The 63,951-nt window shown below is 52.3% G+C and overlaps 2 protein-coding genes and 1 long non-coding RNA gene across 3 annotated transcripts; all 3 read left to right on the forward strand.

Moving 5' to 3' along the window:
* The first annotated feature begins 12,079 nt into the window (after window positions 1–12,079).
* On the forward strand, window positions 12,080–17,703 carry LOC132525543 (uncharacterized). The gene is made up of 2 exons (XR_009542288.1): window positions 12,080–12,264; window positions 15,345–17,703. It is a non-coding gene; the product is annotated as an uncharacterized LOC132525543 (long non-coding RNA).
* Window positions 17,704–18,205: 502 nt separating this feature from the next.
* On the forward strand, window positions 18,206–20,280 carry MRGPRF (MAS related GPR family member F). Its single transcript, XM_060158304.1, has one exon. The coding sequence runs from the start codon at window positions 18,406–18,408 to the stop codon at window positions 19,456–19,458; it is 1,053 nt and encodes a 350-aa protein (XP_060014287.1). The 5' UTR covers window positions 18,206–18,405; the 3' UTR covers window positions 19,459–20,280.
* A 15,340-nt stretch (window positions 20,281–35,620) lies between these two features.
* MRGPRD (MAS related GPR family member D) lies at window positions 35,621–37,921 on the forward strand. The gene is made up of 4 exons (XM_060159755.1): window positions 35,621–35,694; window positions 36,975–37,206; window positions 37,296–37,754; window positions 37,799–37,921. Exons 1-4 carry the CDS (start codon window positions 35,621–35,623, stop codon window positions 37,919–37,921), a joined length of 888 nt encoding a protein of 295 aa, XP_060015738.1.
* Window positions 37,922–63,951: the final 26,030 nt, after the last annotated feature.

Consider the following 63,951-nt stretch of genomic DNA (forward strand, 5'->3'; position numbering starts at 1 on the left):
GTTTTCTCTGGGTATATGCCCAGTAGTGGGATTGCTGGGTCATATGGTAATTCTATTTTTAGTTTTTTTAAGGAACCTCCATACTGTTCTCCATAGTGGCTGTATCAATTTCCATTCCCACCAACAGTGCAAGAGAGTTCCCTTTTCTCCACACCCTCTCCAGCATTTGTTGTTTGTAGATTTTCTGATGATGCCCATTCTAACTGGTGTGAGGTGATACCTCATTGTAGTTTTGATTTGCATTTCTCTAATGATTAGTGATGTTGAGCAGCTTTTCATGTGCTTCTCGGACATCTGTATGTCTTCTTTGGAGAAATGTCTATTTAGGTCTTCTGCCCATTTTTGGATTGGGTTGTTTGTTTTTTTAATATCGAGCTGCATGAGCTGTTTATATATTTTGGAGATTAATCCTTTGTCCGATGATTCATTTGCAAATATTTTCTCCCATTCTGAGGGTTGTCTTTTCATCTTGTTTATAGTTTCCTTTGCTGTGCAAAAGATTTTAAGATTCATTAGGTCTCATTTGTTTATTTTTATTTCCATTACTCTAGGAGGTGGATCAAAAAATATCTTGCTGTGATTTATGTCAAAGAGTGTTCTTCCTATATTTTCCTCTAAGAGTTTTATAGTGTGCAGTCTTAACATTTAGGTCTCTAATCCATTTTGAGTTTATTTTTGTGTATGGTGTTAGGGAGTGCTCTAATTTCATTCTTTTACATGTAGCTGTCCAGTTCTCCCAGCACCACTTATTGAAGAGACTGTCTTTTCTCCATTGTATATCCTTGCCTCCTTTGTCATAGATTAGTTGACCATATGTGTGTGGGTTTATCTCTGGGCTTTCTATCCTGTTCCATTGATCTATGTTTCTGTTTTTGTGCCAGTACCATACTGTCTTGATTACTGTAGCTTTGTAGTATAGTCTGAAGTCCAGTGGCCTGATTCTTCCAGCTCCATTTTATTCCCTCAAGACTGGTTTGGCTATTCGGGGTCTTTTGTGTCTCCATAAAAATTTTAAGATTTTTTGTTCTAGTTCTGTAAAAAATGCCATTGGTAATTTGATAGGGATTGCATTGAATCTGTAGATTGCTTTGGGTAGTATAGTCCTTTTCACAATGTTGATTCTTCCAATCCAAGAACATGGTATATCTCTCCATCTGTTGGTATCATCTTTACTTTCTTTCATCAGTGTCTTATAGTTTTCTGCATACAGATCTTCTGTCTCACTAGGTAGGTTTATTCCTAGGTATTTTATTCTTTTTGTTGCAGTGGTAAGTGGGAGTATTTCCTTAATTTCTCTTTCAGATTTTTCATCATTAGTGTATGGGAATGCAAGAGATTTCTGTGCATTAATTTTGTATCCTGCAACTTTACCAAATTCATTGATTAGCTCTAGTAGTTTTCTGGTGGCATCTTTAGGATTCTGAATGTATAGTATCATGTCATCTGCAAACAGTGACAGTTTTACTTCTTCTTTTCCAATTTGTATTTCCTTTTATTTCTTTTTCTTCTCTGATTGCTGTGGCTAGGGCTTCCAAAACTATGTTGAATAATAGTGGTGGGAGTGGACATCCTTGTCTTGATCCTGATCTTAGAGGAAATGCTTTCAGTTTTTCACCATTGAGAATGATGTTGGCTGTGGGTTTGTTGTACATGGCTTTATTATGTTGAGGTAGGTTCCCTCTATGCCCACTTTCTAGAGAGTTTTTATCATAAATGGGTGTTGAATTTTGTCAAAAGCTTTTTCTGCATCTATTTAGATGATCATATGGTTTTTATTGTTCAGTTTGTTAATATGGTGTATCACATTGATTGATTTGCGTATATTGAAGAATCCTTGCATCCCTGGAATAAATCCCACTTGATCATGGTGTATGATCCTTTTAATGTGTTGTTGGATTCTGTTTGCTGGTATTTTGTTGAGGATTTTGGCATCTCTATTCATCAGTGATATTGGTCTGTAATTTTCTTTATTTGTAGTATCTTTTTCTGGTTTTGGTATCACGGTGATGGTGGCCTCATAGAATGAGTTTGGGAGTGTTCCTTCCTCTGCAATTTTAAGGAAGAGTTTGAGAAAGATGGGTGTTAACTCTTCTCTAAATATTTGATAGAGTTCACGTGTGAAGCCATCTGGTCCTGGACTTTTGTTTGTTGGAAGATTTTTTATTTTTTGAAACTTTTTCTTTTTTTATTTTATAAATTTATTTATTTTTTGGCTGCATTGTGCCTTTGTTGCTGTGTGCGTGCTTTCTCTAGTTGCTGCGAGCGGGGGCTACTCTTCATTGTGGTGCTCTGGCTTCTCATTGCGGTGGCTTCTCTTGTTGTGGAGCTCAGGCTCTAGGCACGCAGGCTTCAGTAGTTGTGGCACATGGGCTCAGTAGATGTGGCTCGCGGGCTCTAGAGCGCAGGCTCAGCAGTTGTGGCTCATGGGTTTAGTTGCTCTGAGGCATGTGGGATCTTCCCAGACCAGGGCTTGAACTCGTGTTGCCTGCATTGGCAGGCAGATTCCCAACCACTGTGCCACCAGGGAAGCCCTGTTGGAAGATTTTTAATCACAGTTTCAACTTCATTACTTGTGATTGGTCCGTTCATATTTTCTATTTCTTCCTGCTTCAGTCTCAGAAGGTTGTGCTTTTCTAAGAATTTGTCCATTTCTTCCAGGTTGTCCATTTTATTGGTATAGAGTTGCTTGTAGTAGTCTCTTATGATGCTTTGTATTTCTCTGCTGTCTGTTGTAACTTCTCCTTTTTCATTTCTAATTTTATCGATTTGAGTCCTCTCCCTCTTTTTCTTGATGAGTCTGGCTAATGGTTTATCAATTTTGTTTATCTTCTCAAAGAACCAGCTTTTAGTTTTATTGATCTTTGCTATCGTTTTCTTTCTTTTTATTTCATTTATTTCTGCTCTGATCTTTATGACTTTTTTTCCTTCTACTAACTTTGGGTTTTGCTTGTTCTTCTTTATGTAGTTCCTTTAGGTGTCAGGTTAGATTGTTTATTTGAAATTTTTCTTGTTTCTTGAGGTAGGCTTGTATTGCTATAAACTTCCCTCTTAGAACTCCTTTTGCTGCATCCCATAGGTTTTGGATCATCATGTTTTCATTGTCATTTGTTTCTAGGTATTTTTTAATTTCCTCTTTGATTTCTTCAGTGATCTCTTGGTTATTTAGTAATGTATTGTTCAGCCTCCACTAGTTTGTATTTTTTACAGATTTTTTCCTTTAATTGATGTCTAGTCTCATAGCATTGTGGTCAGAAAAGATACTTGATATGATTTCAATTTTCTTAAATTTACCAAGTCTTGATTTGTGACCCAAGATATGATCTATCCTGGAAAATATTCCATGAGCACTTGAGAAGAATGTGTCATCTGCTGTTTCTGGATGGAATGTCCTATAAATATCAATTAAATCTATCTGGTCTATTGTGTCATTTAAAGCTTGTGTTTCTTTATTAATTTTCTGTTTGGATGATCTGTCCATTGGTGTAAGTGAGGTGTTAAAGTCCCCCAGTATTATTGTGTTACTGTCAATTTCCTCTTTTAGAGCTGTTAGCAGTTGCCTTATGTATTGAGGTGCTCCTATGTTGGGTGCATATATATTTATAATTGTTATATATTTTTCTTGGATTGATCCCTTGATCATTATGTAGTGTCCTTCCTTGTCTCTTGTAACATTCTTTATTTTAAAGTCTATTTTATCTGATATGAGTATTACTACTCCAGCTTTCTTTTGATTTCCATTTGTACAGACTATCTTTTTCCATCCCCTTACTTTCAGTCTGTATGTGTCTCTAGGTCTAAAGTGGATCTCTTGTAGACAGCATATATACAGGTCTTGTCTTTGTATCCATTCAGTGAGACTGTGTCTTTTGGTTGGAGCATTTAATCCATTCACATTTAAGGTAATTATCAATATGTATGTTCCTATTACCATTTTTTTATTTGTTATGGGTTTGTTTTTGTAAGTCCTTTTCTTCTCTTGTGTTTCCCACTTAGAGAAGTTCCTTTAGCATTTGTTGTAGAGCTGGTTTGGTGGTGCTGAATTCTCTTAGCTTTTGCTTGTCTGTAAAGCTTTTGATTTCTCCATCGAATTTGAATGAGATCCTTGCTGGGTAGAGTAATCTTCGTTGTAGGGTCTTCCCTTTCATCACTTTAAGTATATCATGCCACTCCCTTCTGGCTTGTAGAATTTCTGCTGAGAAATCAGCTGTTAACCTTATGGGAGTTCCCTTGTATGTTACTTGTCATTTTTCCCTTGCTGCTTTCAATAATTTTTCTTTGTCTTAATTTTTGTCAGTTTGATTACTATGTGTCTCAGTGTGTTTCTCCTTAGGTTTATCCTGCCTATGACTCTCTGCGCTTCCTGGACTTGGGTGGCTATTTCCTTTCCCATGTTAGGGAAGTTTTTGTCTATAATCTCTTCAAATATTTTCTCAGGTCCTTTCTCTCTCTCTCTTCTCCTTCTGGGACCCCTATAATGTGAATGTTGTTGCGTTTAATGTTGCCCCAGAGGTCTCTTAGACTGTCTTCATTTCTTTTCATTCTTTTTTCTTTATTCTGTTCCGCAGCAGTGAATTCCACCATTCTGTCTTCCAGGTCACTTATCCGTTCTTCTGCCTCAGTTATTCTGCTATTGATTCCTTCTAGTGTATTTTTCATTTCAGTTATTGTATTGTTCATCTCTGTTTGTTTGTTCTTTAATTCTTCTAGATCTTTGTTAAACATTTCTTGCATCTCCTCGATCTTTGCCTCCATTCTTTTTCCGAGGTCCTGGATCATCTTCACTATCATTATTCTGAATTCTTTTTCTGGAAGGTTGCCTATCTCCACTTCATTTAGTTGTTTTTCTGGGGTTTTATCTTGTTCCTTCATCTGGTACATAGCCCTCTGCCTTTTCATCTTGTCTATCTTTCTGTGAATGTGGTTTTTGTTCCACAGGCTTCAGGATTGTAGTTTTTCTTGCTTCTGCTGTCTGCCCTCTGGTGGATGAGGCTATCTAAGAGGCTTGTGCAAGTTTCCTGATGGGAGGGACTGGTGGTTGGTAGAGCTGGGTGTTGCTCTGGTGGGCAGAGCTCAGTAAAACCTTAATCTGCTTGTCTGATGATGGGTGGGGCTGGGTTCCCTCCCTGCTGGTTGTTTGTCCTGAGACGACTCAGCACTGGAGCCTGCCCAGCTCTTTGGTGGGGCTAATGGAGGACTCTGAGAGGGCTCATGCCAAGGAGTACTTCCCAGAACTTCTGCGGCCAGTGTCCTTGTCCTCACGGTGAGACACAGCCACCCCACCCCCCTCTGCAGGAGACCCTCCAATACCAGCAGGTAGGTCTGGTTCAGTCTCCTATGGGGTCACTGCTCCTTCCCGAGTCCCGATGCGCACACTACTTTGTGTGTGCCCTCCAAGAGTGGAGTCTCTGTTTCCCCCAGTCCTGTTGAAGTCCTGCAGTCACATCTCGCTAGCCTTCAAAGTCTGATTCTCTAGGAATTCCTCCTCCCGTTGCCGGACCCCCAGGTTGGGAAGCCTGACGTGGGGCTCAGAACCTTCCCTCCAGTGGGTGGACTTCTGTGGTATAAGTGTTCTCCAGTTTGTGAGTCACCCACCCAGCAGTTATGGGATTGATTTTATTGTGATTGCGCCCCTCCTACCGTCTCATTGTGGCTTCTCCTTTGTCTTTGGATGTGGGGTATCTTTTCTGGTGAGTTCCAGTGTCTTCCTGTCAATGATTGTTCAGCAGTCAGTTGTGATTCTGGTGCTCTCGCAAGAGGGAGGGAGCGCACGTCCTTCCTCTCTGCCATCTTGAACCAATCCTCCAAGGCATATTTTTATCTTATGTGTCCACATGCACCAACGGCAGGCCCAGTGGAAACACAGAGCCTAGTGCAACATCATCCCTTGCCTACCTCCCTCCTGTCCCCCCAGATCAGGAGTGGGTTTACACCAGTCTCCCCCCAACTACTGGACTCAGCCTGTCTCCTCCCGCTCAAGCCACCCTCCCTGGGGTACCTGCCTATGTCTTGCAATTGTCACAACAGCACACTGATGGAGGCTGGGGCGCTGGTGAGCTGACGGAGGACCAGACCTCTCAAAGCCAGGCAGGAGTGAACTCTCAGGGTTTTCTTCCTTCTCTGCCTCACTTCTCCATCTTTGTGTAGTGCTTTCTGGGATCATCTCCCACATAAATGACTTGCAGCCCCCCAAGAAGTTAAGAATAGTTAAAGGGGTGGGGAGTGGGCTGGGCTGGAGTGTCTTCCGCTGCACCATGTCCTCTCTGAGTGATACTGGGTCAGCACTTCCCCAGCTTCTGCCCCGGCACCAGTGGGTGAGTGGCCAGTATCCTGAAGGCTAGTGACTGCTTCTCCCATCCTCTGGTTCCAGTCTTCCAGAATTCCATGGCCCAGCCCCACCCACATTCCTGTATGAAACCCCTTATTTCCCTGATAGTGTGGTGTGTCTGTTTCCTGATCCAACTCAGAGAGAGAGAGACAGAGACAGAGACAGAGAGAGATGCTGCAGGGGAACCTATAGTTGAAAAGAGGGGAAAAGAAGCATATCAACAAGTGCATCTAGTTGGATCCTGATTCACACACACAATCCTGTAAATAAACCAATAAATAAATGAATATGGACACTGCATATTTGTTGATTTTAAGGAATTATCGTTCATGACTTTTAGAAATGATCATGTTGGACTTCTAAAATGAAAATGTGGCCTTTGAAAAGTTTCCTTATTTTTCAATCCCATGCTGAAATGGTCACAGGTCAAATTATGTGATAACTGGGATTTGGTCCCAGGATGCAGACGTGGAGGGAAGGGAGCAGGGATGGACCACAGCTGGTGTCAAGGCTGACCGAGGAGTTTAAGGTGGGCAGGGCGGCGGGGCAACGATGCTGGCGGTCCCTACTGGCTGAGTGACCCACATTAAGGAGTCTGATGAGTGAGCAGAATGCACAGAGGGACAGTGCAGTGGTCGTGGTGCAGCCAGGAGTCCAGGTGGGAGGTACAACGGGCCCGCACCAGCATAGTGGCCGTGGGGAGGGAGAGAAGTGGACACGGCTGGAAAATGTCTGAGCAGCAGGAAAGTGAGGAATTGGAAGCTGGACAGAGAGCCTCAAACTAGGAAGATGGGAAACCAGCCAAGGCCCTGCTGCTGGGACATCCCGTCTCGGGCGCCAGGAGATGGCTCTGCCCCTGGGCTTGCAGGGGCTGGAGGCCCCGCCCACCTCCCCAGCCTCATCACACACACCCTCCCATTACTGCCCTCCTACCTCCCTTTCTGTTCTTTTTTTTAAACATTTATTTTTTGGCTGCATTGGGTCTTCATTGCTGTGCGCAGGCTTTCTCTAGTTGCGGCGAGCGGGGGCTACTCTTCATCATGGTGCGCGGGCTTCTCATTGCGGTGGCTTCTCTTGTTGTGGAGCACGGGCTCTAGGCATGCAGGCCTCAGAAGTTGCAGCACGCGGGCTCAGTAGTTGCGGCATGCAGGCCCTAGAGCGCCCGGGCTTCAGTAGTTGTGGCGTGGGCTCAGTAGTTGTGGCTCACGGGCTGCAGAGCACAGGCTCAGTAGCTGTGGCGTACGGGCTTAGTTGCTCCACGGCATGTGAGATCCTCCCAGATCAGGGATTGAACCCGTGTCCCCTGCATTGGCAGGTGGATTCTCAACCACTGCACCACCAGGGAAGTCCCCCTTTCTGTTCTTCTAACACACCAAATCCTTTCCTACCTCAGGGCCTTTACACCTGCTGTTTTTTATCCTGGACTATTCCTGTGGACTCAGTGGGTATCTGGAGCCTCTCCTCTCCTTCCTCAGGCCTCAGCTCAAGCAGAAAGAGCTTTCAGCCTGGCCTTGCTGAAAAGGCTTATCTACCACTCTTAGTTTTTCTGTTGCTGCTGTACCCGATGCCCACAAGCTTGGTGGCTTAAGTCAACACACATTTATTCTCTCTCTTTTCTTTTTTTTTTTTTTTTTTTTGGCTGCGGTGTGGCATGCATGTGGGAACTTAGCTCCCCGACCAGGGATCAAACACATGCCCCGTGCAGTGGGAATGCCAGAGAAGTCCCCACACATTAATTCTCTTGTAGTTCTAGAGATCAGAAGCCTAAACTCAAGGTGTAGGCAGGGCTGGAGCCCCTAGGGTACAATCCATTTCCCTGTCTTTTTCAGCTTCTAGAGGTTACTGCATCCTCGGTCCATGGCCCCTTTTTCACATCCCTCCAACCTCTTTCTTCACTCATCACATCACCTGACTGATCTCCTGATCATCTTCCATCATCACATCTCACACTGACCCTCCTGCCTCCCTCTTGTAAGGACCATTGCGATTATACAGGGCCCACCCAGATAACCCTGGATAATCTCTCCTTCTCAGGATCCTTAACTTCAGCACATCTGCAAAGTCTCTTTTGCCACATAAGTTCCTATAGGCTCAGGATCTGGGGATTGGGATTTCAACATCTTTAGGGAGCCATTATTCCACCTACATCACACCCTCTCTTCTTCAACCACATAATTTTCTATCACCACACCTGTTCATTATCCTCACTGCACTGATTCCGGTTGGAATTCTTGTGTTCATTTGTTTCTATTTATCACCCGTTCTTCTCTTCCTTCATGTCTGATTCCTCCACAATTCTTTCCCCAGCCCCAACGTTGTTGGTGTTCAGTAAATACGTGTTGAATGAAGGTAAGAATGGATGGATAGATGGACGGATGGATGGACGGACGGATGGATGGATGGTGGATGGATGGATGGGTGATGGATGGATGGATAAATGAACAAATGAATAGTCTTCCACATGCAGGACAAAGGAGAATGTAGGCTTCTGCAGAGATTCCTAAGATGCACATTCCATCACAGATGCTCCATCCTGGCTGGAGGAGGTGTCCTCCTCACTCTTCCCCATCAGGAGAACAGGCTAGACCTTGGAGAGACCTTTTTAATCTCAAGGGTTGAAACCAAATGGCCTCAGGAATTAACCTGGGACACCCAGACCATGTACACATTTGCCTTGTCTCCTGGAGGACCTTAGCCAAGCAGAAGAGAAAGGGGTTTTGGACCCTAGAGAACCAGCCTATCACCATGAAAAGGAATGCAGCGCTGATATGCGAATTCACAACATGTAAGAACCTTGAAAACTTTACGCTGAGTGAAAGGATCAAGACACAGAAGACCTGTGTGATTTCATTTCTGTGAAATGTCCGGAACAGGTAAATCCGTAGAGACAGAAATTAGATGAGTAGTGACCAGGGGCTGCGGAGGCTGCCAATAAGTATGGGGTTCTTTTAGGGGGTGAAAGCAACATTCTAAAATTAGATAGTGGTCATGGTTGCACAACTCTCTGAATACACTCAAACCATTGAATCGTACACTTTTTTTTTTTTTTTTTTTGACCACACCGAGCAGCGGGATCTTCGTTCCCCGACCTGGGATCAAACCGATGCCCACTGCATTGGGAGCACGGAGCCTTAACCACTGGACCACCAGGGAAGTCCCGGTAAATGTGTGTTGAATGAAGGTGTAAAATGGGCGATGCTGTAAGGATAAAACGATCCCATTTATGCAGCCCTGGCTCAGAGGACACAGCAACAGGCAGATGTAATTGTCATCATCCTCACTGCACTTGTCCCCTGAGCAGAACGGACAAAGGTCGACAGAGAGGTGAGAACAGGACACAGAGGGCGAGATTCTGGGCCAGGAAGGGCCAATCAGAGCTGCCCACTTGGGGGCCTCATCCAGGCCTCTGCCCTCTCTGCCTCCCCCAGGCCTCATCCAGCCCCCATTCACTGGTGAAGCACACCTCCTGCCTCAGGGCCTTTGCTCATGCAGTTTCCTCTGCTGGGGATGTCTTCCTTACCCTTCTCACCTGAGTTGCTCCTGCCCAACTTTCCCCACAGGCCCCCTCATCACCTCCTCCAGGAAGCCGTCCTGATCTCCCTGGCATGCTGGTGCCTTCTGTTCAGCTGTAGTTTTACATATGTCTGGGTCATCTGATTCTGGTCCGCCTCCCAGCTTGATGGCAGCTCCGGGAGGGCAGAGACCTCATCTGCCTGTTCATCAGCCCAGAGCACAGTGCCCGGTACCCGGCAGGCGCTCTGCAGTGTGTGCGGGTCTGCCTGGGAGGCTCTGCGCCCTCCCTGCTGGCTCGGAGGGTCCGACTCGGAGCAGCTGGGCAACGAGGGGCCACAGGAGGGCCCAGCAGAGGAGGGTCCTGGCCTGCACCCTTGTAGGGGGCCTGGGGGGGGGATGAGACCAGAGTCCACCTGTGAGGCCCACGGCACTGGACCACTAAAAATAAACTTCCCTTCTCCTGGGAGGGGTGGAGGAGGGCCACTGACGGCAGGGTGGTGGCTGTTCAGGGCATGAGGACAGAACATGAGGGTTGGAAGTGCAGGGACAGTGTCTCACGGGGCCAACACGGGGCCGGCCCCCTCCAAGTCACCCTAAGCCTTGTGAGGGGAGAGAGGGAATGAATGACACAGTGTTTCTGGGGTCACAAAGAGCTTTCTTACCCGGGACATGATTCCTTTCTCACTGCTACTCCGAGAGTCATTATTCTTCCCACCTGACAGATGAGGAACCGAGTCCCAGGGTCACCCAAGATCGGAGGCAGCCACGGGAGCCGTGTCCCTGCAGAAGCCTGGCCTCCAGGCCAGAGGACAGTGGGTGGCAATGGGACGCAGCAAACCCAAGCAAAGAATGGCTTTCCCATTTACAAGCACGTCTCATTAGTTTTGAAAGAAACAGATTTCCATACCAAATAAGGCGGTGGACTTCAGAGCCGCTGCCCACTTCACACAATTCCTTTTAAGAGTCCAGATGCAATTACACTTGGAACTTGCCTGGACTGGCCTCCCCCGGCCTCCCCACGTAAACAAGCAGCCCAGCTGGGCCCCAGCTGGCCGGCCTGGGAGAGGAGGGGAGGGTTCCCACCTCTGCCTGCTGCCAGCCCAGCCTCGGGCGTGGCCGTGACCGTCAGCATCCTCGAGCCCTCCCCCAACCCCTCCCTAAAAACAAAGGCCCCGGGAGGCCAGCTGGACCCAGCAGGGAACAATCTGAGCCCCTTCTGAGGTTCGCATGTGGCCAGGGACATGGAGCTCCTCCCGGCACAGGAGGGCTGCAGCTCCTGGGCAGGTGCAGGGGAGGCTCTATTTCTGGTTTCTCTTTAAGATGCCCACAGAGGCACCCTCCAACCCCAGTCTGGGCATCATGTGCTCCCACAGGGAAAACATTGCTCAGAATTCCCTCAGGCTCCCTGGGCCATGAGAAAGTTGGTCCAGGGCAGGGAGCTTTCCCTGGTGGCTCCTGGGAAGCCACTGCTCACCACCCCCGTCCTCACGGCCACCCCTCTGGCCCCTGCACCGCCCCCCAGGCTTTGGCTGGGTGCCCCAGGACCCTGTGGGGACTCGCCGGGGTTGGGGGAGGCTGACTCATCCTCCCGCGCGGCGCACACACCAGGCACCACGGCCGCCAATTTCCCCGCTCGGCCCAGTCCCCGGGCGAGCGCTGTGATTTTCCACTTGCGCCATCTGACTGCTATTAGGGCTGGAGAAAAGGGAATTCCTGGCTCCAGAAGCCCGCAAGGGACCCTGGGCAGATTCCGGGGTGGAAGGGGGTGTGGGGTACCACCTGGGTGGCACTGCTGTCCAGCCACCCGTTCTCCCCTCCAAAGCACCTGCACCGCCCCCTCACCGGAGCCCTCACCCTGCGGCCTCCAGGCTTTTCCATCACAGCCCCTGGGGACAATTAAAACACCAGGTGGGGACCCGCCCCTCCCAGGCCTCCGCGCCCCGAAATGCCCAGAGGGGGCCGAGGGAAAGCATCGGGCAAGTGGACAGCCTGACACTCCTCCCTCCCGGGCAGCGGGCAGCCCCACGGAGCTGCAGATTCACTGCTGGACTCGGGTCGCAGTGCTTGGGCCAACACGACGTCATCAGGCGGAGAGCTGAGGTCCCAGCGGGGCTCCGGGGGGGCTCCTGAGCGGGGCATTCCTTCCCAGAGCCTCATCCGGGCTCAGCCCCTCCTCCCCTCGTCTTCCCCGTCCCCGCCCCCCTCCTGCCGGGCCTGGAGTTGGGTTTGGGGCGGGTTACACTGCCAAAGCGTCTCCTCCAGCAGGCAGGCGAGGGCTCTCCTCCACCCCGAGCTTGCGTTTCCTGAGGCTCCAGGCAGTGCTCTGCGCTGGCCTGCTGCCCTGCTGGTGGGTGACCAGAGGTGGGCATCACGGGAAGAGCCCTCCACGAAGGGGAGGCCCCTGAGGATCAGGCCAGCAGCTGCAGGTAGCGCCGCGGTGCCCGGGGCCCAGGGGAGGGCGTCCCGGGAGCCGGGGCTGCAGGGTGAAAGCCGGGCAGGGAAGGAGAAGAAGTCAGGCACCCTCGAGGCTGGCAGCCCCGGACATCACACGGCCCCAAGCAGGAGCCCGAGACGGCAGAGCAGCGCTCTCACCGCCAGAGGAGCCCCCCAAGGCCCCAGAGTCCCAGGGTCATCGGGCCGCTTTGAGAGTCCCCGTCCTGTGTGGCAGGCCCGGGCACCCTGGTGATTGCTGACCCCCCCCCAGCTGTCCTCTGCTTCCAGCTCCTGCTCTGTCCTCCTGTGGGTGGGGGCTCCCCCTCGATCCCTCCCCACCCTCGCCAGCCATCCAAGCGTGCTTTCTGGAAGGGCAGGAAGGGGAACACCCAGCAGGCAGCACCCCAAGTGCAACAGCTCCCACCGCCGTCACGCACGCTGACAGCAGCCCCCTCCTTCCCCGGGCCGAGCTCCGGCAGCTTGGGGCCAGCCCTGGGATGGACACCGAGGGGTCAGCCTCGGCAGCCACCGGAGGTTGGGTGGCTGCGTCCCACCTTCTCCCCGGTGGGCGGTGCCTGATGGGGTGTTGGCGTTGGGTGAAGGCTGTTCGTGAGACATTTTGAAAGGTGTCCCCTGTGTCTGGGGGGAATGACAGCCACAAGCTCACCCCGTGGCCAGTGCTCTCTGACCCAGCCCAGGCGGCAGCCCCGGGACAAGGAGCGGGGCTGGGAACACCGACAGGAGAATTGGAGTCTGACGGTTGCCACCGAGGCCTCTTGGTGTAAAGTCCTGTCTAGCGGGCACCCAGGTGGGTTTGGAGCTGGGCGTGGTGGGCGGTGGTGACTTCCTGAGGCGGCAGACAGGTGGCTGGGGGCCCGTCCTTGGCCTTGTGCTTTGAGGGGAGGGTCAGCAGTGAGCTGAGCTGGCAGGTTTTTTTGTCTGCTTTAGCCCAAGCTAGTTCTGTCACACGTCAGATCCTGACGTGAGGGGCACACGCACTCACACGCACTCACGTACGTCCCATACACATGTCACACACACGTCTTTCTATGGCGCACGTGGGGTCCAGCTTGGCTTCCAGATCTCTCTGCACGGAAGTGCAGTAGCTTTTCAGATGGCCCGTGGCAGGACAGCAAGGGCTCAGACACACAGGGACACCCACACCTCGAATCAAGCACTACATGCCCAGCCCCAGTCGGACCTCACGGGCAGGCCCTAGCCAGCTGTCCTGGGGGCATGTGTGTCCTTGGGGGTCTAGCCTGGCAGAGGTGAACGGAAGAGGCTCTCAGAGTCAGGACATTCCTGGGGGCCAAGCCTGGGGCCCAGACCTAGGGGTGATGTGTGTCTGGAAGGGCGACCAAGAAGACAGAGAACGGTGGAGGAAGAGGAAGGTGGAAGGGGGAGTATCCCAGGCCAGGAGGGGTGAGGGAGAGACAGGCAGTTTGGGGGTTGCAGGCACGCGGAGAGCTTGGACAAGCCCCAGAGTGTGGAGAAGCATGAGGTCTGTCCGTGGCAATGGGGACAGTGGCCCAACTAGAGTCAAGACTGTCACGGGGGAGGGGTGGGAGGTACACAGTAATACGCACACCTCCTAGCCCCCCGCTGTCTGCAAACCCACACTGCACACGCCTCACGAGCTGGCTCACTTGTTCTCACGCATAAGCGCCGCCCCCCTCCGCGACGCGCAGCCACCTGGGGCCCCGGCGCGAGCCCCACGCCCCGCGGGGCTGCAGTCCGGGGCCGCGCCGTCCGCACCCGCGGCGCCGCCCGCTGCCGCTCCGGGCGGCCGAGGGTTAAAGAGGGGCGGGCAGTGAGCGGGGACCGCCTTCCCGCGCAGCCAATGACCGGCGCCTGCCCGGCCCCGCCCTCCCGGCCCGGGGCTGAGGGGCGCGCGCGAGGCGGCCTAGGATGGAATTCCGGGGGAGTCCGGAGGAGGAGGGGCACGGCAGCCTGTGGCCAGGCTGTGCCCCCGCAAGGCTCCTCCTCCGCTGACAGCCTCAGTTTCCCGCCTGCTCTGGGATGGGAGGGATGGGAGGGATGGGAGGAATGGGTGCTTGCGGGCGGGGGCCGAGGTCAGGTTGGGGGACCGGAGTCCATTCGAGTGCACCCGGGGCAGGCGGACCAGTGAGCTCTGCCGGAGGAGGGCGGACAGGTCTCAGGCAGGGACGCCCCCTCCCCGGCCTGTCACTACTTCTCCCAGGCCTCCCACCTGCAGTCCTGGCCGAGTCCAGCTGCCCCTGCTCCAGCCTGGAGCCGGGGCCACCATAGCGGCCTCGAGGCTGGTGCCGCCTCCAGCCCTCCTGTCTCTGCAGCCGCTCTGGTCCTGCAGGTACACAAATCGGCAAAGCTGCAGTGTGTGCGGCAGTTATAGGGTGCGCCCTGGGCAGGTGACCTCACCTCCCTGCCCTCATCACAGGGGAGTGACTACACCTGCCTCATAGCTGGTACCCAGGACCAAACAGGAGGCTGGGGTGTAAGCGAGCAGGCACTCATTGACACGGGGTTGATGGTGGTGACAGCGATGCTGATGCTAACGATCGGGGTGCCCTGCCTTCCAGGCATGTGTAGGGGAAAGACCAGACACCTTAATATGTTACAAACACAAGGCCCGGGCAAAAGCCTCCTCCTCCAGGAAGCCTCCTTGCCGGAAATGATCTTTCCTCCCCCACTCTCCTGTCTGGGACTGAACCCCTGTCCCACCCCTGGCTGGACACAAAGGTGGTGTCCAAGAAATGTGTGCAGGTAAATAAAAGATATCTCCAGAAGCCGTCTGGCTCCAGAAATCTCAGAACAAGCGGGGAAGGAGAGGGGCTTCTTCCCCAGGACGTGTCCCTAGGGTGTCAGCAGCGGGGAGAATGAGGGCCCCGGAGAAGGAGGGAGTGGTGCACACAGACGCCTCCTGCTCTGGACTCAGCAGGAAGCCTGGTGCCTCCCACAAGGCGCTGCCTCTAAGGCGGCCAGGGGATGGCTCATCAGCCTGCCCTCCAAGGGTAGGGCCCTGAGGGCCTGGGGAGGGGTCTGCGAGGGAGGGGAGAACACTGCCGCCCTCATGTGACTCTTTCTGCCTGGCCAGGTGAGTTGCGCAGGCCGGTGAGCTGTGAGCAGAGCCGTAAGGAATCTGGACTCACCAGGCCTGGGGATGGCTGGAAACTGCTCCTGGGAGACCCATCCCACCAACGGGAACAAGGCAAGTACCGCCATCAGCTCCCCGACCCGGGTCTGCAGGATGGTGTGGTGGGAGGGGGCAGACCCCGCCCAGCACCCCCTTCTCACACACACTCTGCCGCCCAGGCCCCATCCTCTAGCTCGGGACAGACAGGCGGGCAGCAGGGCCCCTCTGGGCTACGTGGCCTGGCACTGGTTACCGGTCACCTCGGATCCCCAGTGTCTTCGTCACCGGACGCCCTCGAGTCCCATCCTGTGCAGACCTTGGGGCATCTGTTACCAACTCCAGAGGCCTTGTCAGCTCTTCCCTGGGGAGATGGGGCGGTCAGCTATTTCCCATGGCCAGGCCCTGCCAGGAGGCCCTGCGAGGCTGGCTCCAAGGGGGCCCTGGTGTCACGAGCCTCCGTGGGGCTCTGGGCCACCCTGCCAGCGTCGCCCAACACCAGGGTCCGTTAGTCCCGGTTTACCCTCTGCCTCCGGGCACTAGCCATGGCTGAGAGTCTGACGACCCATCAGGCTGACCCACCCCTTCTGCCCTCCCCCGCTCCTGCCCCCTACTTCTCTGAGGCCTTTGAAAACTCTGGAATTCCCTCCTGAATCCCGGGAAAAACCCTCTCAAGTTGCAAGGACCCCTGAGTTTACCAAGATCAACCTTTGAGGAAATTTGAGGCTCACGCCAGTGTAGTAGCTTGACTGCGGTGAGTCCGGAGGTCGGGGCAGAGCCAGGACCCCAGCCCCCGGCATTTCCCCACCATGCCTGCAGCCCTGATGGTGACCACTGCAAGATGGCAGCCACAGGAGACAGAGAAGGAACTGGCTTGGGAGTCCCCAGAAATCCCCGGAGAAAAGGCAGAGCCCAGGGAGGGCACCAGGCTCCAGAGCAGGCATTGTACAAGGTGCTATGTGGCCGGGATGGCAGCCACGCGTCCAGTGACTCCCCGGCCCTCCCGCTCTGACTCTGAGGGGAGGATTGCAGACTTCTTCCAGCCTGCGAGAGGCACTGAGGGATCTGACCTGTCAGATGCAGCCCCTGCCACCCAGTTCCCTCCAGCGCTAGCGCTGGTCCTCCGTGGACTTGTTTAGACACCGGATCTTGTAAATTTCTGAGTCTGCTCCCCAGATGAGAAGAGGAAAGCTGAGTAAAGAGCGAGCTCAGGGGTTTGAGAGTTGACAGACAGACAGACAGACAGATGTGGGGTCAATAAATATATTTAGAGGATAGGATGCCGGGTAGTGACCGGGACCCCCATGCCCTGACCTTCTGGGGTTTCCCCAAAGTTTGCCGGCACCCTCCAGTCCCTGCTTGCAGGGTCCCCTTGACCGGAGCCAGGCCAGAGGTCCCTCCCTTTGTTATGGGGTGTCAGGCCCAGAGAGCAGTCTTTCGGGACCCAGCTTTCTGCCGGAGCTGGGGCCCATCTGGAAAGTAACAGAATAGTCCTGCCTCAAGAACCTTCTGGTTTGTTTTTCAGTTTTGTTTTGGGTTTTGGAGGGAGAGTCATGAGCAATGGGTACTGACACCCGGCCTTAGATTAGGGGGAGGCCAGGTTCGGGCTCTGTGGGAAAGAGTGCTGGGATGGATTAGTGATGTCTGCCGGGGTGTGGGCAGGGCAGTGACAGTGCTCTGGGCAGCCTCCGCCACTGGGGATGGGAGGTCAAAATCCACAGGCTGAGCACCGAATCCAGCTTGTAGATGTGTTATGTTTGGCCCACAGCGTGTTTTTTAAATGTCAACATTTAAAGATCAGGATAGTTTACATTACCATCTCGAGTTCTGGCTTCTCCGGGGAGAGGGAAAAGGATGAATAAGAGCCACTCAGCCCGCTGGTCCCACTGGCGCCCACCGGCTGGAGCAGGGCACCGCCGACTCGCTCAGGACGGGTGCCCTCCGGTTTGCCACTGCCCCCCCCACACTTGTCAGCTTCTTGCACGTGACCCACGTGCATGCATTTATATGCCAGCCCAGACCCTGCAGGCAAGACTGTCATTTAGCCAGATGGACTCACACGGCCAGACCAATTGTCAAAATACACAGCTCTATGAATAGCCACTGCCTCAGTGTCTCGCCCTCTAGGGACCCCCTTGGGCCAGAGCCAGATCCCTCATGATCCAGAAACCCAGAGTTTCACCCTGGCCCAGCAGGGAACCAACTCTGATTCCCCAGGTCTCTCTGATTCCACTATAGGTCTGGGTCCACTTTGGTTTTGTTTCAGTAACTTACCAGTGATTTTGTTTTTTAAAATAAATATTTTCATGTTTCAGTGTGAAAACTTGCAAGTTTTGTAACTTTGCATACACCTTCACCGATTCATTAATCGTTAGCCTGTTGCCACATGTGCTTTCCCTCTAGTATCTCTTTTTTTAAAAAATAAATCTTGATTATCTCTTGATAGGTACTTTCTTTCCCAGAGCTATTTGAAAGTAAATTGCAGACACCAAACCCCTTTGCACCCAAACAGTTTGTATCTTCTAAGAACAAGGACATAGCCACAGTACATTTTCCTCTTCAGAAAGTGTAACGTTGGTACAATACATAGTCCACGTTCCCATTTCCCAGTCATCCCCCTAATAGCCTCTATAGTGATGGTTAGATCCACTCTACAATCCACGCTTACAGCCCTGCGTTAATTAGTCAGGTCTCTTTAGTTTCCTTCGATATGGAAAGCTTCCTCAGTTTTTCTTTATCTTGCACAACATGTACATTTTCTGGCCGGTGGACCACCCGGTACCTTCTGGCCGATGGACCACCGGGTACCATCGGTACCCGGGACCGATGCTTTTCACCATTTTTACTATCACTCCTGTAGGCTGTGAGCTCCAGACTCTGGGGCACAGCATGGCAGCACTATGTCAGATCAAGGGTGTCTCTGCTCCAGCTGGAGCCCATTCATTGCTCCAGAGCCACGTCTGTAATCAGGACCAACACACCTGGGCTCAGCTGCAGGTTTGGGGGCGGAGCCCAGCACACCTGGATGCAGGTGCGGGTTTGGGGATGGAGCCCAGCCAGTATCACCGCGTGTCTCCCCTCCACGCCTGCGCAGATGTGTCCGGGAGTGAGCGAGGCCCCGGAGCTCTACGGCCGCGGCTTCCTGACCATCGCGCAGATCGCCATGCTGCCACCGCCAGCCGTCATGAACTACATCTTCCTGCTTCTCTGTCTGTGCGGCCTGGTGGGCAACGGGCTGGTCCTCTGGTTTTTCGGCTTCTCCATCAAAAGGAGCCCCTTCTCCATCTACTTTCTGCACTTGGCCAGCGCGGACGTCGGCTACCTCTTTAGCAAGGCCGTGCTCTCCATCCTGAACACGGGGGGCTTCCTGGGCTCGTTTGCCGACTACGTCCGCGCGGTGTCCCGGATCCTGGGGCTCTGCATGTTCGTCACCAGCGTGAGCCTCCTGCCAGCCGTCAGCTCAGAGCGCTGCCTGTCGGTCATCTTCCCCTCCTGGTACTGGCGCCGTCGGCCCAAGCGCCTGTCGGCTGTGGTGTGCTCGCTGCTCTGGAGTCTGTCACTCCTGGTCACCAGCATCCACAGCTACTTCTGCGTGTTCCTGGGCCGCCAGGCGTCTGGGCCGGGCTGCGGGCACGTGGACACCTTCCTGGGCATCCTGCTGTTCCTGGTCTTCTGTCCGCTCATGGTGCTGCCCTGTCTGGCGCTCGTCCTGCACGTGGAGTGCCGGGCCCGGCGGCGCCAACGCTCGGCCAAGCTCAACCACGTCATCCTGGCCATGGTCTCGGTTTTCCTCGTGTCCTCCATCTACTTAGGGATCGACTGGTTCCTATTCTGGGTCTTCCAGATCCCGGCCCCCTTCCCCGAGTACGTCACCGACCTGTGTATCTGCATCAACAGCAGCGCCAAGCCTGTCGTCTACTTCCTGGCCGGCAGGGACAAGTCACAGCGGCTGTGGGAGCCCCTCAGGGTGGTCTTCCAGCGGGCCCTGCGAGACGGGGCCGAGCCGGGGGAGGCGGGGGGCAGCACGCCCAACACGGTCACCATGGAGATGCAGTGCGCCTCGGGGAATGCCTCGTGAGAGGCCAGCTGCTGGAGGGGAGGCGGCGGCCAGCTGGAGTGGCCTCCAGAGACCCTTTGCAGGAGTCAGGAGTTGGGCAGCAGCCCCGGGGCCCGAGTGCAAGGAGAAAAATCTGCTCCCCGCCCGCGTGCCGCCTTCTCCCGGGGCAGAGGCTCTGGGCGTGGCCGAGAGACAGAAGAGCCACTTCCAAACAGACCCCGTGGCCTCACCAGGCTCCCCCCAGCTATCCTCCTTCCGTGACCCACTGCAGAAGTTGCCCCCGGGCGGTGGGCCGGGTGTGGGGCTCCTCCCCGCCCCAGGATGGCCAGGAAAGGAGAGGAGGGGGTCACGCAGCCCATCCACCTCCTGCCCCATCAGCCAGCCCTCCTGAGAACAGCAGCCCATCGCCCATCGGGCCAGCATCTTTGTCCTGCTGTTGGGACACCTGCTGTCTCCTTTCTGCCCTGTCAAGGCAAGGGTGCTACCTGGGAGACGCTTCTCCTTAACCCGCCTGGGAGCCCAGGCTTTCTGCACATGACGTTCCCTTTGGCGGCCGAAATGGGGGAGCCTCTGGCACGGCAAGTGCCTGGACGCAGGAAAAGCCGTCAGCTGGCTTGAGTGGCTCACTCTCATTCTGACTCCATGCCAGCCGGCATGTCTGAGCTGCCGTCCGCCTGGTCTGAGGGGCTCCGGAAAGCCGTCCAGGCAGTCTCCGGGCTATAGCCCCACCCAAAAGTGGGCACTGGCTCTACGTGGCCACCTCAGCCCACCTACAAGCACGGTGGCCCAGTCTGATGAAAGATAATACGTGTATATCAATAAACGTTTTCTATCTCGCAGCGAGGAAGGCTTCCTGCCCTCTGTCCTGTCTGTGATCTTGTTCTCACAGTGAGGACCCCACTGGCATCCGAAGCCCAGACGGGCAGCCTTTCCACGCCGCCCCCCGTGCAGCCCGCTCTGTACCCCAGTTCCCGTGCCGCCTCTCCCGGCTGGCCGGTCTACACATCGGCGTGCTCCCTCTCCTGCTAGGGTGTCCACTCCTCTGCCGGAGGGAGCTTGGTCCCCACGCGACGCTCTGTTGGCTAACCCCCATGCACTTTTCACCCATCCAGGGCCGCCCCACTCCCCCTGGGAACCTTAGTTTTCATCACACCTACTGGGTTCTAGGCTCTCTGCTGGCTACTAATACAGTCCCTGCCCATGAAGAACACAGTGTGCGGGCTTCCTTGGTGGCGCAGTGGTTGAGAATCCGCCTGCCGATGCAGGAGACACGGGTTCGAGCCCTGGTCCGGGAAGATCCCACACGCTGCGGAGCAACTAAGCCCGTGCACCACAATTACTGAGCCTGCGCTCTAGAGCCCGCAAGCCACAACTGCTGAAGCCCGCATGCCTAGATCCCGTGCTCCGCAACAAGAGAAGCCACCGCAATGAGAAGCCCGTGCACTGCAACGAAGAGTAGCCCCAACTAGAGAAAGCCCACGCACAGCAACAAAGACCCAACGCAGCCAAAAATAAATAAATAAATAAGTTTAAATAATAATAATAATAATAAAAGAACACAGTGTGTCCACACAGAGACCCCCGGGGTAGCTGCTGCATCCTCAGCGATATTGCACCCCCTGCCCCACCCAGAACTCTCTGTCCTAAGCTCTCTGAGGCAGGGCTGGCGTCCCTGTGCCTGTCACTTCCCGAACCCCAGCCATAGGCTGAAGCCCCTCCCAGGAGACAGCCTCCAGTAGAGCCGGGCCAGACGGCTCCCTGGCCAGAGCCTCGCCTCCGGCAGCCCCAGGAACAGGCCCATCTTGGGCTCCTGATGCCCAGCCTGGGACCCCCGCCACTTTGGGGGAAGACCTGGGAAAACTGCTCACTGCATAGGCCCGGGGAGAGACCAGGGCAGGGGCGTCCGGGGTCCAGGGCAGGAGCAGGGCGCCCCTCTTCTGTGGAGAGCCAGGAGATGGCAGGGCGGGCAGGGCGGCTGACGGAGGGAACTGCCCGTCCAGGAGGCAGTACCGCCTGGTGGCTGGCATTCTGCCTGCAGAGCACTGGTGATCGCGGAGAAGGACTGCAGCACCACCGTCGGGCCGGCTGACCCCCAAGTGCATTGCCCTGACGACCAGGGCCCGGCAGCCCGGCTCCCTTTGCTCACAGCCCCAGCTGCTGCCCCAGCAAGGCCACCGCTCTGTGTGGTCCAGTGGCGAAGTTTCCAGGAGCTTCGGGTGATGAAGCCGGGGTGCCCACCCGCCCCTTTCCCAGCCCCTGGGGTGCACCCTCCCCAGCCTCTCCTCCACACACCAGTCAGAGAATCCCGGGAAAGCAGAGTTGGAGGCCACCACAGCTGACACTTCTGGGGACTCGAGAAACCAAGTGGGGTCCTGACGACGCGTGTCAGGGGGTGGGGTCGGGACCACTGGCTGGAAAGCTCCCAGAGGTGCAGGCCTCCCTCCACACGGCGGAACGGCTTTCCAGGCCTGCAGGTGCCCCAGGGGGCCATCCAAGGCCTGGTTCCTTGGGGCGCAGTGCATCCCAGCCCCTGGGGTTCCCCTCTTCCTCAGGAGCCCCAAGCCCCCCGTGGGGAGCTGACCCCCACCCGGCAGCTCGACGGCGCCTTCCTGCCTCTGCCGCGGCTCAGAACCCAGGCCCGGTGGGTGGGTGGGCAGCCCTCACCAACTAACAGGGCCTGGAGGTCAGGACAGGGCTGGGCCTTGTATGAACGTACACGTGCCCCTGGCAGACGCTAAGCCCAGAAGGGCGGGGGCCGAACTCCAGGAATGGGGCCTCTCCCGGCCCCGGGACCTTTCTCCCTGAAGTCTTGCTAGGAAGTCAGGCCTCTGCTCCTTTCTGCCACTCCAGCCCCCGGGCAGCGTCCAGGCACAACCTGCCCACGCCCTGACCACCTCGCTTCTGTGCTAGTGGTTCTGTGCTGCTGGTGGGGAAAAGGCCCACATACCCACAAGCAGAAGCCTCAGGCCCTCGACCACTTTCCTCCTCCCTCCTTTGGTATTTAATTACTGAAGGGGCCACGGAGCCCACTGCAGGGGTGGGGTGATGCGCCTCTGCTATCCCCACGCCCCTATAACGGCATATCCGGGGCCCCCCCCCGTGGTGACCAAAAGCCTCCTTCTTCCTGGGTGTCCCATAAAGGCAGGAAGTCAAGGGTCCCCAAACATCACAGATTTCCACCCTGAAACTGCCTGGGGCAAGGGCTCTAGCCATTCTCCTTTGACACCTGCTGGTCAACAGGGTCATAGAATCGTGATTCGGGGAGTGAAGTCCCGTACCTACCAGGCAGCTTCTAGGCGGCTGGACAAAGAAACAACACTTGTTCCCCCGTCCCCCAACGGGACATGAGGGAGGGGAGAGCCACAGGCAGGACAGAGCTCTCCACGTTTTCATACTTCCTGTCACCGCTGTCTCTACAGACGTGAGCAAGTGGGGAAACACACTCTTAGGTACACACGGGATACACACGGTCAAACCTGGAAAGCCAGAGCCAGCCTCAGGGAGGCCAGGGACCGCCACCCATGAGCCGTGGGACCTCGGTCTGCGGTGGCTCCGCGTCGCACACACTACAGTCAGGGCGCAGGGCGGCCACTGAAAGAGGGACATTCTCGGGAAGAGCCAGTACCAGCACTGCTCATCAGGGCAATGACTGTCATTTCTTGACGACCTACTATGCTCAGTGGGCCCTGGGCTGAGAGCTCCACGTGCGAATCTCATTTAATCTTCAGGACAGGGCTCTGCAGTACAGACTACCAGCGGCCGTGGTGGACACCAGTGCTTACAAATGGCGTTCCTCGTCCAAGGGGGACGGCCCTGGCTAGAGCCCCAGGCATCATCAGGCACAGTGGTTTCTTGTTTCCCTGGAAGCTCAGGCCTCTCACCTCTGTGCTTCCCATCAGCAAAGCACTGGGAGTTGGGGTTCTGGGGTGATGCATGAAGTAGACAGGGCAAGCCCTTCGCCGCCCGAGGACGCCCTGGACCGGCCTTGTTGGATTACACAGTCAATAGAGACCAAAGGAGAGGACAGCCCGGTTTCAGGCTGTAGATGTCTGGAATGGATTGGGGGATGGGAAGGCATGCGTGTTCAACAGACGGCACAGTGAACAGCCTGGAAGCTGATACCTCTTCTGTCTCTTCTTCCATCCTAATAAGAGGAAATGGAATGCCTCTCTGGCATCCGCCCAGCTTTCCTGAATATCCTGCCAGTATGGTTTTGAGATAACTTGGGGTTTATATTGCATGCCAGAATTTTGCAGCCCAAGATCTTTTCTGCACAGCTTGGTTCAGAACCCTCAGACAAGAAGATTCCTCTGTCTAGGGAACCAAAGGCTTCCTCTAGAAGGCGAGACAGAGGGATGGGTCCATTTAGGGTCCAGCCTCTCAGTGCTTGGGAGGAAGCTCCAGCCCAAGGAAGTGTGCCCTTAAGCAGGTTGGCTACAAGGCTGGGGAGCTCTGCAAATGTGCTGCAGAATCTTCTCAGGACAACTGAGAACATGAGTACAAAAATATTACATTCTCAGCCAGTGGGGGCTGGAGAGTAGCCAGTAGGGGTTTGGAGAAAACAACAGGACACAGTTCACAAAATTAAAACTCATGGAAAACTCTGCTTCAGTGAGTCAGAATGCCAGCGCCAAGTTTCCTGGCAACTCAGAAGAAGCCTTCCCTAATCAGGCAGATTTTTTTTTTTAAATCTTTGTAATTGATTTAATGGCGGTCTAATTGATATACAATAAGATACATCCATTTAATATGTAGCTCAATGATCTTTGACACATGTGTATATGCTCATGTCATCACCAAATCAATACACAGAATGCTTCCAACCCCCAGAGAAGAACATTTCCATCACCTCCCCCAAAGTTTCCTGAGGCATCCAGCCTGTCCTCCCGCCTCTGCCCCCACCCTGAGGCAACCACTCATCTTTGCTTTATGCCAGTCTAAATTCTAGATTACAGATTAGTTTCATAAGCAGATATTTTTATCAGCCAGGACTTTTGGTGACAAGTCACAGAAACCCCAGTTGAATCTAGTTTTGGTGGAGGGGTGGGTGGTATAGGTGGAGTGTATGCATGTGTTTGAGGGAATTCACTGACTCACATACCAGGAAAGTTCCAGCGAGCGTGGACTACTCTTCATTGCGGTGTGTGGGCTTCTCATTGCAGTGGCTTCTCTCGCTGTGGAGCACAGGCTCTAGGCACATGGGCTTCAGTAGTTGTGGCACGTGGGCTCAGTAGTTGTGGTTCGAGGGCTCTAGAGCGCAGGCTCAGTAGTTGTGGCGCACGGACTTAGTTGCTCCGTGGCATGTGGGATCTTCCTGGACCAGGGATGGAACCCGTGTCCCTTGCATTGGCAGGCGGATTCTTAACCACTGCGCCACCAGGGAAGCCCCCAGAAGTGATTTTCAATTCAGACATAGCTGGATCTGGGCCCCGAATGATGTTCCCTCAGCTATTTTTCTTTTCTCCGTTTCTCATCTCTGCTTTTATCTGCACTGCCTTTATTCCCAGTGAATCAACTCAACAGCAGGTGACTAGCAGTTCCTGGTTTATATTCGACAAATTCAGCAATCCCAGCAGAAAGAGAGCATCCCTTTCCTGATAATTCTGGCAGAGGCCCCAACCATCACGCTCACTGGCCAGGCCCCAGGCACCAGCCCTCTCCTGGAGCGGGGGGCAGACTGGGGAGGAAGGAGGATGCCCACCTCACCAAAACCCAGCAGGCTTAGAGCGGGGAAGAGGTGAGCTCAAACAAAAAGCACGAAAAGGAGATGCTAGCAGGCAAAGTGGCAGCCGTGGGCCACATTCCACCACCCACACACCCACTTCTTTCCCTGTATTGATATGATTTTATAACATTCCTACCCCAAATCTGTAGCTATATTATTCACAGCAGAAAATGCACTTCCCTCTCTCCCCAAGAAGAGAGACAATCCAAAGTCAGTTCTGGGGGCTGATACCCCAGCACCGAGCCCAGGATCTGTGGGCCATTTGCATCTCTCTCCATCAGATCCAGAGGTACTTCCCAATCCTAGCGATGGGTACCATCCCTCCAACCCAAATGAAGATGGCCACTCTCAAGACACACAATTCACAGTGGACAGGAGAAAGGAAATAACTATGATTTTTTTTTTAAATCCCATTTGGAAAAGGAGAGAACAGAAACAGCACACAACGGCAGCGGTCCATAGCATATTCTACGCCGGACAGGAAGTAGTAAGGACTGGCAACGAGGCAGGTTCTTGATTGGCCAGTAAGCATGGTCGCCAGAATCCAAGATGGCCCCCAACAGTCCACCTCGTGTATCCACAGACTTGTGTAGTCCCAGCTCCTGAGTGTGGGCTGGACCAGGTAACTTGCTTCTAACCAACAGAATGGAGCAAAGATGATTAGGCTCCATGAGATTGTGACTCCCAACTTGTGAACAGACGCTCCCCCCAGCTGGCGTTGAGGAAGGAAGCTGCTGTGTTGCAAGCTGCCATACTGGGGAGAGCCCGACAGCAAGGGGCTGAGTGTAGCTTCTGACCAACAGCCGGCAACACACTGAGGCCTTCAGTCCAACAGTCCGCAAGGAACTTCATCCCGCCAACACCTGTGGAAGTCTGGAAGCAGGTAAGACGCCTCCAGAGACCACTTCCTGTTGGTCCCACAGGACGAGCCGTTGCCGCCAGCTCTGGGCAGTGCTGCCCTCTGGACGCCTTCATGGCGCTTGGTTTCTTTGCTTTCGGTCAGTTCCGTGAGCTGTTAACCAAGCCCAGATGCCTTGCTGAGTCACTCTCCTTGAATCTAAATTCAGGTCCGTGGAATTCTAGCCCTTGGGCACAGTTCTGGGCTCAGGCATCCCTCTGGCCTCAGCTGAATGACCTCTGTGAGACCTCAGAGCCCTGAAAACTAGCGCGCCGGGAGTAGGCAGCAGAGCTGACCTGCCTCCCGGGCAGAACGTGGGGCTTCCTCCTGGTCATCCCACCGGGACACTCAGGTCACCTGAGGAGACTGCCCAGGTCTCCAGCTAACAGGTGGCAGAACTCGGACTTGAAACAAGGTCCTGGAGGCCAGGCCCCGTGCTTCCTCCCCCCCGAGCCTTCCCCAAGCAGAGCGCTGGGAGAGGACATCAGCCAGAGCACCTCCACGTGGATGTACTGGCCTCTCTCAGCCCACAAGGGCCCCCATTCCCTCCAGAGCCCCACGCTACCCCCCACCGATGGGGCCGCTGATGCTCTGAGGTCGCCTCGGCCATCCCAGTCGGCCTTCAGCAGGGGGGGCATTGTCGGGAGGGCGTAGGAGAGGGGTGACCCTCCCATCGCTCCTCATGGGTGCCCAGTCTCATGCTCCATTCCCCTGCAGCCCAGCCGTCCCCCAGGTGGGGAGCTGGGGAGGCCACGCCTGGCCAGGCCCATTAGCCCCTAGCTGGCTCCTCTGCAGGCCTCCCAGGGGGTGAGGCCTGTGCCATTCGTGCATTTATACCTCAAGCTCCCCTTCCCGCTTCTCAGAGGGAGCCGGGGGAAGGTTCTCTGGGGGCCCCAGGGACCGGGCGCCTCTGAGGCCAGGGTGGGGGGCAGCAGAAGACAGTTCAGAGCATCCCTGCTGAGCCGGGACGGGGGCAGGAGAGACTTGGGGCCTTGGGGCAAAGGGGTGCTGCCGAGATCCAAGCACCAGAGCGAGGAGGGGGCTGCCACCTTCCCTGAAGGACTGAGCGTCACGTCGGGGAACCAGGGGAGCAGCCCCTGGTTTCTACTCTCCGGGTGGAAGCAGGAGGCCACGCCAGTGACAGGTGATCCCCTGCTAGCCCCAGGTAAGCGTGCAGCCCTGCCAGGTGCAGCTGGATGACGTGGGCAAGTGTTTCAGCTTCTCCAAGACCTCATCTCCTAAAAAAACGAACTAGTGAAGACTACCTTTAAAGTATTTAAAGGGGTGACGAGTGCTTACCACCCTCTGGGGTGCCTGCCACTTGGAGAGCCGCCAGCGATGGTGATAGCAGAGCCAGGACAAAGGTGAGACAGGCAGGTACCATGGGGAAGACGATTTAAGGAGAAGACATACAATTCGTTTTTGAAGGATCAGCTTATGAAACAACCAGGTGATTTATTCTCATTTATGTAAAAAAAATGTGTATGTAAATGCACAGAAAAAAACCTTCAAGGATATAATCGCACAGTAAATGGTGATACCCAGGGCAAAACCTTCTTTCTTCTTTACCATTTGAATCTTTAAAAATAAGACTGTTGGGGCTTCCCTGGTGGCGCAGTGGTTGAGAGTCCGCCTGCCGATACAGGGGACGCGGGTTCGTGCCCCGGTCCGGGAAGATTCCACATGCCGCGGAGCAGCTGGGCCCGTGAGCCATGGCCACTGAGCCTGCGCGTCCGGAGCCTGTGCTCCGCAACGGGAGAGGCCACAACAGTGAGAGGCCCGCATACCGCAAAAAAAATAAAATAAAAAATAAGACTGTTTGGGTATCTAATCTATGTAAATTTTGTATAGGCGTAAAGTACAAGAAGAAATGGACGGCAGCATGAGAGTAGTGGGAAATAACACATTTCCGTAAGTCTTTCGTGGAATAGATAAAAATTCACACAAGCCTTTCGAGGACAGGAAGATGAACGCTAACTCGTAGATCCTATATTTTAAACTATCAACAAGCCGCGAGTGAGCATTTACTCCTGCAGGGACTGTGCTGGGGACCAGGGGGCCGTGGAGAGGGATCAAGTTGGACTCAGGCCGGCCTGGGGGGCAGACACGTCAGCTGAACTAGTGTGTAAGGGAAGGAGGGCGAGGGTGTCTGGGGAGCACACAGCATAGCACTGAGTCTAGGGGCCACTCCACATTTATTGAGTGCCCACTGTGTGCCGGGACCTGACTCAGGGGTAACCAAGATACAAACTCCCCCTGCTGTACAGGGGACCTCACTTCGGTGAAGCCAGGCATTAACAGCAAGCCGTGTACATATTGTTTACTTTTATTTGGAAGTATTCATCATTCATTATTTCCTTTCATTGGTGCATTTGTCTGCTCAGCTGCCATAACAAAATACCTCAAACAGAGGGCATTAAAAGAGCAGACATTTATTTTCTAACAGTTGTGGAGGCTGGAAGCCTGAGATCAAGATGCCAGACAATTCTGTGCCAAGTGATGGCTCTCTTCTTGGCTTGCAGACCGCCGCCTTCTCACTGTCTTCACATGGCAGAGGGGTGGGGGACAGGGAGGTGGGGAGAGAGAGAGAGAGAGAGAGCGCGCTCTGGCATCTCTTCTTAAAAGGACACCACTCCTACTAGATTAGGGTCCCACCCGTATGACCTCATTTAATCTTAATTATCTCCCTGAAGGCCCTGCTCCAAATACAGTCACATTGGGGATTAGGGTTTCAACAGATGAATTTGGGGGGCGACACCATTCAGCCCTCTTTTTTTCCCTCAGTCCCAATATTTGATCTCCCTTCTATTTTCGCTGAAAGAGAAGATACCTTAAAAAGAGCAGCTGCATCTTCCCACCTCGTGTCCTGCACCCATGGCTGGACTCTCCGCTCCCCTCTGGGCTGACAGCCCAGCTCCCAGCCGGGCCAATCCCTGGGCTGTACCCGGTCCTATGGGCTCTCACCTCCCCCAGGACCCCTTCCTGTAGCTTTCCTGATCATCAGCTTCCCCCGCTCTGCTGAATCACACCCATCTGCATACAAACAGGCAATAACATCCTTCTTTTAAAATAAGTAAAACCAGGGACTTCCCTGGCGGTCCAGTGGTTAAGACTCTGCGCTTCCACTGCAGGGGTACGGGTTCAATCCCTGGTCGGGGAACTAAGATCCCACATGCCGTGCGGCGCAGCCAAAATAATAATAATAAAATAAAGTGAGTAAAACCTCTGCCTCCAAGTCTCATTTCTCTGCCCTCCCCACCCACCTACCCATTATGTCAAATCCCTTCAAAAAGCCACCCGCGCTCCCTGACTCCACCGCTGGCCCCTCAGTGCGTTCGGGGGGTCTCTGCTGCTGATTGCCGCCCCCTTGGAGGGGTCTTCTGGAACCGCCAGCCCCTCCCACCCCTGCCCACTCTACCCCTTCCTCCTGCTCTGTTATCTGTGAGAGTCCGATGAACACTCCTGCATAACCGCGGTCACGGTCTCTGTGACAGTTACCGCGTCAGAAGCTGTGTTCTTGCTGACCTACCACTTCCCCTCAGAACCTCAACCCCAGGAGAGAAGCAAGTGTCTGTCTTCTTGTCACTAGCACCCCCAGGACCTGGAGTAGCTTTGGCTCCGTCTGCCCTCAGTCAGCGTTTGCAGGGTGGATACCTGACGAATGCTAGGAAGAAGCAGGCAGGGGCAGGTGGGGTGGGAGGTGTCGGCCCGTGTGCATCTCCCCCCTCCCCACTCAGCAGGGGCAGGACCCTGTCCTCCCCTCCTGGAAGAGCGGCCCAGCCCAGCTCACTCTGTGTGGCTTGAGTGGATGTGTGTTCACGGAGCCCTGTGGGCAGCAGCCCAGCAGCAGTGGCCTAGGATGGTGGAGGGGTCCCGCTGGCTGGAGAGAGGCCGGGGGAGTGCCCGTCTGAGCCCTGGGAGGAGGCTCCTTCGATCCTTCAGGGCACCCCCTCCACCTGGCCTTTCCCAGCTGCCCTCGGACCTCAGTACCTCCCAGCCCCACCCAGCCTCCGAATCCCCACTTTGTTAGTTACCCCCCATCCCCAGTCCATCTCCGTACCCGGCGGCCGGTGTAACTGTCTAACTGTGTATTCCCTACCTCCTGCCAACCGTGAGTTCTGTGAGGACGGGCTCTGTCCATCAGAGTCATTGTTGTACATGTGTTCTGTGTGTGCACGTGTACACGTATATACATGTCTGGGCATGTTGTGTGTGCGCACATGTACCATGTGTGTCTGTGTATTGCTATGATTATATATGTATTTGTATGTTGTCTGTATGTATATGTGCTATTATATGTGTTTGCCATATGTTTATCTATATGTATATGTGCTATTGTATATGTGTATGTCGTATGTTTATATTGATATATGACCCGTGCTGTGTGTGCTGTATGTAGGTATATGCTGTGTGTGCACGTGTATGTATATATGCTATTATATGTTTGCCATATGTTTATCTATATGTATATGTGCTATTGTATATGTGTATGTCGTATGTTTATATTGATATATGACCCGTGCTGTGTGTGCTGTATGTAGGTATATGCTGTGTGTGCACGTGTATGTATATATGCTATTATATGTTTGCCATATGTTTATCTATATGTATATGTGCTATTGTATATGTGTATGTCGTATGTTTATATTGATATATGACCCGTGCTGTGTGTGCTGTATGTAGGTATATGCTGTGTGTGCACGTGTATGTATATATGCTATTATATGTTTGCCATATGTTTATCTATATGTATATGTGCTATTGTATATGTATATGTCGTATGTTTATATTGATATATATATGACCTGTGCTGTGTGTGCTGTATGTAGGTATATGCTGTGTGTGCACGTGTATGTATATATGCTATTATATGTTTGCCATATGTTTATCTATATGTATATGTGCTATTGTATATGTATATGTCGTATGTTTATATTGATATATATATGACCTGTGCTGTGTGTGCTGTATGTAGGTATATGCTGTGTGTGCACGTGTATGTATATATGCTATTATATGTTTGCCATATGTTTATCTATATGTATATGTGCTATTGTATATGTGTATGCCGTATGTTTATATTGATATGTGACCCGTGCTGTGTGTGCTGTATGTAGGTATATGCTGTGTGTGCACGTGTATGTATATATGCTATTATATGTTTGCCATATGTTTATCTATATGTATATGTGCTATTGTATATGTGTATGTCGTATGTTTATATTGATATATGACCCGTGCTGTGTGTGCTGTATGTAGGTATATGCTGTGTGTGCACGTGTATGTATATATGCTATTATATGTTTGCCATATGTTTATCTATATGTATATGTGCTATTGTATATGTATATGTCGTATGTTTATATTGATATATATATGACCCGTGCTGTGTGTGCTGTATGTAGGTATATGCTGTGTGTGCACGTGTATGTATATATGCTATTATATGTTTGCCATATGTTTATCTATATGTATATGTGCTATTGTATATGTGTATGCCGTATGTTTATATTGATATATATATGACCCGTGCTGTGTGTGCTGTATGTAGGCATATGCTGTGTGTGCACGTGTATGTATATATGCTATTATATGTTTGCCATATGTTTATCTATATGTATATGTGCTATTGTATATGTGTATGCCGTATGTTTATATTGATATATATGTGACCCGTGCTGTGTGTGCTGTATGTAGGCATATGCTGTGTGTGCACGTGTATGTATATGTGCTATTATATGTTTGCCATATGTTTATCTATATGTATATGTGCTATTGTATATGTGTATGCCGTATGTTTATATTGATATATATGTGACCCGTGCTGTGTGTGCTGTATGTAGGCATATGCTGTGTGTGCACGTGTATGTATATGTGCTATTATATGTTTGCCATATGTTTATCTATATGTATATGTGCTATTGTATATGTGTATGCCGTATGTTTATATTGATATATATATGACCCGTGCTGTGTGTGCTGTATGTAGGCATATGCTGTGTGTGCACGTGTATGTATATATGCTATTATATGTTTGCCATATGTTTATCTATATGTATATGTGCTATTGTATATGTGTATGCCGTATGTTTATATTGATATGTGACCCGTGCTGTGTGTGCTGTATGTAGGCATATGCTGTGTGTGCACGTGTATGTATATGTGCTATTATGTATGTATATGTGTTCTCTCTATATAGAACTCTGTAACTGGCACATAGTATACATTTGTTAAATATTATTTAAACTTGTGCTGAACCTAAAGGAAAGACTTCTGACTGTAGCCACAAGGCACCTTTGGAGGTTGGTATCTGTGTGACATAGTACCACACTCTCACTGTGGCTACAAAGAAATGTGGGAGAAAACAATCTCCTCCCACCCACCCACATAGAATACAGAGCTGAAAGATGAAAGACGGGAAGGGAAATCTCCAGGTGCCCCAGGAAACTGGCAACTAGAGCTGACGCCAACGGCCCAAGGTACATCAGACAGGCAGAGGCTCCAGGGGGCAGGAGCTAGGTGGGGCTGGGGCGAGGAAGGGGAGAGGGGCTGAGAGGTAGCCTTGGGGCAAAATAAGGAGGAGAGAGCTTGATCAGGGGGAACTCCATGAGGCCAGAACCTGGGAGGACCCCGCTGCCTAAAGAAAGCAATGTCCACCCCAATGTCTTTAGGACCTTCTCCCTGCCTTAGGGAGAAGGGGAAGGGAAGGGGGCTGGGTGGACACCAATTCGAGTAACCAAAGCCCCAAATTTGTACCATTCACAGGTGTAGAATCTGAATTTACACCAAATCTCCAAGCCAAGAAATTCAGGGGCTTCCCAGGTGGCGCAGTGGTTAAGAATCCGCCTGCCAATGCAGGGAACACAGGTTCGAATCCTGGTCCAGGAAGATCCCACATGCCGCCGAGCAACTAAGCCCGTGCACCACAATTACTGAAGCCCTGAGCTCTAGAGCCCGCGAGCCACAACTACTGAAGCCCGCACGCCTAGAGCCTCTGTTCTGCAACAAGAGAAGCCACCGCAATGAGAAGTCCACGCACCACAACCAAGGATACCCCCACTCGCCACAACTAGAGAAAGGTACTAGGTACCCCCGCTTGCCACAACTAGAGGAAGCCCGCGTGCAGCAATGAAGACCCAATGCAGCCAAAAATTGTTTTAATTAAAAATTTAAAAAAAAAGAAATTCAACAAAATCCAAGTCTTGGACCAGTGAAATCCTTTGAAATCCCAAAAGAAGTCAATGCCAAATGTATGAGTAGCAAAACTTTGGCAACCTAGTGGGTCTCGCGTAAGAAGAAGTAACGTTATTCCTGTAGAAGACAGTCTCGTATTTGCAAAGCACATGGGGAATGAATAGGGAGATTTGGAAACATTAATTAAAAATTGATATCAGATCAAATAAACTTTAAGGCTAAAAAAGTATTAAAGATGAGGAAGGTCACTACATAAAAGGTACAATTCACCAGATCATATAATATTCTTGGACTTGTATACACTTAACAAAGTTTCAAAGTAGGTGAAGGAAAGAGAAAAATGACACACTACAATCATAATTGGTTAATATTTGTAAAAGACAAAAAATTAATCAGGATACAGATCATTTAAACAATGCAATTTTAAAAGCTTAATCAAATAAGTTAATAAAGTAAACAGAGGGACTTCCCTGGAGGTCCAGTGGTTGGGACTTGGCCTTCCAATGCAGGAGATGTGGATTGGATCCCTGGTCAGGGAGCTAAGATCCCACATGCCTCGTGGCCAAAAAAACAAATTCAATAAAGACTTTAAATAAATAAATAAATATGCAGAAATTGGCCATCTCTTATGCTACCAAGTGAGTCTCTCAAATACCAAAAAATTGACCACATTATCTGACCACAACACAATATTAGAAACCAATAATGAGAAGACAGCCAAAGCATGTATTGTCAAATGTATTTCTAAATAATTTATGGAAATTTAAAATTCAAATTTTAAATGGTTTTAATTTGTAAAATTTTAGATATCAAAAACAATGAAGACACTACATATCAAAACTCATGAAACATCTAAGGAAGTACTTAGTAGCATATTGATAGCCCTAAATACCTATTAGAAAAAGAACATTTGAAAATTAATTACCAGAGAATTCAACATAAGACGCTGCAAAAAGAATCACAAGGTAAATCCAAAGAAAGCAGAAGAAATAAAAACATAAACTGAGAAAATGGGAAGCAAAGAAACAACAGAGTTGATTTTTTTAAATAATAGTTCTTGAAAACAAACCTCTGGCAAACTGATAAAGAAAAAAAAAGAGCAAAGTCACAAATTTAAAATGGCAAATAGAATTGAGGTTTTAAAAATTGTAAAAGAATCCCATGTAAAGTATTATACCAATAAATGTGGAACCAGAAAGCATGAGCAATTTTCTAGAAAAATAACTTTACTTACTTTAACTCAAGAAGAGAATGAAAATCTAAATAAACCTAAAATATTAAATAAATTGGAGTTTGGGGTTTTTTTTTCCCAAAGCCATGCGTATCCACTAACACTCACATAAAAATTACCAGACCAGATGGTTTTACCTTCTGCCAAATGTTCAAAGAAAGATAATCCTTACATGACACAAATTGTTCTAGAGGGTAGAGAAAAAGGACTCTCTCTCCAAGTCATTTTATGAAGCAGTATAACCTTACAGCTTTGAAATGAAAAATAGACAAAGATAGCACCAGAAGGGAAAATTATGGGCCAATTTCACTTATGAACACAGATGAAAATTTTCTAAATAAAATCAGAACAACAGGAGGTTAAAAAAAGAAAAAGACACAGCAAAGTAGAAATGGTTTATCTTAGAAATATAAGGATGAATGAACACCAGAAAATGTATCAATATATATTCACCACATAAATAAACTAAGGGAGAAAAAAGAGAAAATTATTAAGTAGACACCACAGGAAAAAATCATGATAAATTTCATCATTCATTTATTTAAAAAAACTCTTAAAAAACTAAGAGGGGAACTTTCTCACCTTGATAAAATATACTACCAAAACCTTAGAGCAAATACCATATCTAATGGAGAAACATTAGACACATTTTTTTTTAAGATTAGCAGGGAGATAAATGTGCCTGATTCCAGGCATTGTTCAGCATAATGCTAGGTGTTCTGGGCTATGCTATAAGACATGAAAAAGAAATTAGAGGTATGAGGACAGTTACATAGAAAACCAAAATAGTCAACATACAAAGTGATAGAAATGATAAACTAAATGAGGTCATTTGCCTGATTAATAAAAACTACAAAAATCATCAGTGTGTCTCTACACCATCAATAATCAACAGGAAGATATCCTGTAGCCATGATGGAGTAACTGGTACTAGACTAGCTCTCCCACTGTGAACAACCAAAAAACTAAAGAAAACATAAGAAACAACTGTTTGCAGATATTGGACAAGAGGCATCCCAGGACTACAATCTCTGAGACAAGAGAAATATGAGGTGAGCTCTAGTATCACCCTAGCTTCCTGCTTGGAGCTACTCTCTGGACAGTGGTACAGGAAGTGGGGAAAGCCAGGCAGAGCATGGTGGTCTCCGAGTTAAAGATAGAGAAGTCAGACTTTGGGGAGATTGAAGTGGCTGGAATTTGTGAGATGGAGTACCAGAGAGAAGGGAGCCAGCTACTCAGAGAAAGAACTGCAAAAATCTGCAGAGGGTCCCCTTGAGTCTTTGGTGGAAAAGTAGGCTGGGCATAGAAGGATGAAACTCCATGAAACTGGCAAAGAAAAACTACCTAGTAGCTGTCAGTTAAAAAACCCTGGGGGGTTCACACAAAGCCACATATACTTTATTTTTTCTTTAATATTTATTTATTTGACTGCACGTAGCCTTAGTTGTGGCACACCGGATCTTTGTTGCAGCATGCGGGATCTTTTTTTTTAGCTGCGGCTTGCAAACTCTTAGCTGCGGCATGTGGTATCTAATTCCCTGACCCGGGATCAAACCCAGGTCCCCTGCATTTGGAGCACAGAGTCTTAGCCACTGGACCACCAGGGAAGTGCCCTGCCACATATACTTTAAAAACAACAACAGTGTGTTGATGTTGTAGGGACAGACAAACCAATGACACAGAATGGAGACTTCAAAAACAGTCCCATGTATAAATGAGAATATCCTAAAAACATACTGTTGAGTAAAAAAAACACAAACAAAAAAAATAGCTCTAAATCTCAACATTTATGTAAATTAAAAATACTTTATGGGCAACCACCTGTTTTGAAAGATAATTAGATGTCTAAGGACGTATGTTAAACAGGTTAGAACAGGTGTGGGAAGGGAGGGAAGAAAGAGGATGGAATGAAGTGGGTAACTGAAACCAATAAATGATTTTATTTGATTTTCAGTGGCCTGATGATCCTGGTGCGCCATAAAGTCAGGGTATAACTAAACTGTTCTTTGCACCTGCGGTCCAGTTTAAAAAAATTAATTCACAGGGCTTCCTTGGTGGCGCAGTGGTTGAGCGTCTGCCTGCCGATGCAGGGGACACGGGTTCGTGCCCCGGTCTGGGAAGATCCCACATGCCGCGGAGTGGCTGGGCCCGTGATCCACGGCCGCTGAGCCTGCACGTCCGGAGCCTGTGCTCCGCAACAGGAGAAGCCACAACAGTGAGAGGCCCTCGTACCAAAAAAAAAAAAAAAATTAATTCTCAGAATTTGAAGATTTTGGGACAAAGGGCATCTGTAACAACTTGGCATCTGCAGTGGTGGACCTGCTGGCAGATCCAGGCAGGGTGGGAGCCATGGGGAACGGGTCATGGTCTGTTGCAAAAAGAACCCAGCGTGAGAGTCCTGAAAGAGAAAAATCGGGTGGGGGGCTCCCAGGAGTCCCCCGGGGTCCAGGCGACACAGAATCTCCCGCTGGTCTCTCTCCCTTCCATAGGATGAACAAGACTCTGAACAGCGGCCAGACCCCGGCAGCAAACTGGAACCGCCCCGGGGTGCACGTGCTGGGCACGGCCCACTGGGTGCTGGGCGCCCTGGTCATGTTCACCTGTGTGGGCAGCATCATGGGCAACGGCCTGGTGGTCTGGCTGCTGGGCTTCCATGGGCAGAGGGGTCCCTACAAAGTCTGCATCCTCCACCTGGCCGTGGCCGACCTCCTCGTCCTCCAGGCTCAGCCTAGAAAGCATCCCACTGGGAGGGGATGGGCCACGCATGGCCCACATGGGCCACGTGGCCGACCCACGAGGTGGTGGCCCAGGTGGCTGGCCTGAGCCTGCTGACGGCCATCAGCACGCAGCGCTGCCTCTCTGTCCTCCTCCCCGTCTGGTACAAGTGTCACCGGCCCCGGCACCTGCCGGGCACGGTGTGCGTCCCGCTCTGGGCGCCGTCCCTCCCGCTGAGCACACTGGCCTCGCTCTGCGGCAGCTTCTGGCACCGGGACAAATGGCAGTGCTTCACGGTGGACCTGATCGTCAGCATCCTCATCACAGGGACCTTCACGCCTGCGATGGCCACGGCCAGCCTCACCCTCTGCACGCAGGTGCAGAGGAGCTCCCAGCGGCGCCGGCCCACGCGGCTGTACGTGGCCATCCTGGCCTCCGTCCTGGTGTTCGTCTGCGTCCTGCCCCTCGGCGTCTCCGGGTTCCTTCTCTACTGGCTGGACCTGCCCCAGCGGATGAAGACTCTGTTCGGTCGCTTCGCCCGCCTCTCCCTGTCCGTGAGCAGTAGCGCCAACCCGGTCATCTACCTCCCGGTGGGCAGTCGGGGCGGCCGAGCCTGCGGGAGCCCCTGGGGGCCGTGCTGCGCAGGGCGCTGTGGAAGGAGCCCGAGCTGGAGGAGGGGCAGACGCTCTCCACTGGCACCAACGACGAGGCGGGGGTCTGAGAGCACCGCGCCCTGGACGCCGCCTGCCTGGCTGGCCGGCTGTTGGGAGCCCCGCAGGCTTTGCGTCTCACCCTCTCGGGGTCCCCTTCCTACCTGCCAAGGCTCCCCCACTGAATGTCATGTCCCAGATCTCACAATGCAACTCAGCTGGGAAGATGAAACGTAATTTTTTCGCTTGGGGAGGATGTTCCGGCTAGAGGGCAGATGTGAGCGTTCAGCCCTGGCCTGTTTGATGCTAATTATCTAAATCGTCTCTACAGGTGGGTATCATGTTTCCCATTTGGGTGGGAAGGGGCGCCCTCCCAGCCTCCTCCCCCTAAGACAGTATCTTAGTACAGGAGGTGGGATGTGGCTTGTGTGACCCTGTGGCCCCAGGCTGGTCCTTGGGCATGTGCTGGTAGCAGCTGGCCGCAGGGTGGTGCCCCTGGTCCACCTTCCACCAGGTGTCCGGCTGACCCCCTCCATCCCTGCAGGCTGCAGCCAGTCTACTGTGTTGCCACTGCTGACCCGGCTCCCGCTGGCCGCGGGTCATAAGATGGCCTTGTCCTCCATGTGGCCCCTGGGCGGCACCTGACCCCTGGCCTTTGCCTTCGGGTCGCCTTGCACCCACGGCAGGTCTGATTGCTTTCCCCCAGGAGGCCACACTGCAGCCGGAGAGCCCCTGGCCGACCCCTCTGGAGAGGGACAGTTGTTGAGGGGACGGTGCCCCAGGAGGCGGGGGCAGCCTGGAGGCAGCTTCATCCCAGAGACCCACGTGACTAGCAGAACGAGAGTCTGTGCTCCAAATGATTGCCCCCCCACCGGGGTCTCCCTCAGCTTGCCCCAAACCCTTCTCCCTTTCCCGTGCCAAAGTGCAAAGAGGGAAAATTGGGGGCGATGCCCTTCTCCCCACCCTCCCTCTTTTCTTCCCACCAGCTCCTGGGTCCAGGACAAGAGTGCATGCGTCACACCCTTTGCTGCCGTCCAGTGTCCAGCCTCGTGCCTGGGGGCTTGGGTGGAAAGGGGGCGTCATGGGAGGTCCATGATGGGAAAGCATAAAGAGGAGGGGGGAGGAAAGACAGGAAGTGGAAAGGGCGGTTCCCAGGACCCCAGCCCCACCCGCACAGCGGCATCTTGTCGTGTGATCCTATTCTGTGTATCAGTAGCGGAAGAATACTTCATTCCTTCTCTTGGCATCCTTCCGAAGCAGTTCCCAAGCTCCTCCTGAAACATGGAGGCTTCGAGCCAGATGGGGCGAAGGTCAGAGCTTCAGAAAGGAAGAGAAAAGCTCGTTGATAATCTATAAAAAGTACAGTATCGCAGCAAATCTCCGAGTCTAGAACTGGGAGTCCTGGGAACTAGTGTGTGTGGAGCTGGGGCCCATCGTCCTTGCCTCTGCTGCCCGCCTCCCCCACCCCCGCCAACCCCTGTCCTGGCCTCCCCGTGGCATTCATTGAACTGAGCTGAGAACTGCGCGGCCCCTGGAAGCAGGTGTGCTCTGAGTGCCCTCTGTCCCCTGGGTCACCTGCTTTCTCAGCTCAGACCCCCAGGTCTGCGTGTCCCAGGGAGGCGTGAGAGGTGGAGGCTCTTTATCAGTCATTCCAGGCATCTTACGGAGCACCCAGCACCAGTTTGGACCTCGCATGCCATAAGCACTAATAAGCGCTCATTTGTTTAATAAGAATAACTGACACCTGTGTAGTGCTGTATAGCAGCGAGGCTCAGAGAGGCCAATGTTTTGTCCAGCGTCACACAGCTAGCGAATAGAAAGGCTACGATTTAACCCTTATCTTTTGACCACAAGCCCCATCCATGCTCCACAGCCTCCTCTAACCTGGACAGGGACAAAGTGGCCCATCTGAAGCAGATGGTCAGTGATGAGGGAAACCTCACCTCTTGGGGGTAAGTGAGGTGAGGCCCGTCACAGGGCCCCTCAGCTGCATGTGGAAGGAGAGGAGCCCTAGAAATTGTTCACACAGTTTTGTTTGTTTGTTTGTTAATTTTTGGCTGCCCCGTGCGGCATGTGGGATCTTAGCTCTCCGACCAGGGGTTGAACCTGCGCGCCCTGCGTTGGAAGGTGGAGTCTTAACCACTGGACCGCCAGGGAAGTCCCCACACAGTTAAGTTTTGGTAAAATTTACTGTATTCTCCATCAGGCCACGTGACGCTGGCGTGGCCGCAGGTGTCCGGGGGATCCGGCTAAGGGAAGGTGGAGTTGGTGGCACGTGCAGTGTGGGCTTCGTGGGGAACATTTATGTGATTCACAGCCCCCATTTCTGTGTGTAGCTGTGATCAAGGCAAACCATCTCGGCAAAGGAATGCCTTTCAGGGGTGTTCCCACCACCCACTGTGCCAACTCGCCCGGCATCGTGGAGAAAAATGCAGGCCGAGTTGTAAGGAAATCGGAACATCTCCAGAATTGAGTGGGGAGTGGGCAGTGGAGAAGAAATAGGTTTGAAATGGACATAACTGGAAGCTAGTCTACGGGGAGATTCCGTTCTCACGGATGCCTAGTCGGAACAGTTCTCATCTGTAAGAAATATGCTTGAAATTGCAGCATGTATAACTGTAAAACATGCTATACCTTTTTTCTACAGGAGACGTGCAAAAATGCAATTTATCAGACATCCTGTCCTTGTAGGCATAATCCTGACTGGCAAAATGTCTGGGTGAAGTTGCATGTGTTATGCATCTCCGCTATTGCTATTGTTAAATAAATCTGATCATTGAGGAGAAACCGAGTTCTCTTTCTACTTTCTCTATAGAAACACTACAAAATGTGCAAAAACAAGAACTTGGGGTCACACGGTTGGGGTGGGAGGTGCAGCTGGCCTCTGTCACACGTGGGCGGTGCAGGCTCGTCAAGTCACTAAGTCTCTCTGATTCTCCCTGTTCGCATCTGTGAAGTGGGGACAATACTAGTCCCCGTCTCCTGGGTTCACAGAGCATTCAGTGAGATGATCGTGCTGCGCTTAGCTGTACGTGGCCCACAGCAAGGACTCAGTAAGTGCTGACAAGGATTCAGTGAGTGCTCACTATTTGTATGCGCCGGATCTTTGGGAGGACTGGGGAGGGATGCACCCAGCCTCTGGCCCCCTTTCCTAGGACCCCGCAATTTACTACTGTCCCTCTTTGCAGGACAACTTGGTTAATCAAGGAGACCTCCACTCCAGAGACCATAGGGGTCCCCTGAGTCTCTCCTATCAGGTCCTCACCATCGCAGAACATCTAAGGGCTGATCTAGGACCTACACTGGCCAGGTCCCTCTCTCCCAGGATGCTGAATCATGAAGTGGGCAGGAGAAGCATCTGGAAGTCATCCATTCCCACAGCGGCAACCTGACACTTAACTCAGATCTCGTCCCGATGCCTGTTCTGTTTTCAAGCTGGTTCTCCAGTCTGGGTGTTGATTGCCCAAGCTCTCCGTTCTCTTTCCAGATGATGTCCTTTATTACTTGACCACAAGAGGTTTTTGTTGCCTGCACCAAGGAACACTAACTTACAAAGGAACTCCTATCAGAAATGCAACGGGTCTTCCAGTTAATAATGCAGGGCTCTGAGAACTGAGACCTGGCTGAGGGCGCAAGGCTGGTAAAGCGTAAGCCCCAAAACTCCCCGCCGCGTGGGCTCCCCGTAAGTCCCTGGAGGCGGCCCCGTGCTGTGTCCATGAGGTCATATGTTCGTGGAATTTGCAAGGTGATGTATTTTAACCAGGTCTGGTTACCCCTGATGCCCTATTCCTCACCAACTTCCCTTGTCACTATCCCCTTCATGGCAGTGACGTTGGAGTGGCCACGGAGGGACATTTGGGGGAGGCTGAGTCGGAGATAGCTTCAGTTTGGGTTTAGTGACAGATATTTACATAGTTCACACTCACTTCTATGTAACGATGGTTCCCAAGTCTGATTAATGGTTTTACCAGTGTCAGGACACAAAGGGTCTGGGTGGTGGAGGAGAAATATACAAGCCAGGAGCCAGGCTATGGGAGAGCCTTCCAATCACCAGATTCATAGCATTTTAAATGGAGGAATCCGTTCTCCGGGATGCTAAGCTGTAACAAACAACTATGATGCAGCCTGGATCCCATCAGAGAAAAAGCTGTGGCCCACACTGCTGTTGACCTCTGCAGTGTTTCCAGTGGTCATAGGTGTTCCTTCCGAGTTCATCTCGTAATTGGAATATTTTAACACACAGCCCAGCCTGGCTTCTCCTCTTAAAGAGCTATCATAACGAGAGAGTAGCCCATCACAAGCCTTATGTTCAAGCCTTATGTCACGGGGACGGTGCCATTTTCAAGACTCCAAAATATATTTTTGAAAAACCGGATGATGTGGAAGAAAAACAGAAACTGTAAATAACAAAAAAAGATTGTTCAAATGTGGAAAGATATTTTGGAACGTTTCCAAAAATAGTGAAAAATTATAAACTCTTGGCTTAAATAGATATGAAAATGACCTTCTCTTGTTATCTTTTTGTTTGTTTGTAAAAGAAGTAAAAGTTCAGATTAAAATGAATGAACTATGGTAAAAAAGGGATAAAGATAACGAAGTCGATAGAAGTTAGTTTGAAACTGAGAGCTGAATGGTAGCCAAAAGTAATTCCCCAAGAGGAAATCATTTTAGAATAGAAGAAATGAATGAGCTCTTGGATCCTGATAATCTGATCGATGAAGAGAAACGTGTCTTAAGAACACATTGGGGGGCTTCCCGGTGGCGCAGTGGTTAAGAATCTGTCTGCCAATGCAGGGGACACGGGTTCGAACCCTGGTCCGGGAAGATCCCACATGCCACGGAGCAACTAAGTCTGTGCACCACAGCTACGGAGCCTGCGCTCTACAGCCCGCAGTCACAGCTACTGAGCCCGCGTGCCACAACTACTGAAGCCCGTGGGCCTAGAGCCCGTACTCCGCAACAAGAGAAGCCACCGCAACGAGGAGCCTGCGCACCACAACGAAGAGCAGCCCCTGCTCGCCGCAACTAGAGAAAGCCCGCGCACAGCAACGAAGACCCAATGCAGCCTAGATAAATAAATAAACGAATTAGTTAAATTAAAATTTTTAAATGTATAGGACATTACCAATAATGAATTGTGGCGCTAAGAAACATTTTTAAACTATTAATATTACAAAATAAATGCTGATCAGCCATGCTAAAAAAAAAAGGATTGAATTACCTTTCAGCTCTATGGAAAATATTCAACACTATTGACGTATTTAAAGGCTATCAAAGAATGTGCAGCCAAAAAAGGTAGGAAAAAACACTGCAGATATTTTTCTCTATTTTGTATTATTTGTGGTATTTGTGAGCTTTTAAAAATCTGTGATTTGGGCTTCCCTGGTGGTGCAGTGGTTGAGAGTCCGCCTGCTGATGCAGGGGACTCGGGTTCGTGCCCCGGTCTGGGAAGATCCCACATGCTGCGGAGCGGCTGGGCCCGTGAGCCATGGCCGCTCAGCCTGCGCGTCCGGAGCCTGTGCTCCGCAACGGGAGAGGCCACGACAGTGAGAGGCCCGCGTACCGCAAAAAAAAAAAAAAAAAAAAAAAAAAAAAAAATCTGTGATTTGCTGTGATTTCTTTTCCCATTCTTAACAAATATTCGTGGTATCTAACTTTGTTTTAATAATTTTGTATTCTTTTTCTTAAAGAGCACCCCCTTCTCTTTTTTAATTAATTATTTATTTTGAATTTTTGAATTTTACTTTATTTTTTTATACAGCAGTTTCTTATTTATCTATTTTATACACATCAGTGTATACATGTCAATCCCAATCTCCCAATTCATCACACCACCACACCTGCCCCTTTCCCCCCTTGGTGTCCATACGTTTGTTCTCTACGTCTGCTTCTCCATTTCTGCCCTGCAAACTGGTTCATCTGTACCATATTTCTAGATTCCACACATATGCGTTAATATACGATGTTTGTTTTTCTCTTTCTGACTGACTTCACTCTGTATGACAGTCTCTAGATCCATCCATGTCTCTACAAATGACCCAATTTCGTTCCTTTTTTATGGCTGAGTAATTTTCCATTGTATATATGTACCACATCTTCTCCATCCATTCGTCTGTCGATGGGCACTGAGGTTGCTTCCATGATCTAGCAAGAGCACCACCTTCTTGTTGATAAGCTTTGGGCCCCACAAAATTTTTCCCTGGATGGAAGGCAGAGGAATTCCCGTTCAGACCCTGGCATGGTTAGCAGAACCCCGGGTCAACAGAGGACAGCCTGAGGGGTGACCACAGAGCTATTTTCATGGAGCCCCGTGAAAAGTGGGAGGAGCCCCCAGGAAGAGTGGGAGGAGCCTCAGGACTCCTACTGGGGCTCAGGGAGCTGGGGAGCTGGAGGGCTGCTTCTGACAGCCCAGGTTACCTTAAGTCAACAGAATGACTCAAATCCCTAATTTCTTGTTTTGAAATCTGGACTAAAACTCGGGGAATTTCTATGCCCATGCTGAAAAAAAACACCTTTTTTTTTTTTTTTTTTTTTAGTAGCCTGGAGGCTGAGACTGATTTGGAAAACAAGCAAACAAACCAAACAAACTCACCATGTGCTTTTGCAATTTGCTGAATTAGAACTTCTGTTGAATTCACCAAGTCATGGGTCTGTTATTCATTCAACAAACATTTACGATCATTTACTGTGAGCCAGGCATTTCTCATAAGAGGCTGCACTTCTGTCCATGGAGATGTTGAGAAGGTTCCAGAAGACACGGGGCAGACCCCAACCCTGAAGAGCCAAACTCCCTGGAACCACCCATAGGCATCTCTTGCTGGAATGTTTCCCCTCCTCCTTGTCTGAGGCCACCCCTCCCTTCCCTGAGGAGCTGCTGCCTTCCCAGGGGAGCTCTGCTAAGGAACTAGTTCGCAATCCCCTCCGCGTCGACCCGTAGTCATCCTTACCTTGGACTGGATCCCACCTGAGCCAGGGTGGGTGGAGAGAAGGGCGGGAATTCCATACCCCAAATGAGTAAACATCTGGGTGATTGTTGTGGGGATGGTTTTGGGAGAGTGCTTCAAAGAAAAGGGTGCAAAGTTACTTAAGACCAAGTGAAACGGGTCGGTATGCGTGTGTTTATAGAAACCACACAAGGCTGGACGTGGTCCTGGGAGTCTGAGGGCCATTAATACGAATCTGAAACTCGCCTGGGCGGGGTGGGGAGGGACCTCGAAGGACAGAGCCCTCGGCTTAAGGTAGATGGAGGGATCCGAAGACCGCAGAAAATGGGGGGAATCTGGCATGGGAGTCCCACCCTGCCCCCGCCACGGCCCCAGAGAGGACCCAGAGGGACGCGAGACACCCACGGAAAAGGCAGTGCCGGAACATTCCAAGATGCTCCGCGTGATGGGAATGTATGAATCAGGAGGGGGCGTGTGCCGATGGCCTTGCTCTCTGGGGTGGTCTCACATCCAATCCCTTTTCTACATGAACCAGGATTCCCTTGTAGGAATGGCCTCCCAGTCTTTTTTTTTTTCAGGTTGTACCATGGAATTTTTTTAAAGGTGTACAATGTGGTCATTTAATACACGCATACACCCTGAAACGATTACTGCTATGAGCTTAACCCATCCCTCACCTCCTCACTGCATGGCGTGTGTGGTGGCAGCACATAAGAGCCACTCCCTTAGCAACTTTCCAGTGTGCAGGACAATATTGTTAACTGCAGTCACCGTGCCTGGCAGTCGATCCCCCGAACTCATCCATCTATAACAGCAAGTTTGCTCCCTTCGTCCAGCGTTGACCCCATTTCCCCACCCCCCGCCCCTGGCAACCACAGTTCTACTCTCTGCTTCTATGAGTTTGGTTTTTCTAGATTCCACACTCAGGTCAGATGGTCCAGGATTTGTCCTTCTGTGTCTGGCTTAATCCCAATTAGCACAATGTCCTCCAGGTTCATCCAGGTTGTGGTAAAAGGCAGGATTTCCCTCTTCTGATGGCTGAATCATATTCCACTTTGTGCCTACACCACGTCTTTATCCATCCATCCATCCAGACACTTAGCTTGTTTCCATATCTCGGCTATCGTAAGGGATGTGGTGATGAATGTGGGGGTGCAGATCTCTTCAAGAGGCTGGTTTCATTTCCTTGGGATAAATGTCCAGAAGTGGTCGTTCTGTTTCTAATTTTTTGAGGCACCTCATCACTGCTTTCCATAACTCCTGTACCAGCCTCCCAGTCTTGGCCGGTACGGGCATCCCACTGTCAGGTGCCGACCCTTCAGTTGCTGGATCATCAGAGAGAGGTCCAGGGGGTCCCAGGCTTGGCAGTTAGGGCAATGAGGGGTCAGGGGGCTCGGGGTAAGAGCAAGTTATCAGCCGTACCAAGATGGTTCTGTATGTCAACGGCCTCGAGGCCTGACTGTCCACGCGGTGGCTGAATGCCAGCATGGGTGACAGGACCAGAGGGGGCAGCCCCTACACGGCTATGTGAGCAGCACAGATGGTGCTGATGGGGCCTGCGGTGGGCCGTGGGCAGTGGGCAGGTGACCAGGTGGATGGAGCAGGGCGGGGTAGGAGTGCAGCTGGGAGCCTGGCCTGGCTCCCCAGGTTCCTAGACCCGGTCAGGGTTGTGGGGGCTGGCTACAAGGGGAGGGGGCACCGCGGGCCACGTGATCCATCAGGGCCCTGGGTCTCTGTGCTGGCCCTGTTCACGCAGAGGCCTGCAGACCGGGAACAGAGACCGGGGGTAGGCTCACCCCCAAGTTCCTGCCGCCCCGCTGGGTCAGTGCCCCGGGAGACACGAGGGGTGCATGGTTTCTGCTCAGCCACACCCTAGGCCGGTTGGCACCCTGCATGGACCACGCATACAGCAGACATTTAATACGTGTTTGGTCAAGTGCGAGTAACTCCACCTCGTGCTGGGCCTGGTGCTCACAGAGGGCCCACAGGTGCACCCTGGCTTCTTTCAGCCTCTCCTTTGAGGCCCTTTCCTGCCTCCTCTGCACAGACTCCTGGGCAGCAATGGTCTCCCTGCCCCAGTCCGCTGACCTCTGCCCTCGCCTTCTACAGCTGCCCCCACTAGCTCCAGGCCGCCTCAGGACCTTTGCACCTGCTGTTCCCTCTGCCTGGAATGCTCCTCTCCCACCTGCGTGCAGAGCTCTCCCTCACCTCCTTCAGGTCACTGCTCAAATGTCACCTCTTCAGAGAGGCCTTTCCTGACCACCTTACATAAAATAATGCAATACATACACACCCCTCAATCTTCCAACCTCAATTCACTTGCCCCGTGTGCTCGCCACTGTGTGATACACGTTCATGATGAGAGCAGGGGCTGTGTCTCTTTCAGTCACTGCTGTGCTCCAGACCTAGGACAATACCTGGTACAGAGAGAGGCCCGGGACATGTCTGTGCACTGTCCCACTTGGCATGCAGGCCTGAGGGCCAAGGGGACAGCAGCCACGATAGTGGGGGTGGGGGGAACCCAGGTGGCTCAAGTCCACACGCATCTCCAAGAGGCCCCCCCTCCAATGACACACCCCATGAGGGTCCTCGCCCAAACCCAGGTGGGACCGTTGGTGTTTGTGTGGACACACGTGTGTGACTGTGTGAACAAAAGTGAGAAATGAGTGTGTCTGCCTGCTGGTGTTCATCTATGTTGTGTGTCCAAAGTCCATGACCCACACCATCCTCACCTGGTGCTGGCCGCTGGTCTCCAGCTGTTTCATGCATCTGTAATATTTTTTTCTCCCCTCGGTAGGGCGAACTCCCTGAGAGAAAAGCCTGACTCTTTTCAACCCTGCCCAAGGCTGATGGCAAAGACTGCAGTCCATCACCAAAATCTGGCTTTCAGAAAGAAAAAGCAAGCCCATGCTTGAGGTGTCACTTTGCTTTATCTATTTTGAGGCTATGTTATTAGGAGCACACAAATTTCGGGGTGTTGTATCCCGGGAAATTGGAGCTTTGGTGGTAAATTATGAACTCACCCTCGTGAATCCTAGTCGTGTTATTTCTTTACGGTCTATTTGTCTGATATTAACGCAGCGTCCCCAGCTTCCTTTGGGTTGGCACTTGCACGGTGCATCTCCTCTCCTTCTTTAACTTTCAACCTTTCCGTATCCTTATCTGTTAGAGGTACCACTTGTAAACCATTCAGAGTTGGATTGAGTTGCAACTTTGAAAATTAAACCCACCATGGCAGTGAGTGGGCCAGTGTGTCCCGATTCCCACACCCCACCCCGGAGTCCATCCTGAGGAGTCGTACAGGTGAGCAGGTGGGAAGGCCCCGCCCTCGCTGAGGGACCACAGCGATCGGGGAAGGGTGGGAGGGGAAGGACTGACTCTGGCTTTGAGCCTCGGCTCCACCACTACCTCCCTGGGTGCTTTTCGTCCTCTCTGAGCTGTGTTCTCATCTGTAAAATGGGAACAACCACCTCCCTCTGCTACCAGGCTGCTGTACAGAAGGGATGTCCTGCATCCATCCATCAGTGGGCACTGAGAAGTGTTATCCCTAAGGTGGAACCCTGGGCCTTCTGGTGAGGTGGCCTGTGCTGCATTAGAGCTGTACGGACACAGCCCAGCCCTGCCTGCCCCATCCCAGGCCCCCTCCGTCCTGTCCCCGGGTCCGCCAAGGGTCAGGTAAAAGACGTCAACCCCCGAGGGGACTCACAGGGTCTCAGAGGATGAGTTATCATCCCAAATAAAGCCAGGACTTACTTGGCTCTTACATCACCTGTGCCTTGTTTTCTGGGGCAGGGCTGTACCCCGTCCCTGACTCAGAAGCTCCACTTCAGACTTGCAGAGCCCAGGGCACACTCACTCCAGAGACAGCCGGGAGCAGTAAACAGGGCAGTGAGGATGACCAAGGGGGCTGGATGACAAAGACAAAGTGATGACCAGGAAACGCCAGGATAACCAGGGGAGGCCAAGATGAACGGGGAAGCCAGGGTGACCAGGGGAGGCCAGGATGACATGGGCCCGTGAGGGTGAGGCTCTCCGTCCTGGGCCGGCAGCCTCCACTCCAGTCTGCTCCAGTCCGCTCTGTGGCCGAGGCCCCCTGGCCCCCAGAGCCTCCTCTCAGTTCCCTTTTGCCAAGGGGAACATTTGCCTTTTCCAGACCTGGCTCACTGCAGTCTGACTCAGGGAGGATGCGGAAGAGGGAAAAGCAGAGGGAAGAAGAGAGACGGCCAGTCACCTCCCCAAGCCTTCCTGCCTCCCCAGACTCCTGCCCTTCAAGCAGCGATTACGGGGTGCAGGGAGGGAAGCCCACTTCAGAGAGCCCCAAAACACCCGCAATGGGGATGTATAAGCCCGATGCGGCATCTCCCGCACCTCCAAAGAGGTGCACGGGCCCCCTCACAGTGACCCCCTCGCAGGGCGTCCGGACCTCCAAGAGTGACCCAAGGCAGCCTCTCCACCTGGCCAGGCTATGCCGCCCGGAAACAAAACCTGGTAACCAGGGAGGGAGCCGAATCAGGACCCTGAGCAAGCCCTGCCCCAGGCCCGCCCACCAGGCCCTGCCCCGCCAAGCCCCGCCCCGCCAGGTCCCCGGGATAAGCTCCTCCCCAAGCCCCGCCTTGCCCCCTACAAGCCCTGCCCTAGGCCCCAGGACCAGGCCCCGTCCAAACAAGCCCCACCCAGATAAGCCCCGCCCCACCAAGGTCCCACCTAAATAAGTTCCTCCCAAGTCCTGCCCTTTCCCCGGACAAACCCCGCCTTCAGGCCCCTCCCAGCCTCAAGCCCCGCCCTCCACCCCCTGTAAAGATCCCCCTAGCAAGGGTCCCACACTGGTGAGGAAGGGCTGGGCCTGCCTGGGGTGGAAGGGGGCACGTAGTAGGGGGCCCTGGAGCTCAGAAGCCTCCCACTAGAGCCCCTGCCCAAACCGAGGAGCCCCCTCACGCAAACCGCTTCCAGCAGTCACAGCCCCACCATGGCTCCCGCGGACCCTGAGCCTCTAGTCCCAGGGGTGCCTGAGACCAGCCTCCTCCTGCCCCAGCCTGGTCAGCGGAGGCCGTGTGCCGCTGAGGCCCCCCTGCGTTAAGACCCACTCAAAATGTGGTTATTAACCTGTCAGCACTTGCACGCAGGCAGCCCTCACTGGGGGCCGTGCACAGTTCCAGGCACCGTGCAGACGAGCCCCTTCAGTCCCCCGCAGCACTGGCAGGGCGTCCTGTTAGCACCTCCTTCCACAGCTGAGGTAGCTGAGGTGGTGAAACACTGCGGGGCTTGTCACCAAGCCAGGAGGCAGCAGACATGGACTCTGAGGCCAGGCGTTCAGCTCCAGAGTCTGTGAGCTCAACCCACGTGCCTTTTGAAGGTCAGCAGTCTTCAGCAAACCGAGAGCCCAGCACGAAGGTGCATTGGTAAACAGACAACTGGATGGACCCTTAGTGCTCTCCGTCCTAAAACAGACCAATCTCAGGGTTGCATCCAGTGACACTAGACAAGATCAAGAGCAGGGACGACGCTCATTCTGACAACTGGAGAAAAAGTGAAGCTACACACTGGTCAGGGAGACCCCCCACAGCTCCCCGGGCAGAAGGTTGGAGGACTCTTTACTGGCTACGTTAGTTTCCTGTTGCAGCTGTAACAAATGGCCACAAATTTAGCATTTTAAAACACCACCAATTTGGACTAATATCTCTGAGTGGGTGGACTTGGAACCAAGGTGTTTTTTTTATATATATAATTAGGAAAACACAGCTCTTTGTAGGGGTACTTTAGTCTGTGGTTGCCTGAAAGGTCGCTAAAGCGTGATGCTACAGAGAGCTTCTGGCCGGCGAAGCATGCATTCTGAATGAAATGAGACTTATTAGCTAAATCACAGCCGACGCTTCACTTCTTAACCTTGTTCAGCAAATAACATTTTCTCAGGGTCCTATTTTCCATGTTTCTCTCTTAGTTGTATCAGAACCAGATCTTCAATATTTTAAACTTGGTGACACGTATACATATGCTAAAAATGAAAGTGGAATGCAATCCCTGCCATGGTATAAACATGAAATCTTTCTTTCGTTAGAGATCATTTGAGTAACCACTTGAAGCTATTGGTTCTAAAAACTGAATAAAAAATGAAATATAGGGACTTCCCTGGCAGTCCAGTGGTTAAGACTCTGTGCTTCCACTGCAGGGGGCACGGGTTCAATCTCTGGTCGGGGAACTAAGATCCCACATGCTGTGCAGCGCGGTCCAAAAGAAAAAGGAAAGAAGAAAAGAAAACAAATTTCCACTTGACATAAATAAATAAATAAATAAAATACAGATTAATCATCCTACGGTTTGGGAGGTCTGAAGTCTAAAATGGGTCAGCAGGGCTGCATTCCTGCTGGAGGCTCTAGAGGAGAATCCGTTTTCCTTGCCTTCCAGTTTCTAGAAGCTGCCTGCTTTCCTTGGCTGGTGGCCACTTCCTCCATCTTCAAAGCCAGAAGCATAACATCTTCAAATCACTCCCTCTCAGCTTCCATCACCGCATCACCTTTTCTGTCTCTCACGTGCCTGCCTCCCAGATCTTCCAAGGACTTACTGGGCTCACCCAGGCAATCCAGAATAATCTCCCTGGGACCCAGCAGAGCCCTGAGTCCTGGGCTCTTCTCCCAGTCTGCTCCATCTCAGGAATTCTAACCCCATCCACCAGCTGCCTAAGCCAGAAACCCAGGAGGTGTCTTAACCTCTCTTTTCAACCCCTCATCTCCCACATCCTTTCAGCAATCCTGTAAGTTTAAACCCAAAATATATCCAGGTCTCTCCATCCCCCCCTCACTTTCTCCTTGCCTCTGCCTCTGCCCCTGCAATCCATCCTTTACCAGTCTTGGGTCTCAGTGGGTCTCAGAGTAAAATGCAAGCTCCCTTCCACAGCCTCTGAGGTCCTGCCCCACCTGGCCACCGCCACCCCCATCACTCTCTGTCCCACTCACACTCACCTTCCACTGGCTCCTCAACAGTGTCCATCTCGTTCCCGTCTCAGGACAGTTGCACCCACTCTTCTCTTGACCCCAAATGTCCTTCCTCGTGGTCTTTGCACGGCTTCTCCTTCTCAACACTGAGATTCCAGTTCTAACATCACCTCCTGGTGTCAGCTCTTCAGATGGGCCTTCCCAGACCCCAGGACCTTCCACTGGCCACTCTCTGAGATGATCGTATTTCACCGTCCCTCTTCCCAACCCACTCGATGTCACTTCCAGAACATACCAGCCCCCAGAGCTCAGGAACCCTTCATGCTCTGTTCATTCCATGCCCCACTGTACCCCAGAGCCCTCGTACAGCACCTGCCACTTAAAAGATTTTGAAGAAATCAAAACCCGCCCCCCAAAGTAAATAACCTTAATCAGGGGTAGGCACACTTTTTTCTGTCAAGAGACTGGTAGGAAATATTTCAGTCCTTGTGGCCACACGGTCCCTGCACAGCCACTGGACTCTGTCCCTGCCCAAATGGGCAGGGCTGTGTTCCGATAAAACTTTACTAATAGACACTGAAATTTGCATTTTATGCCAGTGTCATATGTCACAAAACATTTGTCTCCTTTTGATTTTTTTCAACCATTACAAAATGTAAAACTCATTCTTAGCTTTAGGGCTGTACAAAAAAGGGCAGAGGGCCAGATTTGGCCTGAGGACTACAGTTTGCCAACCCCTGATCCGAATAACATTAGGAAAATGGTTTACTGAATTACAGAGAGCTCTATGATGTAATACATGATGTAATACTCACAAGGCGATTTTAAATAACAATCGCGACAAGTCTTTTTAAAACGTGGGAAAATGTTTAAGACACATAAAGTGCAAAACAGCAGAACCCACAAGGGATCTGAACAGCCTGATTGATGGTAACTCTGTAGAAGTGTGCAGACACGTGGAGGATAATCTGTAAAATATTAAAAGGACCGTGCTGGGTAAGCAGAGTAGGAGTAGTTTTATCATTAGTTCTTCCCATTTTTCTTCAAGAAGATTCAGTATCATTCTTGGCTCCTGTTGTAAAGTGAAATTCCAGAGGCTGGGGGAAGCCAGGGATTGACGTCATACATAAGTTTGGACCACGTTTGGGATTTGAACCCAGCTCTGGTCCTCACTCGTTGCTGAACCCCAGTCCCCTCTTCTAGGAATGTGCAAGCAGGGAGTGAGAGGGTGAGTCCAGATAGAGACGCCGCCCTCCCGTGGCGGCCTCCTCGGCCACCGCCCATCATGGGCACCTCCCTCATGACGGTTCCCTGCGTCTCGGTGGTCAGCCAGCTCTCTGCAGGAGGCTCCCCGGCAGCCCTGGTCATCGGGGGCCCGCCCAGACTGCACCAGCAGTAAGCCAGCTCCTCCTTCAGAGGGAGGACCCGAGGCTCGGAGGCCAGGCCAGCCATGGAGATAACAACCGTCCCTTCCTCGCAGGGGTGAGTGAGGACCAAAGGCAATAACTGTTATAGAGAGCCCGGCTCAAGGGCAGGCTAGAAGGCTTAAGCCACTGTTTGTTTTTCAAGAAATCCAGGCGACGGGGAATGACCAACTGACCCAGCACTTCCACTCTGAGAGAAGTGAAAACAGGTACGTGTAAAAACTCATATGCAGGGCTTCCCCAGTGGCACAGTGGTTGAGAGTCCACCTGCCGATGCAGGGGACATGGGTTCATGCCCCGGTCTGGGAGGATCCCGCATGCCGCGGAGCGGCTGGGCCCGTGAGCCATGGCCACTGAGCCTGCGCGTCCAGAGCCTGTGCTCCGCGACGGGAGAGGCCACGACAGTGAGAGGCCCGCGTACCGCAAAAAAAAACAAAAAACAACCAAAAAAAAACACTCATATGCAAACGTCCCCAGCAGCGCTATGCACAACGGCGAAAAAGTGGAAAAGTCCAAATGTCCATCAGCCGAATGGATAATTATGAACCGGTAACAACATGTGGCCTGAACATACCAGAAAATAGTGTTCAGGCGTAAGAAGGAATTTACACGTGACACACGGAAGAACCCTAGAAACATTCTGCTCAGTGAAAGAAACCAGACACTCAAGGTCATAGACTGTATGGTCCCATTGATATGGGATGTCCAGAGCGAGCGAGTCCATAGAGGCAGAAAGGAGATGTGTGGTTGCCAAGGGCTGGGAAGCGGAGCATGGGGAGGACTGCTGGTGGGTGTGGGGTTTCCGTCTGGGGGATGAAATGTTTTGGAGCTAGATAGAGGTGATAGCTGTACAACGTTAAGAATGCCGCCAGGGGACCTCCCTGGTGGCACAGTGGTTAAGAATCCGCCTGCCAATGCAGGGGACACGGGTTCGATCCCTCATCTGGGAAGATCCCACATGCCGCGGAGCAACTAAGCCCGTGCGCCACAGCTACTGAGCCTGCGCTCTCTAGAGCCCGCGAGCCACAACTACGGAAGCCCGCGCGTCCAAATCCCGTGCTCTGCAGCAAGAGAAGCCACCACAACTACAGAAAGCCCACACGCAGCAACGGAGACCCAAAGGAGCCAAAACGTTTTTTAAAAGAGATGAGACAAATACGATTATTATTAAGAACATTTGGGTGGGACTTCCTGAACCATTAAGTCACCCATCACCCAAGCCAAAAACATGGACATCTTCCCAGCCTCTCACCCCGCTGTGGGTCAGGCAACAAATTCCAATGATTTAACCCATGAATATTCAGCAGCTGCGCCCCTCACCCACCCCCTCCCCCTGGTCACCTCTCCAGACTCTGGCTACACTTTCCCGCATGACTCCTGTCCACCTCCGACACCTCTTCATGGTCATCACCAGAGGGATTGATCTAGAACACAGACTGAGCCGATCTCCCCCTCCTCCCACCCGTGTGAGACCCAGGCTCACTCCACAGCCAACCAGGACCACACGAGGCCCAAGATGGAGAAGCTCGTGGAGGACCCCAGACCCAGCAGGGAGACCAACACTCACCGTTGGGGAAAACTTTTAAGAGATAAAAAGCGGGGCTTCCCTGGTGGCGCAGTGGTTGAGAGTCCGCCTGCCGATGCGGGGGACACGGGTTCGTGCCCCGGTCCGGGAAGATTCCACATGCCGCGGAGAGGCTGGGCCCGTGAGCCATGGCCGCTGAGCCTGCGCGTCAGGAGCCTGTGCTCCGCAATGGGAGAGGCTGCAACAGTGAGAGGCCCGCGTACCGCAAAAAAAAAAAAGAGAGAGAGGTAAAAAGCAGTGCAAGTTAGATAACAAGCACCACACCAAATCCCAGAGGTCAGAGAGGTTTACAATTTGGCCTTATGGCTTTCCATCTTTCTTACACATATCAGTGTGTTTTACATAAATTACAGCGTACTGAATATATAGCTTTGTATCCCATTTTTATCATTAAGCATGAACATTAAATGATTACACAGTGTGATTATAAGATGATTCTAGGGACTTCCCTGGTGGCGCACTGGTTAAGACTCTGCACTTCCCCTGCAGGGGGCACGGGTTCAATCCCTGGCCGGGGAACTAAGATTCCGTATGCTGGATGGTGTGGCCAAAAAAACCAGAAAAACAACAAAAAAAGATTCTACCATTCGATTTTTACAAAGTATCTGCAAAAAGATGAATTCCTAAATATTATAGAGGAACTCTGGGGTAAAGCTGGCAGACTAAACACATACATCAACTGAAGGTCACCCAGGAGTCAAGCAGACTGATTCCACAGAATCACCAAAGGCTCGGGAAGTAGGGACCTTGGGTGATAAAATAACCGGGATGGAGGAAAGCCTTTCGGAGAAGCAATCACTCATAGAGACAGACAGTAGAACAGAGGTTAGCAGGGGCTGGGGGGAGAACTTGGTGTTTAATGGGGACAGGGTTTCCATCTGGGAATACGAGAAAGCTCTGGAAGTGGACCGTGGGGATGGTGGTACAATATCGTGACAGTGCTTAAGGCCACTGAGACGTACCCTTCAGAATGGTGAAGACGGTAAATTTTATGAGTATTTTGCCACCATTTTTTTTTTTAAAGATGCAGTCAGATCCTCAAATCCCATCTGCTGCCTAGCGAGCCCCCTCCCCGACCTGGGAGAAAACTCACCGCCAGCCTAGTCTCTGCTGTGTGTAAAACGGGCACCTCTGCCCTGGGGCCCGAGGCACAGTGGTGGCGGGAATCCCACACAGAGGAAAGAGCATCACTCGGGGAGATGAACAGCAAGGCTGAGCCCCCCCAACGCCATCCCCTGCCACTGGGGATCCAACAAGTCCAAAGGGAAAGACAGGTACCGATCTCCGGCCCCCAGCTCCAGGGCCAGGCAGCTGACTCCAGAGCAGGGTCCTCGGTCAACGAGCCCGTGTGCATCTGAGGGTCCAGGCCTCAGTAGATACAAGTGGACAACCAACAGGTGTCTGAAGAGAGCCATCGTGCAAAGGCAGACAAAAGCAACACGGGGGAAGGAAAAGCGCTTCGGGCAGAGGAACGCAGAGAGCGGTCCACCAACAGCGCCCCAGGAGAGGAAGAAGGAGAGAGAGCGGCAAAAACTGGAGCATTCCTAAAACGTGAAAAATGTGATCGTATGAATTTTCAAAACAAATAGAACGGTTGGGCAAATAAGGCTGAGGAACAGCTCATAAAAAGAAAGCAAAAGGCCGAGAGACAGAAAACGGAAGAGGTAAAAATAACTAGAAAACGGGTCCAGATTTGCCATACACGCGAGAGGAACTCCAGGGAAAGGGCAGAGACACATCACAAAGAAGAAAATGCTCAGCAAAATGACCTCAGAAAATCTCGCTGAGCAGAATCACCAAAGAGCCCTGTCCTGGCTACAGAGGGATGGGCCCGAGTCATGTGCTCGACAGATGACTGGAAGTTCCAGGAGGCGGACCGGGGCTTGAGACAGGCGCGGACCCGCCCCCATGGAGCTTACAAACATTTCAAACCAAGACTCACAGAAAGAAATGCATTTACGTCACAGCTCTGTACGCACAAAGCCCTGAACGAAAGTTTCGTCACACGATGCTTCCTTTGACCGCGTCTGTCACACTCTGATCACTCCCATTCTCGCTTATTATTCTATTTCACTTCAATTTTGTTAAAACCCTCGTCACAACTCACCACATTGATTTCACAGCCCGCCACTGGCATATGACCAGCAGTTAATAAGAAAAACAAAACATTTGGTGCATATATACAATGGAATATTACTCAACCATTGAAAAGAATGAAATAATGCCACTTGCAGCAACATGGATGGGCCTGGGGATTATCATACTAAGTGAAGTGAGTCAGACAGAGAAAGACAAATATATGATATCGCTTATATGCGGAATCTAAAAAAAAATGATACAAATGAATTTATTTACAGAACAGAAACAGACTCACAGATTTAGAGAAGGAATTTATGGTTACCAGGGGGCAAGGGTGGAGGGGAGGAATAGATCAGGAGTTTGGGATCGACATGTACACACCGCTATATTTAAAATAGATAACCGGCTTCCCTGGTGGCGCAGTGGTTGAGAGTCCTCCTGCCGATGCAGGGGACACGGGTTCGTGCCCCGGTCCGGGAGGATCCCACATGCCGCGGAGCAGCTGGGCCCGCGAGCCATGGCTGCTGAGCCTGCGCGTCCGGAGCCTGTGCTCCGCAATGGGAGAGGCCACGGCAGTGAGAGGCCCGTGTACCGCAAAAAAATGAAATAAAATAAAAAATAAAATAAATAAAAAATAAAATAAAATAGATATCCAACAGGACTTCCCTGGTGGTCCAGTGCTTAGGACGCCGCACTCGCGCTGCATGGCGCACGGGTTCCATCCCTGCTGGGAGAACTAAGATCCCATAAGCTGTGCAGCGCAGCAAAAAAAAACAATAACCAACAAGGACCTACAGTAAAAAATAATAATATTGCTAATAAAACAAAACACTAAGCTAGAGAGGACGGCAGATACTATAATGGTGTAGTAATAAAGTCTCATGTGTTCCACTTTGCTAAGCTTTGAAACTTCACCACAAACCCCAGAGCCCTCCCTCTGACAGCAAACTCCCGGCCCCCTTGTCCGTGTGTGGCAGGACCCCCGCCTCCGACTGCTTTGTTGAGAACAGCTCGTAGGTGCAAGGCTGGAAGCTGGGAGACCAGAGCACCAGTGGAGTCAGGAAAAAGGGAAGCCACGGTGGGCACTTCAGTCCAAGGATCTCACCCAGGACGCTGGCTGCGCAGAGAAAATAAGCAGCTACCCATCACCCTCAGCGCTGAGAGGACAGAAGGGCCGCGAGCTCAAAGCGCGGGCCCCACAGCTCTCTGAGGAGTGGGTGCTGTGCAGCCTCTGAGGACAGGCGAGAGGCTGATTCCGGAAGCACCAAAGGCAGCTGTCCTGCTGGAGGGACACTGAGAGGGACGGAAAAATAGGGCCCAGGACCCTTCTACCATCTCCCAGTCTCCCCCTGGAGCCGGCTGCTGGCAGAACAGGAGGACCAGGGTGTGGTCTGCTGAGCGTCCGCCCAGCATCACAGAGCAAAGCAGAGAAAGGGGGACTTGGAGGAGGAAGGTGCCGTGTGGCAGCCAGCGACCCCGAGGCGGACAGGAGGAGGCTGTGCCAGGCTCTGCGGAGGCGGGCCACGGGCGGGCGTCTGGCCCAGGGCAGCAGCAGTGCGATGGGAAGACACGGGCAGATTCCAAGCGTGATTTCAAGGCAGAGAACAGAGGACTTGCTGGCAGGTCACTGTGGGGTATAAGAGAAAGGTGCACAGGATGAGCATGAGAGTTCAGGGGTGAGCGACCTTAAAGACCGAGCTGCAGATGTAGACGGCATGTCAGTGTCCTGGGGCAGCTGCAACAAATGACCACAAACTGGGCGGCTTAAAACCACAGAAACTTGTTCACTCCTGGTTCTGGAGGCCGCAAGTCCAAAATCAAGGTGTCAGCAGGGCCACGCTCCCTCCCAAGGCCCTAGGGGAGGAGGCTGCTCGCTTCTCCCAGCTTCTGGGGCTCCAGGTGTTCCTGGGATTAGGGCCGCATCCCTCCAATCTCTGCCTCTGTGGTCACGTGGCCTCCTCTTCTCGTGTCTGTCCTCTCTCTATTTTTTTTTTTTTTTTTGCGGTACGCGGGCCTCTCACTGCTGTGGCCTCTCCCATTGCGGAGCACAGGCTCCGGGCGCGCAGGCTCAGCGGCCATGGCTCACGGGCCCAGCTGCTCCGCGGCACGTGGGATCTTCCCAGACCGGGGCACGAACCCGCGTCCCCTGCATCGGCAGACGGACTCTCAACCACTGCGCCACCAGGGAAGCCCCTCTCTGTCTCTTATAAGGACACCTGTCGTTGGCTTAAGGGCCCACGGGCCGCCAGGATGATCCCACCTTGAGATCCTTAATTACGTCTGCATAGACCAAAAAGTCTTATTCGTAGGTCCTGGGTAGTAGGATGAGGGCATATCTTTTGGGGGCCACCCTTCCGCCCACTGCCGAGGAGCCAGTCAGGTGCTCAAATTGGGACGTGTGGAGTTTGAGATGCCTCTTAAATGCCCAGGTGCAGATGGGAGCAGGCATTCATTTGGAGTTGGGGGAAGACGGCCGAGAAGACAGTCACCGGGGAGCCAGCAGCATATAATTGACCTTAAAGCCCTGAGTGGCTCAGGCCTCAGTCTCCCAGAAGCAGAGGGGGGCATCCAGCCTTCAGGTGTCTGGCTTATGGGGAGCGGCCACTCGAGGGAAGAGAGTGCGGAAGCAGGTGGGCTCGGGGGAAGCTGAGCGAAGAGGAGGTCTTAGCTGGAGACAGGCATCGGCTGGGGCAAAGCGCTGGGGGACAGATCTCACCAGAGTCCTCCCGCCTTGAGCCAAGGGCCAGCATCTTGAATCTCTGTGTCCTGCTGAGTTCTGTCCAAATTCCTGAGCCCAGAACCCAGGAGTCTGATAAACGGTTGTTTCATACCAGAGTTTTGGGTAAATTTGTTATGCGGCCATAGCAACGGGAACAGCCTTTTTTTTCCCCTCTGCTGAATGGGAAAGCCCCAGCCGGCATCTAGTTCGAGTGTGGCCCTAGCCTCACCCCACCTCGGAACTGGCCCTTTTTGCCCCCATCACCCACAGGTAGAACACCCTCTGCTTCTTCCCAGACCAGAAGCCTAGCAGGCCCACTGCTTCCCCACCTGACTGCCCTAGTTCTGTCTGCTTTCTGGAACACAGGGATGTTTATCTTTGGGTGGGGTGTGGCTTCATGTTTTTAAACCTCTTTTCCATTTTATTAGCACGGCTGGGGGTGGGGTCAGCGACGGGGGTGAGGGCCGTGCCCTGAAGCGTAAACTTGCAATGTCATCTTGACCGGAAGCCTGCGTTCTACGCCTCCTGCCCTCAGTGATGGGGGCCCGGGGGACCCCCGTGGGGCCTGCCCCTCCCGTTGCCTCAACAGGGGAGAATAAAGAACGGGGTGGCACAACCCCTGTTCTCAGGCTTGCCAAGGCGGAGGGTCCCGCCTTGGCCTGGAGACGGCTGTCTCTGTGCTCTAGAAGAAAGACGCAAGTTTATCCCCAGCTGAGGCCCCGGATCAATGGCCTGTTGGTGTCTTCCCCGTACATTCAGAGACAGGGCCAGCAGTCCGTACAGGGTTTGCTAGGGCTTGGCTGCGTGGATCTAAGTGCTGAAGCCAGCAGGGAGATCCACAAGCAAGGGTAACCTCTGTCCTCTCACTCCAGGAAAGGGTGTGAAAGACACCAGGACACTCCCGCATTCACTGCAGAGGATCAACCAGAAATTCCCTGCCCCGGCTCAGCTGTGTCATCCAGACCTGGGCACCCCATGCCCGTCCACAGCCTCTGTCTGTCTGGGGCCACTAGCAGCTTCCGTAGCATCTCTGGGCAAATTAGAACCTGGAAGCCCCCTCCCCCCACCAGAAAAGGGACTTCCCTGGCGGTCCAGTGGTTAGGACTCTGCGCTTTCACCGCCGAGGGCCTGGGTTCAATCCCTGGTCGGGGAACTAAGATCCCGCAAGCCACACGGCACAGACAAAAAAAAAAAAAAGAAACTGAAAGCCCTTCCTCTGAGTGGCCACAGCCAGTTTTGCAAGACTTGATAGGCTGGGCACAGTTGGGTTTCAGCCCCAAATCACCCCCAAAAGCCACTTCAGTCCACTCCAGAGAAAGGTGAGCAGGTCCAGCTCGGGGGCAGGAACCCTCTGACTGCTGAAGTTTTCCACGTGGGGCTAAAGGCTAAAACGAGTGGCATTACAATCTCAGAATGGTGTGGACACTGTGTTTAATAGCGAAGAGAGGGGCGTGAGAAGTCCTCTGCTGCGTTTCTGTTTCTCTGGGTCCTGGAATCTCTAACTCATTGCATTGAAAGAATCCAAGTATGGCTTCCCCCTAAGGAGGTTCACTTCTGATTTGTGGCAGACCCCAAAACAGTGATTTCCAAGTGTTTCTGATCATATAGCCCCATCAACAACATATACAAAATTATATACCATGACCAAGTGGGATTTACCCCAGGAATTCAAGGTTGGTTTAACATTCAAAATTCAATTCATGCAGTCTACCATATTCGTAAAGGACAAACCCCACATGGCCATCCCCACAGGCACAGAAAAACCTGTGACAAAGTCCAAAACCTATCCATGATGAAAAAATTTAAAAATTTAAAAAGCTAATAAAAATTCATAAATAAATAAACAAAAACTCTCAACAAACTAAGGATGGAAGGGAACTTCCTCCCCTGATACTGCAAATGGGCATTAGGGAACGTGGTGGAGGTGAAGAACGGCCCAACCCTACACGTTAACTGAAATTTCTTGCGTTGTACACTGGCAATGGGTGGATTTTATGGTATGATACTCACACCTCAATAAACCTGTACAACAAAATAACTCATCGGCAGCTGAGGGCAGGGGAGAGAAAGCTGAGTGATGGTTCCAGCAGAAAAGGGGGGAATCGTTGCTGAAACAGGCAGGTAGCCCAAAACAAAGAGAGAAGTCAGAGATCAAAATAATTCACAAACTGGACAACCCAAGCTGGCATAACTAAGAATCTGCCCGCCTAGAGTGAGCCCAGGTCGGCTCACTCGCTCCACTTTTCCTCCGAGCAAAGAAGTTTCCAGACCAAATAAGGCTGCGGCTTTTGAAATGCTCCTGGCACAGAACACAGTTCCTTTTTAATACCAGGTTGTAACTCAGGCCTAAACCATCCCCAAAGCAGCCTGGTGCCCATCAGCCCACTCTGATCGCCTGGTAACGCTCCAAACAAACCCAGGTAAACACAGGGCAGGGCAGGGCTGGCCCACCGACAGGGGGCGAGGTGCGCCCTGCTGCACGGAAGGAAGCCCAGGGTACCAGCCCAGGTGCAGGCCTCGGCGAATCAGCAACAGCGGCTGGCAGCAGACCAGCTCCTGGGGCTCCGGGCACCCTGGCCGTGGCTGAGTGCGGGAAGCACCCTTTGCTGAACCCAGACGAGGAGCCACATGTGCTGTCTTGTGTCACCTTCACGGCAGCTCTGCAACAAGATGACAAGGACAGCGGACACTTCCGGAGCACTGAAGCACTCTTTCAAGGGCCTTGTGAGTTTAAAGCTTTTCATCTTCACAGCAACCCTGTGAGATGAGTCCTGTTACCTCCCCATTTTACAGACAAGGAAACTGAGGCCCAGGGCCATGCAGCCCGTACAAGGTAGATCTGGGCATGCACCCCAGGGCTGACATGCTCTGAAGCCGGGGCTCCGTCCTGGGCCGTATCGCCCCTACCCCAAAAGAAGAAAACGGCAGGCCCCCTCGTTGGTGCCTCCACAGAGGTGAAGAAGCACACCCACCCGGAAGGGACCCCAAGGCCAGCTGCTCCTTCAGGAAGGGCTGCAGCCTGCAGGTGCCGGCAGCTCACGCTTCTTTGGCCTGGGATGTTTTCTCCTTTTTTGGGGCTACCCTGCCCAGGCTGAACTCTAGGACATTTTTTTGAGCAACCAGCTACAAATATTTTCCTAACAAAGTCTCTCTGGGATGAGAAACGGAAAACTTTTGTGTTGTAACCATCAACTCATGACATTTTAACCATGGGTCAAAGCCGGCTTGAGTGGAGGGCAGTGGTGGAGGGGTGAAGGCTCCATGTGGGGCAGGGGTGTGAGGCAACCACAGCAAACCACACGGGGCACTGCCAAGAGCCCAGTAGCCCGGCCCAGGCCTTGCCAACACACACTGCCCACTGCCCGTTGCCCACTGCCATGCTGCGGACTTCTCAGCATAGCCGGAGAGGCGGCCCATTCCCGTCCCTGTGACAGAAGCAGCCACGTTCAGTAGAGCTGGCATCCACTCGCAGGGCCCCCCAACTCGGGAGGTCTCTCGCCACCCCCGCGCCAACTTCCTTCCTCTACTTCGAGCTCTTCCTGGCGGGATGGCCCACGGGACGAAGGTACAGGGCCTGCCCTTTCCGGTGCCCTGACTCGGCACCGCCTCTGTGCCGGGACTGGATAGACCCAATAAGATACACAGACGTGGGCACAACTGGGTCAGCGAAGATCCTTTTAGCTGCTAGCGACGGAAACCCAAGGCAGACGGAGACCCAAGGCTAGAAAAGGGGATTTATTAGTCCGGGACGCTGAGAATGGGCTGGGGATCAGGTGCGGCTGGACCCAGGTGCTCGATGTGATCCGGTTGTTCCCCCACACCCCGTTTTGGCGCTGCTTCTGTGCTGGCCTCCTTCTCTCCTACAGACAGGCTTCCTCTAGATGGCAGGAGGGGTGGCTGTGGCTCATCCCCGGTGGAAGAAGAACCAACACCTTTCTTTTAGCATCTGTCTGCGGACCCCAGGGTAGATCCCTGATGGGCCCTGTTTGGATTCTGGCCCATCCCTGAACATGGCCCTCCTGTGGCTGTTAGGGTATGTTCTCTGATCCAGCTGAGGACCCAGAGCCTCCCTGTGGCAAGGGGATCGGGGCTTGTTACCACAGAGGCAGGGAGATTAGCACCCTCGGGAGGCAGAAAAGCTGCCACCGTACCGCTCAGCAACCATGTAACGATGCTTCAAACGCAGACACCTCGTGACCTTGTAGCCACGTCCACGTTTCCCACCAGCCTGGGCCCTCAAGGGCAGCGGGAGCTGCGCCTCTACACGAGGCAGTGCCCCCTGTGCTGACATGAATCATCACCAGAACGTGTGTGGCACTTAAAGACACAATGCACCCGGGTCCCCACTCCTTCCTCTTCCTGAAAAGTTCAGTCCTGCAGCCACTTCACGGGAGCCAGTGAGGAAGGCGCCCACGGAAGGG

Source organism: Lagenorhynchus albirostris, chromosome 9 (genome assembly GCF_949774975.1).
Source record: "Lagenorhynchus albirostris chromosome 9, mLagAlb1.1, whole genome shotgun sequence".
NCBI classification, from domain to species: Eukaryota; Metazoa; Chordata; class Mammalia; order Artiodactyla; family Delphinidae; genus Lagenorhynchus; species Lagenorhynchus albirostris.

Bases quoted from the DNA above. Each gene is read 5' to 3' on its own strand.
- MRGPRF (XM_060158304.1), top strand. From the start codon at position 18,406: ATGCAGGTGCGGGTTTGGGGATGGAGCCCAGCCAGTATCACCGCGTGT.
- MRGPRD (XM_060159755.1), top strand. From the start codon at position 35,621: ATGGTGGTCTCCGAGTTAAAGATAGAGAAGTCAGACTTTGGGGAGATT. The intron at 35,695-36,974 runs GTACCAGAGAGA...TCCCTTCCATAG, and splicing joins GCTGGAATTTGTGAGATGGA to GATGAACAAGACTCTGAACA. The intron at 37,207-37,295 runs GCTCAGCCTAGA...GTGGTGGCCCAG, and splicing joins CCGACCTCCTCGTCCTCCAG to GTGGCTGGCCTGAGCCTGCT.